General features: G+C 44.3%; 4 protein-coding genes across 4 annotated transcripts; 1 reads left to right on the forward strand and 3 right to left on the reverse strand.

Moving 5' to 3' along the window:
* Positions 1 to 32800: 32800 nt before the first annotated feature.
* On the reverse strand, positions 32801 to 33843 carry LOC100272963 (uncharacterized). The gene is made up of 2 exons (NM_001147415.1): positions 33358 to 33843; positions 32801 to 33274 (listed from the first exon to the last, which is right to left on the reverse strand). Exons 1-2 carry the CDS (start codon positions 33766 to 33768, stop codon positions 33089 to 33091), a joined length of 597 nt encoding a protein of 198 aa, NP_001140887.1. The 5' UTR covers positions 33769 to 33843; the 3' UTR covers positions 32801 to 33088.
* A 1568-nt stretch (positions 33844 to 35411) lies between these two features.
* On the reverse strand, positions 35412 to 38589 carry LOC103628754 (replication protein A 70 kDa DNA-binding subunit). The gene is made up of 10 exons (XM_020538211.1): positions 38446 to 38589; positions 38051 to 38324; positions 37859 to 37961; positions 37631 to 37761; positions 37454 to 37532; positions 37241 to 37370; positions 37005 to 37156; positions 36394 to 36799; positions 36211 to 36300; positions 35412 to 35438 (listed from the first exon to the last, which is right to left on the reverse strand). The coding sequence occupies exons 1-10, from the start codon at positions 38587 to 38589 to the stop codon at positions 35412 to 35414; spliced, it is 1536 nt and encodes a 511-aa protein (XP_020393800.1).
* A 9677-nt stretch (positions 38590 to 48266) lies between these two features.
* LOC103627407 (calcium uptake protein, mitochondrial) lies at positions 48267 to 53131 on the forward strand. The gene is made up of 9 exons (XM_008647699.3): positions 48267 to 48747; positions 48989 to 49056; positions 49145 to 49368; positions 49638 to 49721; positions 50719 to 50932; positions 51722 to 51898; positions 51978 to 52097; positions 52320 to 52590; positions 52739 to 53131. The coding sequence occupies exons 1-8, from the start codon at positions 48459 to 48461 to the stop codon at positions 52533 to 52535; spliced, it is 1392 nt and encodes a 463-aa protein (XP_008645921.1). The 5' UTR covers positions 48267 to 48458; the 3' UTR covers positions 52536 to 52590; positions 52739 to 53131.
* A 3769-nt stretch (positions 53132 to 56900) lies between these two features.
* Positions 56901 to 59183, reverse strand: LOC103627408 (probable glycosyltransferase At5g20260). Its single transcript, XM_008647702.2, has 3 exons — positions 58598 to 59183; positions 58291 to 58475; positions 56901 to 58074 (listed from the first exon to the last, which is right to left on the reverse strand). The coding sequence occupies exons 1-3, from the start codon at positions 58808 to 58810 to the stop codon at positions 57054 to 57056; spliced, it is 1419 nt and encodes a 472-aa protein (XP_008645924.1). The 5' UTR covers positions 58811 to 59183; the 3' UTR covers positions 56901 to 57053.
* Between the last annotated feature and the right edge of the window lie 12091 nt (positions 59184 to 71274).

The following is a 71274-nucleotide window of genomic DNA, read 5'->3' on the forward strand; positions in this document are numbered from 1 at the left end:
AAAAAGGTTCACACTCAGCCAATAAAAAGATCAAGAGTTGGATTCAACAAAAAGAGCAAAGGGCCAACCGAAGGCACCTCTGATCTGGCGCACCGGACTGTCCGGTGCACCAGAGGACTCCACCGCGAACTTGCTACCTTCGGGAATTTCCAGAGGCACTCGCACTATAATTCACCGGACTGTCCGGTGTACACCGGACAGTGTCCGGTGCGCCAAGAAGGAGCGGCCTCAGGAACTCGCCGGCTTCGGGAATCTTCAACGGCTAGTCCGCTATAATTCACCGGACATGTCCGGTGTGCACCGGACTGTCCGGTGCATCCCCGGAGCAACGGCTATTCGGCGCCAACGGCTACCTGCGCTACATTAAATGCGCACGCAGCGCGCGCAGAAGTCAGGCGCGGCCATACTGGCGCACCGGACAAGGAACAGTGCATGTCCGGTGTGCACCGGACATCCAGACGGGCCCACAAGTCAGAAGCTCCAACGGTCGGAATCCAACGGAACTGGTGACGTGGCAGGGGCACCGGACATGTCCGGTGTGCACCGGACTGTCCGGTGCGCCATCGAACGGACAGCTCCACCAACGGTCACTTTTGGTGGTTGGGGCTATAAATACCCCAACCACCCCACCATTCATGGCATCCAAGTTTTCCACTTCCCAACTACTACAAGAGCTCTAGCATTCAATTCTAGACACACCAAAGAGATCAAATCCTCTCCAAATTCCACACAACGCCATAGTGACTAGAGAGAGTGATTGGCTTGTGTTCTTTCGAGCTCTTGCGCTTGGATTGCTTTCTTCTTTCTTGATTCTTTCATTGCGATCAAACTCACTTGTAATCAAGGCAAGAGACACCAAACTTGTGGTGGTCCTTGTGGGAACTTCGTGTTCCAAGTGGTTGAGAAGAGAAAGCTCACTCGGTCCGTGGGATCGTTTGAGAGAGGGAAGGGTTGAAAGAGACCCGGCCTTTGTGGCCTCCTCAACGGGGAGTAGGTTTGCAAGAACCGAACCTCGGTAAAACAAATCCGCGTGTCACACTCTTCATTTGCTTGCGATTTGTTTTGTGCCCTCTCTCGCAGACTCGTTTCTTTATTACTAACGCTAACCCGGCTTGTAGTTGTGATTATTTTTGTAAATTTCGGTTTCGCCCTATTCACCCCCCTCTAGACGACTATCAAAGGGCAGGAACAAGGAGAAAAGAGTGAGGCGAGACAAGGAGTTTGCATGAGTGAGGAAGGTGTGCTTGCGGTGTGGTGAGGAGTGACAGAGGCGCAAAAGAGACGACTTGAGAGACGTGGACGTGGGGGACATGAGGCTATTGTAGCATCCCAAAAATTCAAATCTTGAAAATTTTTCAAACTTGCTCTAAATTCAAAATGAATTTTAAATTTCATTTCAAAATGTTTGTTTGCGAGTTGATATCAGCAAATAAAATATAGTGGTATATATTCTCTCCAGAATCCTCTTCAAAATATCCTACAAATATTTCCCTAGTGATCCCCTTGACTCTTTCCAGAAATACTGCTCAAATATTCCACCGATATTTCTCCAAATATTTTCCTCCTCAGAAATACCCCCAGAATCATTTTGAAGTCCCTACAAATATTTTCTCCATAATCTTCCTCATGCTCATACGTATATGTATGCCTCCGGTGTCATACGGTGAGCTCTACAAGCTAATTACACTTATACAAGACAAATACATGCTTATCTCCCACTAATCCTCGCATCCTCCCACTAATCATCTCATCCTCCCCCCTAATCCCCCCACCAAGCCTATAAATAGAGGGGCAAGGGCCTCCTCTCAAGCCACCCCAAGTCATTTCATGGCAACCCTCTCCCTCCCTCCCTACCACACGCCCACTCCACTTCCCACACAAGCACACACTAGCACAAGGATCGTTTGGTCGTTCTTCGATCGTTCGTCCACCTGTTCTTAGTTTGTTCGTTCGATCGTTCGTCCATGGTTCGTTCGTCCGTTCGTTCGTCCAAATAATCTTTGTTCAGCCATTATGTTGCCGAAATTCTGATAGTTCGTTCGATCATTCGATTGTTCATCGTTCGTTCATAGTTTCTATTCATCGTTCGTTCATAGTCCTTATTCATCGTTCGTCCAAATAATCTTTGTCCAGCTGTTATGCTGCTGCCAAAATTCCGATCGTTCGTTCGTCCGATCATTCGATCGTTCGCCCGTCCGTTCATAGTTCCTATTCACCGTTCATCGTTCGTTCATAGTCACTATTCATTGTTCATCGTTCGTTCATACGAACTATTTACCATCACTATTCACCATTACTATTCACCGATACTATTCATCGATCATCCGATCACCCCAAATTTCAGCTACTCATCCATCATGTTGTCTAGTCCACCTAAGACCTGCCAGACCAATATTTCAGTCATACGAACTCCGGTGACTGTGATTTTCCTTCCAGTAGGAACTTCCCATCTGGTCACTCATCTCAGGTTTCTCCAAGTTGAGCACGCTTAACTTTGAGATTCCTTCGAACCAGGCTTCCAATCTCATATTCCAATAATTATTGTTTCTAAACTCTTATCAAATTATTCCCTATCTAACCATGTCATCCCTTAAGCATGGTTCATATTCCAGAAAACTCTCAAAATACTCTTGTCCCATATTCCACCTATAACTTTCCTGTTCATAGACGATTCATTCGTCACTATTCTCACCAACAGTGAACTCTACTGTACTACACCACATACACCCAACTATAAATAGACCCAGTTACCCTCTCCCTCTCCACACACTCAACACCCTCAGCCAAGGCAAAAAAGGGAAATAGGCTTACACCTTTTCCTAATTGATTTTGGTGGTTGAATTGCCCAACACAAATAATTGGACTAACTAGTTTGCTCTAGATTATAAGTTCTACAGGTGCCAAAGGTTCACAACAAACCAATAAAAAGACCGAGAAAGGATTCAAAAGTAGAGAGCTAAAGTCAGCCGAAGTGTGCCCTGGTCTGGCGCACCGGACAGTGTCCGGTGCACCAGGGACTCCAACTCTGAACTGCTCACCTTCGGGAATTCTGGAGGCCGCTCCGCTATAATTCACCGGACTGTCCAGTGTAGCACCGGGCAGTGTCCGGTGGCGCACCGGACTGTCCGGTGTGCCAACGGAGCAACTGCTACTTCGCAACAATGGTCGTTTGCGTAAGGCATTAAATGCGCTACAGTGCGCGACAGAGTCAGAGCAGAGCCAGATGGCGCACCGGACACTGAACAGTGCCTGTCCGGTGCACCACCGGACTGTCCAGTGGCCCAGAAGACAGAAGCTCCAACGGTCGGAATCCAACGACCAGGTGACGTGGAAGGCGCACCGGACAGTGTCCGGTGGCGCACCGGACTGTCCGGTGCACCATGCGACAGCAGCCTTCACCAAACGACTAGTTTGGTGGTTGGGGCTATAAATACCCCCAACCACCCACCATTCATTGAATGCAAGTTTTCTGACTTCCCACACCTTACAAGAGCTATAACATTCAATACAAGACACACCAAAGAGATCAAATCCTCTCCCAAGTCCTTAGTTCATTCCAAATCAAATAGTGACTAGTGAGAGAGTGACTTGTGTTCATTTGAGCTCTTGCGCTTGGATTGCTTCTTTTTCTCATTCTTTCTTGTGATCAACTCAATTGTAACCAAGGCAAGAGACACCAATTGTGTGGTGGTCCTTGCGGGGACTTTGTGTCCCGTTTGATTGAGAAGAGAAGCTCACTCGGTCTAAGTGACCGTTTGAGAGAGCGAAAGGGTTGAAAGAGACCCGGTCTTTGTGACCACCTCAACGGGGAGTAGGTTTGCAAGAACCGAACCTCGGTAAAACAAATCCTTGTGTCTCACTCTTTATTTGCTTGTGATTTGTTTTTCACCCTCTCTCTCGGACTCGTTCATATTTCTAACGCTAACCCGGATTGTAGTTGTGCTTAAGTTTATAAATTTCAGATTCGCCCTATTCACCCCCTCTAGGTGACTTTCAATTGGTATCAGAGCCCGGTGCTTCATTAGAGCTTAACCGCTCGAAGTGATGTCGGGAGATCACGCCAAGAAGATGGTGATCGGCGGTGAGAAGACCGCTACAAGCCACGGGAAGGCTCCATCAAGGGAGTCCGCCAACAACAAGAAGGATGGATCCCCTTCACGCATTCGATCACACAAGAGTGGCGAGAAGAAGAAGAAAATGAAGAAAGTGGTCTACTATGAGACCGACTCTTCCTCGCCCTCTACATCCGGAGCCGACGCCGCGTCCATCACTTCTAAGCGCTAAGAGCGCAAGAAGTATAGTAAGATCCCCTTACGCTATCCTCGCATTCCTAAGCATACTCCATTACTTTTCGTCCCATTAGGCAAACCACTGACATTCGACGGTGAAGATTATTCTAGGTGGAGTGATATGATGAGATATCACCTAACCTCACTCCACAAAAGTATATGGGATGTTGTTGAGTTTGGTGTACAGGTACCATCCATAGGGGATGAAGATTATGATGAGGACGAGGTGGCCCAAATCGTGCACTTCAACTCCCAAGCCACCACTATACTCCTCACCTCTCTAAGTCGAGAGGAGTATAACAAGGTGCAAGGATTGAAGAGCGCCAAGGAGATTTGGGACGTGGTCAAGACCGCGCACGAAGGAGACGAGGTGACAAAAATCACCAAGCAAGAGACGATCGAGGGGGAGCTCGGTCGCTTCCGGCTTTGCCAAGGGGAGGAGCCACAAGAGATGTACAACCGGCTCAAGACCTTGGTGAACCAAGTGCGCAACCTCGGGAGTACCAAATGGGATGACCATGAAATGGTCAAGGTTATTCTTAGATCACTCGTTTTTCTTAACCCTACGCAAGTTCAATTAATACGTGGTGATTCTAGATACACACTAATGTCTCCCGAGGAAGTAATAGGAAAATTTGTGAGCTTTGAATTGATGATCAAAGGCTCAAAGAAAATCATCGAGCAAGATGCCTCTTCCACGCCCGAAGCACAACCGGTCACATTCAAGGCGACGGAGGAGAAGAAGGAAGAGTCTACATCAAGTAGACTCCCCATTGATGCCTCCAAGCTCGACAATGAGGAGATGGCGCTCATCATCAAGAGTTTTCACCAAATCCTCAAGCAAAGAAGGGGAAAGGACTACAAATCCCGCTCCAAGAAAGTGTGCTACAAGTGTGGTAAGCTCGGTCACTTATTGCGAAATGTCCATTATCAAGTGACAGGGATAACGACAAGAAGGGCAAGAGGAGAGAAAAGAAGAGGTACCACAAGAAGAAGGGCGGCGATGCCCATGTGTGCCGCGAGTGGGACTCCGACGAGAGCTCCACCGACTCCTCCGACGACGAGGACGCCGCCAACATCGCCGTCACCAAAGGACTCCTCTTGCCCAACGTCGGCCACAAGTGCCTCATGGCAAAGGACGACAAAAGGAAGAAGGTAAAATCAAAATCCTGCACTAAATATGCAACCTCTAGTGATGAGAATAATTCTAGTGATGAGGAGGATAATTTGCGCACCCTTTTTGCCAACCTAAACATGCAACAAAAAGAGAAGTTAAATGAATTAATTAGTGCTATTCATGAGAAGGATGAACTCTTGGACACCCAAGAGGACTTCCTAATTAAGGAAAATAAGAAGCATGTTAAGGTTAAGAATGCTTATGCTCTAGAAGTAGAAAAATGTGAAAAATTATCTAGTGAGCTAAGCACGTGCCATGATATTATTACCAACCTTAGAAATGAGAATGCTAGATTAATTGCTAAGGTTGATTCAAATATTTGTGATGATTCAATTTCCAGTCTTAGAGATAATAATGTTAGTTTACTTGCTAAGATTAAAGAATTGAATGTCTCTCTTGCTAGCTTTAGAAATGAGAATGGAAAATTAATTGCTAAGGCTAAGGACTTAAATGTTTGCAATGTTACCATTTCCGATCTTAGAAATGAAAATGACATTTTACATGCTAAGATTATTGAACTAAAATCTTGCAAACCCTCTACATCTACCGTTGAGCATGTTTCCATTTGCACTAGATGTAGAGACATTAATGTTGATGCTATTCATAATCACCTAGCTTTAATTAAGAAACAAAATGATCACATAGCTCAACTTAATGCCAAAATTAGTGAGCATGACTTAGAAAATGAAAATTTAAATTTGCTAGAAGCATGCTCTATAGTGGGAGACACCCTGGCATCAAGTACGGCATTGGCTTCCAAAAGGGGGACAATGTCAAACTTAATGCCCCTCATAAAAGATTGTCTAACTTTGTTAAGGGCAAAGCTCTCATGCCTCAGGATAACGAGGGTTACATTTTGTACCCTGTCGGTTATCCCAAGCACAAAATTAGGAGAATTCACTCTATGAAGTCTCACTCTGGCCCTAATCATGCTTTTATGTATAAGGGTGAGACATCTAGCTCTAGGCAATCAACCCATGCTAAATTGGCTAAGAAGAAAACTCCTATTGCATCAAATGATTCTAACATTGTATTTAAAACTTTTGATGCATCTTATGTTTTGACTAACAAATTCGGCAAAGTAGTTGCCAAGTATGTTGGGGGCAAGCACAAGGGGTCAAAAACTTGTGTTTGGGTACCCAAAGTTCTTGTATCTAATGTCAAAGGACCCAAAACCGTTTGGGTACCTAAAATCAAGAACTAAATTTGTTTTGTAGGTTTATGCATCTGGAGGCTCAAGTTGGATCATCGACAGCGGGTGCACAAACCATATGACAGGGGAGAAGAAGATGTTCTCCTCCTATGAGAAAAACCAAGATCCCCAACGAGCTATCACATTCGGGGATGGAAATCAAGGTTTGGTCAAAGGATTAGGTAAAATTGCTATATCTCCTGACCATTCCATTTCCAATGTTTTTCTTGTAGATTCTTTAGATTACAACTTGCTTTCAGTTTCGCAATTATGTAAAATGGGTTAAAACTGTCTTTTTATGGATATAGGTGTTACTGTCTTTAGAAGAAGTGATGATTTAGTAGCATTTAAGGGAGTGTAAGAGGGTCAGCTATACTTAGTAGATTTTGATAGAGCTGAACTCGACACCTGCTTAATTTCTAAGACTAACATGGACTGGCTCTAGCATCGCCGACTAGCACATGTTGGAATGAAGAATCTTCACAAGCTTCTAAAGGGAGAACACATTTTGGGACTAACAAATGTTCATTTTGAGAAAGACATGGTTTGTAGCGCATGTCAGGCAGGGAAGCAAGTTGGTGTTCATCATCCACACAAGAACATTATGACGACTGACAGGCCACTTGAGCTCCTACACATGGACCTATTCGGCCCGATAGCTTACATAAGCATCGGCGGGAGTAAGTACTGTCTAGTTATTGTGGATGACTATTCTCGCTTCACTTGGGTGTTCTTTTTGCAGGAAAAATCACAAACCCAAGAAACCCTAAAGGGATTCTTGAGACGGCCTCAAAATGAGTTCGGCTTAAGGATCAAGAAAATTAGAAGCGACAATGGAACGGAGTTCAAGAACTCTCAAATTGAAGGCTTTCTTGAGGAGGAGGGCATCAAGCATGAGTTCTCTTCTCCCTACATGCCACAACAAAATGGTGTAGTGGAGAGGAAGAATCAAACTCTATTGGACATGGCAAGGACCATGCTTGATGAATACAAAACTTCAGATTGGTTCTGGGCGGAAGCGGTCAACACCGCGTGCTACGCCATCAAACGGTTGTATCTACACCGAATCCTCAGGAAGACATCATACGAACTCCTAACCGGTAAAAAACCCAATGTTTCATATTTTAGAGTCTTTGGTAGCAAATCTTTATTCTTGTTAAAAGAGGTAGAAAATCCAAATTTGCTCCTAAGGTTGTAGAAGGCTTTTTACTAGGATATGATTCAAATACAAGGGCATATAGAGTCTTTAACAAGTCCACTAGACTAGTTGAAGTTTCTTGTGACATTGTGTTTGATGAGACTAATGGCTCTCAAGTAGAGCAAGTTGATCTTGATGAACTAGATGATGAAGAGGCTCCGTGCGTCGCGCTAAGGAACATGTCCATTGGGGATGTGTGTCCTAAGGAATCCGAAGAGCCTCCACAAGCACAAGATCAACCATCTTCCTCCATGCAAGCATCTCCACCAACTCAAGATAAGGATGAGGCTCAAGATGATGAAGGAGAAGATCAAGAAGATGAGCCACCTCAAGAGGAGAGCAATGGTCAAGGGGGAGATGCCCATGATCAAGATGAGGAATATGAACAAGTTCCAAGGCCACCACACCCAAGAGTCCACCAAGCAATACAACGAGATCACCCCGTGAACACCATCCTCGGTGATATTCAAAAGGGGGTAACTACTCGATCTCGTGTTGCTCATTTTTGTGAACATTACTCTTTTGTTTCCTCTATTGAGCCACACAAGGTAGAGGAAGCACTTCAAGACTCGGATTGGGTGGTGGTGATGCAAGAGGATCTCAACAACTTCACTAGGAACGAGGTATGGCATTTAGTTCCACGTCCTAACCAAAATGTTGTAGGAACCAAGTGGGTCTTCCGCAACAAGCAAGATGAGCATGGTGTGGTGACAAGGAACAAAACCCGACTTGTGGCCAAGGGATATTCACAAGTCGAATGTTTGGATTTCAGTGAAACCTATGCACCCGTAGCTAGGCTTGAGTCAATTCGCATTTTACTTGCCTATGCTACTTACCATGGCTTCAAGCTTTATCAAATGGACGTGAAAAGTGCCTTCCTCAATGGACCAATCAAGGAGGAGGTCTATGTTGAGCAACCTCCCGGCTTTGAAGATAGTGAGTATCCTAACCACGTATATAAACTCTCTAAGGCGCTTTATGGGCTCAAGCAAGCCCCAAGAGCATGGTATGAATGCCTAAGAGATTTTCTTATCACCAATGGCTTCAAAGTCGGAAAGGCCGATCCTACACTCTTTACCAAAACACTTGAAAATGATTTGTTTGTATGCCAAATTTATGTTGATGATATCATATTTGGGTCTACTAACGAATCTACATGTGAAGAGTTTAGTAGGATCATGACACACAAATTTGAGATGTCTATGATGGGGGAGTTGAAGTACTTCTTAGGATTTCAAGTGAAGCAACTCCAAGAGGGCACCTTCATTAGCCAAACGAAGTATATTCAAGACATTCTAAACAAGTTTGGGATGAAGGATGCCAAACCCATCAAGACACCCATGGGAACTAATGGGCATCTCGACCTCGACACGGGAGGTAAATCCGTAGATCAAAAGGTATACCGGTCAATGATAGGTCCTTTGCTTTATTTATGTGCATCTCGACCGGATATTATGCTTTTCGTATGCATGTGTGCAAGATTCCAAGCCGATCCTAAGGAAACTCACCTTAGGGCCGTAAAACGAATCTTGAGATATTTAGTTTATACTCCTAAGTTTGGCCTTTGGTACCCTAGGGGATCCACATTTGATTTAATTGGTTATTTGGATGCCGATTGGGCGGGGTGTAAAATTAATAGAAAGAGTACATCAGGGACTTGCCAGTTCTTGGGAAGGTCTCTGGTGTCTTGGGCTTCAAAGAAGCAAAATTCCGTAGCTCTTTCTATCGTCGAAGCCGAGTATATTGCCACAGGCCATTGTTGCGCGCAATTACTTTGGATGAGGCAAACCCTTAGGGACTATGGTTATAAATTAACCAAAGTTCCTCTTCTATGTGATAATGAGAGTGCAATCCGCATGGCGGATAATCCCGTTGAGCATAGCTGCACTAAACACATAGCCATTCGGTATCATTTTTTAAGGGATCACCAACAAAAGGGGGATATCGAGATTGCATATATCAACACCAAAGAACAATTAGCCGATATCTTTACCAAGCCATTAGATGAACAAACATTTACCAAACTTAGGCATGAGCTAAATATTCTTGATTCTAGGAATTTTTATTGATGTTTTGCACACATAGCTCATTGATATACCTTTGATCATATATCTTTCATGTGCTATGACTAATGTGTTTTCAAGTATATTTCAAACTAAGTCATAGATTGAAAGGGAAAAGGAGTCTTCGACGAAAACAAAGGCTTCCACTCCACTCCATCGAAATTACTCATCCTTCGCCGTCTCTCCACGCCTCTCTCCAGCTTTGGTATAATCTTCACTCATATGTTATTTACCATAGGGAGAGAAAGTACGAAGGGCTTATATTTCACTCTAGTATCCGTTTTTGGTGATTCATGCCAAAGGGGGAGAAAGTATAGCCCAAAGCAAAAGGACCGCACCACCACCAATTTTCAAAAATTTGAGTTAAGAAAAGATTTTTCAATTGGTGATTTTTCAATCGGTATCTTATTTTTGATAGAATTTCAAATTAGTACAACCTCTTCAAAACTAATATCTAAAACCCTCTTGAACACTAAGAGGAGGATTTTGTTGAGGGGGAGTTTTGTTTAGTCAAAGGAAAAGCATTTGAAATAGGGGGAGAAAATTTCAAATCTTGAAAATGCTTCTCAAAATCTTACTCATTTACCTTTGACTATTTGCAAAAGGACTTTGAAAAGAATTTACAAAAGTATTTGCAAAAAACAGAACGTGTGGTGCAAGCGTGGTCCAAAATGTTAAAAATAAAGAAATCAATCCATGCGCATCTTATGAGAATTTATTGGTTCAATTCTTAGTATCCTTTGCACTTACATTATGCAAACTAGTTCAAATTATGCACTTCTATATTTGCTTTGGTTTGTGTTGGCATCAATCACAAAAAAGGGGGAGATTGAAAGGGAAATAGACTTACACCTTTTCCTAATTGATTTTGGTGGTTGAGTTGCCCAACACAAATAATTGGACTAACTAGTTTGCTCTAGATTATAAGTTCTACAGGTGCCAAAGGTTCACAACAAACCAATAAAAAGACCGAGAAAGGATTCAAAAGTAGAGAGCTAAAGTCAGCCGAAGTGTGCCCTGTTCTGGCGCACCAAACTGTCCGGTGTGCCACCGGACAGTGTCCGGTGCACTAGGGACTCCAACTCCGAACTGCTCACCTTCAGGAATTCTAGAGGCCGCTCCGCTATAATTCACCGGACCGTCCGGTGTAGCACCGGACAGTGTCCGGTGGCGCACCGGACTATCCGGTGTGCCAGCGGAGCAACAGCTACTTCGTGCCAACGGTCGTCTGCAGAAGGCATTAAATGCGCTACAGTGCGCGACAGAGTCAGAGCAGAGCCAGATGGCGCACCAGACACTGAACAGTGCATGTCCGGTGCACCACCGGACTGTCCGGTGGCCCAGAAGATAGAAGCTCCAACGGTCGGAAACCAACGGCTAGGTGACGTGGCAGGCGCACCGGATAGTGTCCGGTGGCACACCGGACTGTCCGGTGCGCCATGCGACAACAGCCTTCACCAAACGGCTAGTTTGGTGGTTGGGGCTATAAATACCCCCAACCACCCATCATTCATTGAATCCAAGTTTTCTGACTTCCCACACCTTACAAGAGCTATAACATTCAATATAAGACACACCAAAGAGATCAAATCCTCTCCCAAGTCCTTAGTTCATTCCAAATCAAATAGTGATTAGTGAGAGAGTGACTTGTGTTCATTTGAGCTCTTGCGCTTGGATTGCTTCTTTTTCTCATTCTTTCTTGTGATCAACTCAATTGTAACCAAGGAAAGAGACACCAATTGTGTGGTGGTCCTTGCGGGGACTTTGTGTCCCGTTTGATTGAGAAGAGAAGCTCACTCGGTCTAAGTGACCGTTTGAGAGAGGGAAAGGGTTGAAAGAGACCCGGTCTTTGTGACCACCTCACGGGGAGTAGGTTTGCAAGAACCGAACCTCAGTAAAACAAATCATTGTGTCTCACTCTTTATTTGCTTGCGATTTGTTTTTCACCCTCTGTAACGCCCCGAATTTTTGCAGTTGAATTTTTTCTTTTCTTTACTCGCCAAAATTCGGGCGTTACCTTTTCCTTTTCTTTTCCCCCTCGCTAAACCTTGACCTTTTCCAAAGTTCTAGCGGGATTCGGTTTGGATCTCCCGTGTAGGAAAAACCCTAAATACTTTATGTTGTTTGATGCACCATGCCGAACCTTGCATTTCTTTTGATTGCTTTGAAAGCGCAATTGCATTCATGTAGAAAGATCGGATTTCGAAAATGTGGAGAAGATCTTTTCTTTCTTTTTTCTCCCTCTCTTTTTCTCTCCTCTTTTTCTCTCTCTCCTGCGCCGTGGGCCGACCCCGGCCGGCCCAGGCCCCTGCGCGCCCCCCCCTTGGGCCCAATAGGCCCAGCCGCCCCCCCCTCTTTCCCTTATTCCCTAACCCTCTCCCTCTCCCCCTCATTTTCTCCCTCCCCACCTAAGCCGCCGCCCCTACCCCCTACCCGCCCCCTGCCCTAGGTCGCCGCGCCGCCCCCTGCCGCCGGCCGCCCCTCGCCGTCGATCCCCGACACCGGTGAGCCCCCCCCTCCTCCCTCTCTCCCTCCTCCCTCTCTCCCCTCCCCTCCCCCTCCCTGCCCGGCCAAGGCCCGGCCGCCCCCTGTCCGCGCCGGCCGTCCCCCGCCCCGCCGTGGCCGCTGGCCGGCCCTCGGCCGCGCCCAGCCGGCTCCCGGCCGCCCCCCAGCCCGCGCGCCTGGCCCCCCGGCCAGCCTGTGGCCGCCCGCTCGGCCGCCCAGCCCGACCCCCCCCCCGCGCCCCGCCTAGGGCCGGTTCAACCGCCCTAGGGCCGGTTCAACCGCCCCCCCCCCTTCTGTTTTTTTTATTTTTTTTATTTTATTTTATTTACTTTCTGCGATCATAATTACTGTATTTTAAGTAGGCTAATCACTGTTCATGCTATGGGAAAATAGGAAGTTTAATTTAAAATTCCGTTATGTTATTGATTCACGTAGTTAATTGTTTACCCTGTGCAATGTTGATCAACTAAAAGTGATTAGGTTTCCATCAGTATATATAAATATATATAACAGAATTATTTTGTTAAAAACCAATTGTGTCATTAGTGCATAAGATTTAACCCCCTGCGAGACCTTTCCCGTTTCTTTCTAACCATAACAAATGCGTTATCGAATGTCATACTTGATGCATATTCGCTTTATTTGTTATCTTGTATGGTGTACTGTTCTTTTGTATTAAATATGTGGATGTATGTATGTATGTTTGCGCTCGCATAGAGAACGATCCGGTCGAAGAGCCCGAGGAATTCGCAGGAGAAGCCCCTGAGCAGCAGTCGTTTGGTGGAGGCAAGTGTCCTTTGACCTATCTATGTCCTATTCATTCTTTAATTCACCTCCCGCATTACACATTTATACCTAAGGATTGACTAGCTTTTGTTATCCATGTCCTTGTTTACCTATTTGGGTCGGATTATTACTACTTAGTCTGATGCTATTGCTCAACTCTAATCAATGAACATGATGTGATTATCTATGATACGCTGTTTTCCCGTTCTTCTTTATGATTATACTTGTGGTTTTCAAGGGGGCTCGAGCGGTTTCTCGAGTGCCTCTCCGTAAGGACCTGTTCTATGGATGACCGCCCGGGAAAACAGTGCAACCATGAGGGTGGAATGGGGTGCCCTTAGCTGAATAATTAGAGGATCCGGGGTGTAGTTCACTTAGCCGTCGTGCCGTCAATGGGGCTCGGTGTATGCGGCTCGCTCTGCCAAGTTTGGGTTCGCCCCTTGGGGAGGAGTGCGGTGCATTTAGGAAACCTAACGGGTGGCTACAGCCCCGGGGAATCTTTGTAAAGGCTACGTAGTGAAACCCTGCCTATTCACCTTGGTAGTGTTTAAGGGTTTGATCGGCCCGAGGCAAGAGGGAATCACGGCTTGTGGGTAAAGTGCACAACCTCTGCAGAGTGTTATGAAACTGATATATCAGCCGTGCTCGCGGTTATGAGCGGCCAAGGGAGCTCCAGTGATTAGTGGTACTTGATCAGAGACATTGTGGTACAGGTGGTTATGAGATTGATGGTTTTGGTTATGACTATGGTGCTAGTAAGTGGTATTCTTTCCGTTTGGAAAGGGTACATCGGGTTAATAACTTGGGTAATGCTAAAACTTGGCCTTCTACTAGTAAATAATAATCTGACCAACTAAAAGCAACTGCTTGACTTATCCCCACATAAAGCTAGTCCACTACAGCCAAACAGGATACTTGCTGAGTATGTTGATGTGTACTCACCCTTGCTCTACACACCAAACCCCCCCCAGGTTGTCAGCATTGCAACCACTGCTCAGGAGAAGACGAAGCTGTGGAAGGAGACTTCCAGGAGTTCCAAGATTACGACGAGTTCTAGGTGTGGGTTAGCGGCAACCCCCAGTCGGCTGCCTGTGAAGGCCGCGTTATCTACGTTTCTTTTCCGCACTTTGATTTATTGTAAGAACTATATGGACGTCTCAGACGTATGATGTAATCGATTATTTCCCCTTTTAATACTATTTGAGCACTGTGTGATGATGTCCATGTTATGTAACTGCTGTGTACGTGAATAACTGATCCTGGCACGTACATGGTTCGCATTCGGTTTACCTTCTAAAAACCGGGTGTGACATAAGTGGTATCAAAGCCGTGCTGACTGTAGGACCGCTAACCTAGAGTAGAATGGTCGTTCTAAGGACTATAGACCTCTGTCTCCTCCTTGACTTTGATATCCCTTCAAAAGTTGGTCCTACTGACCAAACCTATGTTCTACTACATATTATACCTTGCTGAAAATTATGTTTCATTCTGATCCTTCATTTACTTATGATTCGTTACTTGCTGGTCATATTAATTCTGTTCTCACCCTTTTGCTTGCGATGTCTTTTGTAGATGGCTCGACTTAGACACACTGCACGAAAGTCAGTCATCCCCTTCTTACCCTCCCGCCTTGCTGAGCGTCCGCTTCGCCGTCCCGTGGCCGGACAGTCCAGCCACTTGGAGAGACTACACCACCGCCTGCGTGAGGAGCAGGAACGTCGACGACAGGAGCAGCAGAGCTCTTCCCTCTCGCTCCACCAGGAGATAGAGTCTGTGAGGAGCTGCTCCCCTGTGCTTCCTCTGGAGCCGCCCCCTGCACCACCACTGGGCGCCCCAGCCTCTGGAGTAGCTGCTGGAGGAGACCCAGACGACGGAGGTGGCGACGACAGCTCGAGCCACGACACCGACTTCTCTGCTAACCCTGAGCCGGAAGGATGGGTTGCTCGACCCATCACTCGCGACGCTGCTCGCGGGTGTCACTTCCACGATGCGCTCGACACCCTGCTACGTCGGGCATTTGACCGGCATACTTGGTCCGTCGAGTATCGCTGTGTGGTCTACCAGCATAGTCGCGGGGTCTACCCGGACCGCTGGGAGGCGACTTGCTTGGTGCGCTGCCCGGAGGACAGTCTCCAGGGTGCAGAGGCCTGTTCAGAGCACTATTCTATCTCTGAGCGGGACTCAGCTGAGGCAGCCATGCAAGATGCTGCACGGCGTGCGCTTTCGCACTACTGCTCGGTTTTCGGTGGGGCAGCTGACGGTCTTGACCTGAAGTATTACCCCCGCCGTTCATCTGGCAGCACAGGAGGCGTGATTGTCTCACCTGTCGGTGAGGGCAATCCTAGGTTGAGCAGCACAGTCAACCTAGCCGCCGTGCTAAACACGGAGCTGGACCATGCATTAGACGAGCTGAGTAGGGCTCGTGCTGAGATCGCCCTGCTGCGGGCTGAGCGCGCGGAACGTCGTTATCTGGACGGTGGTTCCCCCGCTCCCGTTGGGACTCAGCACCCGTACCGCTCACCTCAGCGTGGACACCAGTCTTATGGCAATCCCGCCTGCAAGACCAAGATAAACCTAGAACCATAGATCGTTAGAGTTGGATCTTGTAATTAATACGAAATAAATATATACATGGAAGCTTCAGTCTTAGCGTTAGTCTCGGTCTTAGTTAGTTTTAGTTAGACAGGGTAGTTTGCTATATCCTGTGCATTTATGTTTGTCATGATGAACTATGTTTGGTTTGGATCTTTGTAATGATTGTCACCAGAGTGTGGGTATCCCCTGCATTTTGGTTTACATACTATGTCAATAAAGTTAGTTATATAGTTGGGAAACCCACTATTCTCCTTTCCTCTTTATCTGAGAAGCTGTGTGGTCTGTGTTGGAGATCAGTGAAGATGCTCATCTGTTCAATGCTGTTGGAGAATTCTATACTCTTTTCTTATGCTGCAAGCTTTGCCAGATCAGTTCTGAGGTGTGGTTGCGTTCTGCAGATGTCAGAGAACAGGCGTAGAGGAGGAAGGCGTGCTCAGCAGGAGCGAGCCGCTCCGCAGGATGAGGTGCCCCAGCAGCAGCACCTGCCGCCCCCGCCCCCGATGTCGATTGAGCAGATGTTTCTGATGCAGACTCAGGCAGTTCAAGCCATCGGTCAGACTCTGGCCGCCATTCAGCAGCAGCAGCAGCAGCAGCAGCAGCAGCAAGCACCACCCCAGCCTCAGATGCCTCAGATGCCTAGAGACAAGCGTGCTGAATTCATGAGAGGTCATCCACCAACGTTCGCTCACTCTTCTGACCCCATGGATGCTGAAGATTGGCTGCGCACTGTGGAGCGGGAGTTGCATACCGCTCAGTGCGATGACAGGGAGAAAGTTCTGTATGGTCCCCGTCTGTTGAGAGGAGCAGCCCAGTCATGGTGGGAGTCTTACCTCGCCACCCATGCCAACCCCGACACCATCACCTGGGAAGAATTCAGGGGTAGCTTTCGTCAGTACCATGTGCCTGCAGGTCTGATGACAGTGAAGAAGGAGGAGTTCCTGGCCCTTAAGCAAGGGTCATCGTCTGTCAGTGAGTATCGAGACAGGTCTCTGCAATTGTCTCGCTATGCTCCTGAAGATGTCAACACCGACGCCAAGCGACAGTACCGTTTCCTGAGAGGCTTGGTTGACCCTCTGCAGTATCAGCTGATGAACCACACCTTCCCGACATTCCAGCACCTGATTGACAGAGCAATCATGACAGAAAGGAAGCGTAAGGAGATGGAAGATCGTAAGCGCAAGATCAGTGGACCCCAGCCTGGAAGCAGCAGCCGTCCCCGTTTCTCAGGCAATCAACCTCAGCAGTTCAGGCAGAACCAGCGTCCACCTCAGCAGCATCAGCAGCGTCAGCAGTATCAGCAGTTCCAAAGGCAGTATCCTCAGCATCAGTACCAGAACCGTCAGAGCAATCAGTCAGGAGGTCAGTTTCAAAGGCAGAATCAACAGGCCCCTCGTCTTCCTGCCCCAGCAAATCAGCAGAACAGTCAGGCAGCACCAGCTCAGGTTGGAAACAGGGCGTGTTTCCACTGTGGAGAGCAAGGCCATTGGGTGATGCAATGTCCGAAGAAGGCAGCCCAGCAGCAGTCAGGCCCCAATGCCCCAGCAAAGCAGAATGTGTCTCAGCCTGGAGCAGGCAATCGCCCTCAGCCGCGCTATAATCATGGAAGGCTGAACCACTTGGAGGCTGAAGCAGTTCAGGAGACCCCCGGCATGATAGTAGGTATGTTCCCAGTCGATTCCCATATTGCAGAAGTGTTATTTGATACTGGAGCAACACATTCTTTCATTACTGCATCATGGGTAGAAGCACATAATCTTCCAACTACCACCATGTTAACCCCCATTCAAATTGACTCAGCCGGTGGTAGAATTCGAGCTGATAGCATTTGTTTAAATGTAAGTGTGGAAATAAGGGGGATAGCGTTTCCCACCAACCTTATAGTAATGGGTACTCAGGGAATAGATGTCATCCTAGGGATGAATTGGTTAGATAAGTATCAGGCAGTTATCAGTTGTGATAAAAGGACAATCAAGTTGGTGTCCCCACTAGGAGAGGAAGTGGTGACCGGGTTAGTCCCGCCTGAGCCAAAGAAAGGAAGTTGTTATCAGATGGCTGTCGATAGCAGTGAAGCAGACCCAATTGAGAGTATCAAGGTTGTGTCTGAATTCCCAGATGTGTTTCCAAAGGATTTACCGGGTATGCCACCAGAGCGGAAAGTTGAATTTGCTATAGAGCTTCTTCCTGGAACCGCCCCTATCTTCAAGAGAGCTTACAGAATATCTGGACCAGAGTTGGATGAACTTAAGAAGCAAATTGATGAGCTGTCAGAGAAAGGTTACATTCGGCCAAGCACCTCGCCTTGGGCCGCTCCTGTCTTGTTCGTAGAAAAGAAAGATGGTACTAAGAGGATGTGTATTGATTACCGAGCTTTGAATGAAGTCACGATCAAGAACAAGTATCCTTTGCCCAGAATAGAAGATCTGTTCGACCAGTTGAGAGGAGCCAGTGTGTTCTCCAAGATCGATCTGAGGTCAGGTTATCATCAGCTCAGGATCCGACCTTCGGACATTCCGAAGACGGCATTCATTACCAAGTATGGTTTATATGAGTTCACAGTGATGTCTTTTGGTTTGACCAATGCGCCAGCATTCTTCATGAACTTGATGAACAGTGTATTCATGGATTATCTTGATAAGTTCGTGGTGGTATTCATTGATGACATTCTGGTTTATTCTCAAAGTGAAGAAGAGCATGCAGATCATTTGAGGATGGTATTGCAGAGATTGCGAGAGCACCAGTTGTATGCAAAGTTGAGCAAGTGTGAGTTCTGGATCAGTGAAGTCCTGTTCTTGGGTCACATAATCAACAAAGAAGGATTGGCTGTGGATCCGAAGAAAGTGGCAGACATTCTAAACTGGAAAGCGCCAACGGATGCTCGAGGAATCAAGAGCTTCATTGGAATGGCCGGATATTATCGGCGATTCATTGAAGGGTTTTCGAAGATTGCGAAACCAATGACAGCGTTGCTAGGCAACAAGGTTGAGTTCAAGTGGACCCAGAAATGCCAAGAGGCCTTTGAAGCGCTGAAAGAGAAGTTGACAACAGCGCCTGTCCTAGTCTTGCCTGATGTGCACAAGCCCTTCTCGGTGTATTGCGATGCTTGTTACACAGGTTTGGGATGTGTGTTGATGCAAGAGGGAAGAGTTGTGGCTTACTCGTCCCGACAGTTGAAGGTTCATGAGAAGAACTACCCAATCCATGATCTAGAGTTGGCAGCAGTGGTTCACGCACTGAAGACATGGAGGCACTATCTGTATGGACAGAAATGCGATGTTTACACAGACCACAAGAGTCTGAAGTACATATTCACTCAGTCAGAATTGAACATGAGGCAACGAAGATGGTTAGAATTGATCAAAGACTATGAGTTGGAGATTCATTACCATCCAGGCAAAGCAAACGTAGTGGCAGATGCTCTGAGCAGAAAGAGTCAAGTCAATCTGATGGTCGCTCGTCCGATGCCTTATGAGTTGGCCAAGGAGTTTGACAGGTTGAGTCTCGGATTTCTGAACAATTCGCGAGGAGTCACAGTTGAATTGGAACCTACCTTGGAGCGCGAAATCAAAGAAGCGCAGAAAAATGATGAAAAGATCAGTGAGATTCGGCGATTGATTCTAGATGGCAGAGGCAAAGATTTTCGAGAAGATGCAGAAGGTGTGGTATGGTTCAAAGACCGCTTGTGTGTTCCCAATCTCCAGTCTATTCGGGAGTTGATTCTCAAGGAAGCTCATGAGACAGCCTATTCGATTCACCCTGGTAGTGAGAAGATGTATCAGGATCTGAAGAAGAAATTCTGGTGGTACGGAATGAAGAGGGAAATCGCAGAGCATGTGGCTATGTGCGATAGTTGTCGAAGAATTAAGGCAGAACACCAGAGACCAGCTGGATTGTTGCAACCGTTGCAGATCCCTCAGTGGAAATGGGATGAAATTGGTATGGATTTCATAGTCGGATTGCCCCGCACTCGAGCCGGCTACGATTCCATTTGGGTAGTAGTGGACCGCTTGACCAAGTCAGCCCACTTCATACCTGTCAAGACCAACTACAACAGTGCAGTATTGGCAGAATTGTATATGTCTCGGATCGTCTGTCTTCATGGTGTGCCAAAGAAGATAGTGTCAGACAGAGGAACGCAGTTCACCTCTCATTTCTGGCAGCAGTTGCATGAAGCCTTGGGCACGCATCTGAATTTCAGTTCAGCTTATCACCCGCAGACAGATGGTCAGACTGAAAGAACCAATCAAATTCTTGAAGATATGTTGAGAGCCTGTGCGTTGCAAGATCAGTCCGGATGGGACAAGCGATTGCCTTATGCAGAGTTTTCCTATAACAACAGTTACCAGGCCAGTTTGAAGATGTCACCGTTTCAAGCGCTGTATGGAAGGAGTTGCAGAACTCCGTTGCAATGGGATCAGCCTGGAGAGAAGCAGGTGTTTGGGCCAGATATTTTGCTTGAAGCCGAAGAGAACATCAAGATGGTCCGAGAGAATCTGAAGATAGCGCAATCAAGGCAGCGAAGCTATGCAGACACAAGAAGAAGAGAGCTGAGTTTCGAAGTCGGAGACTTTGTTTATCTGAAAGTGTCACCGATCAGAGGAGTCAGAAGGTTCGGAGTGAAAGGCAAGCTAGCACCCCGCTACATTGGTCCGTATCAGGTTCTTGCAAGACGAGGAGAAGTGGCTTATCAGCTCAGTTTGCCAGAGAATTTGTCTGCTGTGCATAATGTCTTTCATGTGTCTCAGTTGAAGAAGTGCTTGCGTGTGCCGGAAGAGCAGTTGCCAGTGGAAGGTCTTGAGGTCCAGGAGGACTTGACCTACGTTGAGAAGCCAGCTCAGATCCTTGAGGTTGCAGATAGAGTCACCCAAAGGAAGACCGTCAGAATGTGCAAAGTCAGATGGAGTCACCACTCTGAGGAAGAAGCAACCTGGGAGCGTGAAGATGATCTGATGGCCAAGTACCCGGAGCTCTTTGCTAGCCAGCCCTGAATCTCGAGGGCGAGATTCTTTTAAGGGGGATAGGTTTGTAACGCCCCGAATTTTTGCAGTTGAATTTTTTCTTTTCTTTACTCGCCAAAATTCGGGCGTTACCTTTTCCTTTTCTTTTCCCCCTCGCTAAACCTTGACCTTTTCCAAAGTTCTAGCGGGATTCGGTTTGGATCTCCCGTGTAGGAAAAACCCTAAATACTTTATGTTGTTTGATGCACCATGCCGAACCTTGCATTTCTTTTGATTGCTTTGAAAGCGCAATTGCATTCATGTAGAAAGATCGGATTTCGAAAATGTGGAGAAGATCTTTTCTTTCTTTTTTCTCCCTCTCTTTTTCTCTCCTCTTTTTCTCTCTCTCCCGCGCCGTGGGCCGACCCCGGCCGGCCCAGGCCCCTGCGCGCCCCCCCCTTGGGCCCAATAGGCCCAGCCGCCCCCCCCTCTTTCCCTTATTCCCTAACCCTCTCCCTCTCCCCCTCATTTTCTCCCTCCCCACCTAAGCCGCCGCCCCTACCCCCTACCCGCCCCCTGCCCTAGGTCGCCGCGCCGCCCCCTGCCGCCGGCCGCCCCTCGCCGTCGATCCCCGACACCGGTGAGCCCCCCCCTCCTCCCTCTCTCCCTCCTCCCTCTCTCCCCTCCCCTCCCCCTCCCTGCCCGGCCAAGGCCCGGCCGCCCCCTGTCCGCGCCGGCCGTCCCCCGCCCCGCCGTGGCCGCTGGCCGGCCCTCGGCCGCGCCCAGCCGGCTCCCGGCCGCCCCCCAGCCCGCGCGCCTGGCCCCCCGGCCAGCCTGTGGCCGCCCGCTCGGCCGCCCAGCCCGACCCCCCCCCCCCCCGCGCCCCGCCTAGGGCCGGTTCAACCGCCCTAGGGCCGGTTCAACCGCCCCCCCCCCTTCTGTTTTTTTTATTTTTTTTTATTTTATTTTATTTACTTTCTGCGATCATAATTACTGTATTTTAAGTAGGCTAATCACTGTTCATGCTATGGGAAAATAGGAAGTTTAATTTAAAATTCCGTTATGTTATTGATTCACGTAGTTAATTGTTTACCCTGTGCAATGTTGATCAACTAAAAGTGATTAGGTTTCCATCAGTATATATAAATATATATAACAGAATTATTTTGTTAAAAACCAATTGTGTCATTAGTGCATAAGATTTAACCCCCTGCGAGACCTTTCCCGTTTCTTTCTAACCATAACAAATGCGTTATCGAATGTCATACTTGATGCATATTCGCTTTATTTGTTATCTTGTATGGTGTACTGTTCTTTTGTATTAAATATGTGGATGTATGTATGTATGTTTGCGCTCGCATAGAGAACGATCCGGTCGAAGAGCCCGAGGAATTCGCAGGAGAAGCCCCTGAGCAGCAGTCGTTTGGTGGAGGCAAGTGTCCTTTGACCTATCTATGTCCTATTCATTCTTTAATTCACCTCCCGCATTACACATTTATACCTAAGGATTGACTAGCTTTTGTTATCCATGTCCTTGTTTACCTATTTGGGTCGGATTATTACTACTTAGTCTGATGCTATTGCTCAACTCTAATCAATGAACATGATGTGATTATCTATGATACGCTGTTTTCCCGTTCTTCTTTATGATTATACTTGTGGTTTTCAAGGGGGCTCGAGCGGTTTCTCGAGTGCCTCTCCGTAAGGACCTGTTCTATGGATGACCGCCCGGGAAAACAGTGCAACCATGAGGGTGGAATGGGGTGCCCTTAGCTGAATAATTAGAGGATCCGGGGTGTAGTTCACTTAGCCGTCGTGCCGTCAATGGGGCTCGGTGTATGCGGCTCGCTCTGCCAAGTTTGGGTTCGCCCCTTGGGGAGGAGTGCGGTGCATTTAGGAAACCTAACGGGTGGCTACAGCCCCGGGGAATCTTTGTAAAGGCTACGTAGTGAAACCCTGCCTATTCACCTTGGTAGTGTTTAAGGGTTTGATCGGCCCGAGGCAAGAGGGAATCACGGCTTGTGGGTAAAGTGCACAACCTCTGCAGAGTGTTATGAAACTGATATATCAGCCGTGCTCGCGGTTATGAGCGGCCAAGGGAGCTCCAGTGATTAGTGGTACTTGATCAGAGACATTGTGGTACAGGTGGTTATGAGATTGATGGTTTTGGTTATGACTATGGTGCTGGTAAGTGGTATTCTTTCCGTTTGGAAAGGGTACATCGGGTTAATAACTTGGGTAATGCTAAAACTTGGCCTTCTACTAGTAAATAATAATCTGACCAACTAAAAGCAACTGCTTGACTTATCCCCACATAAAGCTAGTCCACTACAGCCAAACAGGATACTTGCTGAGTATGTTGATGTGTACTCACCCTTGCTCTACACACCAAACCCCCCCCAGGTTGTCAGCATTGCAACCACTGCTCAGGAGAAGACGAAGCTGTGGAAGGAGACTTCCAGGAGTTCCAAGATTACGACGAGTTCTAGGTGTGGGTTAGCGGCAACCCCCAGTCGGCTGCCTGTGAAGGCCGCGTTATCTACGTTTCTTTTCCGCACTTTGATTTATTGTAAGAACTATATGGACGTCTCAGACGTATGATGTAATCGATTATTTCCCCTTTTAATACTATTTGAGCACTGTGTGATGATGTCCATGTTATGTAACTGCTGTGTACGTGAATAACTGATCCTGGCACGTACATGGTTCGCATTCGGTTTACCTTCTAAAAACCGGGTGTGACACCCTCTCTCTCGGACTCGTTCATATTTCTAACGCTAACCCGGCTTGTAGTTGTGCTTAAGTTTATAAATTTCAGATTCGCCCTATTCACCCCCCCTCTAGGCGACTTTCAGTTACTTCGCCTCCAATCCACCCTCCTGGTAAGCACCTCCACTACACTACCAGTAATATCACAACACCACATGACACAGATTCTGCTCAAGACTCTACCCATTCATATATCGCCATTCTGACCACTATACTAAATATTTGTTGATATACTTGCTGCTTTGTATGTTTGCTCGTTCATGTTGCATAGTTATCGGAGCGTTCATGCCATCTCGTGGAGGTCCGATCTGCAAGTCTACGCCAGGCAGTGGAGCTAGAAGCCAGTTCCGCGAGCTCCCCCCTTTCGCCGGATAAGCACGACAAGCTCACTAGATCCCTTTGATGCATAAATTACCTATGATTTTTCAACCACAACCCTCAGCCTGTTATTTTATGCATGATATGATTTTGAGACAAGTTATTATGACCACCCAGCCGCTTGCCGCAATCAATCTTTATACTCCTTGACATATTTGTTACAAATGATTTGAGAAAATGTGTGAGTTTTCAAAAGAAAATGTTTTCCAAAATGGGTATGATGAAGGGCTGACACCCTTATCACCTTTTAAGCGGGATGATCAGGGACTCCCTGGTTTAGGGGAGGGCCTCAGGTGTTGGCTCAGCCGTGTTAGGTGTGAGCAGAAGGATTGTCCCGTCATATAAGGACCAGTTTGTCATCCTTCACTACCTGTACTCATGACAAGTACAACCACTCGAGACTGTATGGGCAGTCACTCAATCTGAACTCGTACGGTCCAAACCCCAGGGTTATGATGGCTGGGGAGCATCGGAAGGATAAGGAGGGGGAATGTTTTGTCCGGTTTATACATGGCGGTGGCCTGACTCCTTCTGGTATAACCGTTAAGTTAGGGACGTGCGAGGAAAGAAAGAGATTCAGATTCGGGTCTCATTGGCCATGAGACCGCAGAGCCAGACTAGTGGGTAAAGTGTACCCCTCTGCACAGAGTTCAAACCGATTCAAATAGTCCGTGTCCACTGGAATGGACGAGTCTGGTGTGGTATGACAATTAGTGTTTTGTTTTCCAAAAATGCTTTTGAAAAGTGGTTTTAAAAGGTCTGGTGGTTGAGCCGTGAGCTATGGTGGACGGGAAGTCCAGTAGCTGTTTTTGAAAATGAAAACCAGTGGGAACTGCTGAGATACCTGGATGGTTTAGTCCAGGGGATCTAGTTCTATATTGAAAAACTTCCTGCTCCTTTGGGAGAGGATGCGCTTTGAAAAATACAAAATGTTTTACAAAATAACCCTGCATCAAATACTATTATTTCTGTAAAATATCTTGAGCTCCACATATTCCATGCATTATATCTGATTTCCCCATTCCACGGGTGAAGGTGGGCTGCTGAGTACGTAAGTACTCACCCTTGCTTATTTGTTGTTTTTCAGAGAAGGAGATCGTGATCGGGTAAGAGTTACGCCTATTCCCAACCTTGCTTGTGGCTGCTGGATCGCTGATTTGCTTCGCTGCGTATATCGGGTTGTTTCAGCCCCACTCTGTTGATATGTCTCGAGTTGTGGACCAAGTCTTAAAGTTGATCGCCACCTTTATAGGTTTGTCTCGTTTAAGCAGATCTGGAATCATCTGATGTATAAATGTGTTTACTAGCCTCCTGGGACTAGTAATTGTATCACATTTGAGTCCCAGAGGATTGGGGCGCTTCGGGTGGTATCAAGGCTGCTAGGTTGGCCGCAGGACGTAACACTTAGCCTTGATCTAAAAGTTTTTGAGTCAAAACTATTTTCTTAAAAAAAATTCTTGCTCTCATCCCTCCATTTCAAAAAAAGTTTTCCCCTTTCCTTCTCTCAGAAGTCAGATGGAGGTCCGCTGCCGAACCAGCTTTTGCCAGAATGAAGATGGTTTCCCCAAGTTGTTGAGAGCATGCATAGTTCGCCTCAGAATCAGGAGACAGCCAGAGTATGATGGTCGTGAATTCGTCGAGCATGGCACAGAGAAGTGTGTCATGACTGTATACATTGGATCCACTCCACACCATGTGGAATGGAGTGTCACTGCTTCGGGGCACAGATTCAAAGACACGTACCTGCCAAGTCGTCGCCCGCAAGGCATTGAGGGCCTTGTGTCACATTTATGAAGAAGAAGTGGACGAAACCCCGCTCAGATTCTTTTCGCCCTTCCAGAGAGACCGTCCCGTTTGAATGGCCAGGATGCATGCATTGGAAGAGCAGCAGCTGCTGGAGAATGACCCCACAGTCGTGTACCTCACTGCATACCTGCTCACCCTGGATGCACAATATGATTTCTTGGCTTGGTACCACAGTCAGATGATTGCCCGAGCAGAAGATGCAGAGAAGCGCAACTGTAAGCTCCATGTGGATCTCACCATAGTTCAAGCCCGTGTAGCTGCCTTGGAAAGTCGTGAAGCCATTGCTGTTGAAGCCTTGAAGCAAGCCAAGGATGAGCATGTCCAGAAGTTGATGGAGGCCTACTTGGTAACCCACAACCAACGTAGAGCCATGCGGATCCAAGATCCCACTTCATCCAACCCAATTCAACCCATGAGAGCTGAAGATCCCCAGATTCTTGAAGGTCACCCGGACTCTATCAAAGGAGAGAAGAAGGCTTGGGAACTCCCGGAAGGAGCCATAGTCTTGGAAGGAATGTCAGTCTCCCCTCAGGCTATGAATAAGCAAGAGCACCCCGAATCATCCCAAGATCCCCCACCAGAGTTGTTTGAGCCCCTCACCATGAAGAAGATTCCAACACCCTCCCTTGAGATCAAAGAAGAAGCCACAAGCACCCCGCCTGCACCACCGCCCTCTAAGGAGCTACAAGAGCCAGTCCCGCTTGAAGAAGAGTTCGACCCAGTCCTGCCACCTCAGTCACCGCCAGACGAAGTCATCAACCCAGTCCTGCCATCATCAACCTCAGTCACCCCTGCATGTATTAGAGGTAATTGTGTAGCCCCATGTTTTGAAAAACTCTAATTGTGTGCCCCCTAGGGCATTTCAAAATGAATTTCGCTTGATGTTTTCTCCCCTTTTGAGTGCATATGTGATGCTTTAACGTTAGTGCTCATAAGTCGCATTTAGCATAGTTCTCAATTCTGGAGTCGAGCAATAGTAGTTATGCTTAGCCCCAATCTGAGTAGTTCGTTATTTGGAAAAACTCTATTCTTCCCCTATTCAAAACATTTGATTTGTTTGTGCTTATCATTGCTGAGCTTGTGTGTTTTCTTTCTTTTTAAGAAAGGTTTTCTCTAAAAACATAATTGACAAATTAGAGCTAATCCTTACCTTATACTTCCATTCTCATCTTAACCCATCTCAAGAGAAAAGTGCCTTACCTAAGAAGATATCGGGAAGCTTACCCTTGAAGCCTGGAATAAGCTACAGAAGAAACCTATCCAGTCGCTCAGTCAAAAGGACCCACCGTGAGAATCAAAGCACTGCCCTGAGTCAAAGTAAACAGAAAAATAGGACCGAAGAAGTTATTACCATACAGAGAGGCAAAGATTCTTGGAACCAGAGACCACAAACATCAGGGTCATCGACCCCACCACTCACTCGTGCCTCCCGCACGCGTGCCCGCCTCCATGCGCACTACCACCGGCCCAGACCCCCTTTGCAACGCACCCACCACCATTACCGCCAGCAACACCCCCCCTCCATCACACATGTTGCCTCGTGTCACCTGCTCCATCACCACCACTCCACCCCCCCCCGAGCACCCCACTCGCCTATAAACCCCCACCAGCTCCCTCAACTCTCATCTCGCTCAAAAGCAAAGCACACACCTGATAAAATCCCCTCTGCCAAACCACAAGCAACTCCATTTTCCACTCCCTCGCCCCTAAGATCACAATGCTTGGTGATTCTTGGGTTGAAGACTGTTGTACATGGTTCATAGTCTTTGGTTTCCTCCTCTGTGTGATGGTAATACTCTTTGATAGAATCCTCCAGTGGGAAGAGCAAAGAGAAAGAAAGGGTCAGTGAGAAGAGAAAGGAAAATAGTGAAGAGAAGATAAGAAGAAGGTTCTCCCAAAATCAACCCTGTGTCAGTCATCTCTCCGCAGCCTGGTCAAGCAGCAACAGCAAAAGAAGGCCTCGTAACACCCTTGTTATGAGGTACTTCAAGGAGTTCAAATTCCCAAGATTCAAGAGTTCTACCCTCATTTTTAAGTGGGGTAGTGTTCCAGTAAGGTTCTAGCTATGGTGAAAAAGAAGAAGGCCTGTAACAAGCTTGTGGAGGACCAGATCATCAAAGCATGTAAATTTCTGGATGAGAAGGGGTCACCCAAGTTTTGTTGATGAAGCACCAGAAGACCAATCAAGGAAGGAATCCATGTGGGAGTTCGCAATAGGAAGGTTTGTGTGTTGGCATCGATGCTTCTTCAATAAGCTAGCTGCCAAGCGAAAGCTAGAAGCCTGAAGATGATCTTTGAGTAGCCAGAATCAACGTTTGCAATCAGCAACCGTTTGCTCCTCAAAGGCCAGATTTGGTTGAAGCTCCATCTCCTCAAAGAGTCTGCAAAGTGAAGATATGTAGCTGAAGTAAAGCTATACCCATAACCCTTCTAAGCCAAATCTCGAGGACGAGATTCATTTTAAGTGGGGTAGATCTATAGTATCCCCAAAATTCAGATCTTGAAAATTTCTCAAACTTGCTCTAAATTCAAAATGAATTTTAAATTTCATTTCAAAATGCTTGTTTGCGAGTTGATATCAGCAAATAAAATATAGTGGTCTATATTCTCTCCAAAATCCTCCTCAAAATATCCTACAAATATTTGCCTAGTGATCTCCTTGATTCTTTCCAGAAATACTGCCCAAATATTCCACTGATATTTCTCCAAATATTTTCTCCTCAGAAATACCCTCAGAATCATTTTTAAATCCCTACAAATATTTTCTCCATAATCTTCCTCATGCTCATACATATATGTATGCCTCCGGTGTCATACGGTGAGCTCTACAAGCTAATTACACTTATACAAGACAAATACATGCTTATCTCCCACTAATCCTCGCATCCTCCCCCTAATCCCCCCACCGAGCCTATAAATAGAGGGGCAAGGGCCTCCTCTCAAGCCACCCCAAGCCATTTCATGACAACTCTCTCCCTCCCCCCACACGTCCACTCCACTTCCCACACAAGCACACACTAGCACAAGGATCGTTCGATCGTTCTTCGATCGTTCGTCCACCTGTTCTTAATTTGTTTGTTCGTTCGTCCGATCGTCCATGGTTCGTTCGTCCGATCGTTCGATCGTTCGTCCGTTTGTTTGTCCAAATAATCTTTGTTCAGCCGTTATGCTACCGAAATTCCGATCGTTCGTTCGTTCGATCATTCGATCGTTCATCGTTCGTTCATAGTTCCTATTCATCGTTCATCGTTCGTTCATAGTCCATATTCATCGTTCATCCAAATAATCTTTGTCCAGTCGTTATGCTGCCAAAATTCCGATCGTTCGTTCGTTCGATCATTCAATCGTTCACCCGTTCGTTCATAGTTCCTATTCATCGTCCGTTCATACAAACTATTCACCATCACTATTCACCATTATTATTCATCATCGTTACTATTCACCGTTACTATTTATCGATGAGATATATAGTTACTTTTCCGCCGTCACTATTCATTGTTACTATTCATCGACCATCCGATCACCTCAAATTTCAACTACTCATCCATCATGCTATCCAGTCCACCTAAGACCTGCCAGACCAATATTCCAGTCATACGAACTCCGGTGACTGTGATTTTCCTTCCGGTAGGAACTTCCCATCTGGTCATCCATACCAGGTTTCTCCAAGTTGAGCACGCTTAACTTTGAGATTCCTTCGAATCAGGCTTCCAATCTCAGATTCCAATAATTATTGTTTCTAAATTCTTATCAAATTATTCCCTATACAACCATGTCATCCCTTAAGCATGGTTCATATTCCAGAAAACTCCCAAAATACTCTTGTCCCATATTCTGCCTATAACTTTCCTGTTCATACTATGTCAGACGATTCATTCGTCACTATTCTCACCAACAGTGAACTCTATTGTACTACACCACATACACCCAGCTATAAATAGACCCAATTACCCTCTCCCTCTCCACACACTCAACACCCTCAGCCAAGGCAAACACCCCACCCACTCAGTTACTCCGCTCTGCCGGCTACACGCATAGTGTCACTTTGCCTCCAATCCACCCTCCTGGTAAGCACCTCCACTACACCACCAGTAATATCACAACACCACATGACACAGATTCTGCTCAAGACTCTACCCATCCATATATCTCTATTCTGACCACTATACTAAATATTTGTTGATATACTTGCTGCTTTGTATGTTTGCTTGTTCATGTTGCATAGTTATCGGAGCGTTCGTGCCGTCTCGTGGAGGTCGGATCTGCAAGTCTACGCCAGGCAGTAGAGCTAGAAGCCAGTTCCGCGAGCTCCCCCTTTCGCTGGATAAGCACGACAAGCTCACTAGATCCCTTTGATGCATAAATTACCTATGATTTTTCAACCACAACCCTCAGCCTGTTATTTTATGCATGATATGATTTTGAGACAAGTTATTATGCCCACCCAGCCACTTGCCGCAATCAATCTTTATACTACTTGACATATTTGTTGCAAATGATTTGAGAAAATATGTGAGTTTTTAAAAGAAAATGTTTTCCAAAATGGGTATGATGAAGGGTTTCCACCCTTATCACCTTTTAAGCGGGATGATCAGGGACTCCCTGGTTTAGGGGAGGGCCTCAGGTGTTGGCTCAGCCGGGTTAGGTGTGAGCAGAAGGATTGTCCCCGCATATAAGGACCAGTTTGTCATCCTTCACTACCTGTACTCATGACAAGTACAACCATTCGAGACTGTATGGGCAGTCACTCAATCTGAACTCGTACGGTCCAAACCCCAGGGTTATGATGGCTGGGGAGCATCGGGAGGATAAGGAGGGGGAATGTTTTGTCTGGTTTGGACATGGCGGTAGCCTGACTCCTTCCGGTATAACCGTTAAGGTAAGGACGTGCGAGGAAAGAGAAAACCCTAGGGTTATGTAGTCCAGTAGTTGTTTTTGAAAATAAAAACCAGTGGGAAACTGCTGAGATACCTGGATGGTTTAGTCCGGGGGATTTTGTTCTATATTGAAAAACTTCCTGCTCCTTTGGGAGAGGATGCGCTTTGAAAAATACAAAATGTTTTACAAAATAACCCTGCATCAAATACTGTTATTTCTGCAAAATATCCTGAGCTCCACATATTCCATGTATTATATTTGATTTCCCCATTCCGCGGGTGAAGGTGGGCTGCTGAGTACGTAAGTACTCACCCTTGCTTATTTGTTGTTTTTCAGAGAAGGAGATCGTGATCGGGTAAGAGTTACGCCTGTTCCCAACCTTGCCTGTGGCTGTTGGACCGCTGATTTGCTTCGCTGCGTATATCGGGCTGTTTCAGCCCCACTCTGATGATATGTCCCGAGTTGTGGACCAACTCTTAAAGTTGATCGCCACCTTTATAGGTTTATCTCGTTTAAGCAGATCTAGAATCATATGATGTATAAATGTGTTTACTAGCCTCTTGGGACTAGTAATTGTATCACATTTGAGTCCCAGAGGATTGGCGCGCTTCAGCTATGAAGTAGGGAAGTGACGATGGAAGGGGTCTGCTCCCACTTGATCGACATCTTGCAAAGGCTTTGGCGGTGGCCATAGACACCGCACCAGAGGCAGCGGATGGGGTCCCTGCAGGAACACACATGTGATCATGAGCGAGGCAACAGAAGCAGCTAAAGCGCGAAGCACATGGTGGGTGGGGAAGGTTTGGGTGGCTGCATGGATTTTGAAGGGGAGAGGGTGGACTTAAGGTAGGTGAGGGGGAGGCACGCACGAGAAGTAGTGAATGGAAAGAGAGGGAAAGAGAAATCGGGGGATACAACTCCGGAGACAGCCTCTCGGGGGGAGACCGACCTGACATGGATAGGGTGACAGGGGGACTTGACAGGTGGCACAACGAATCTAAGGACGAGTCACGCACAGACCAGGGGCGATGTGGGCGCAATCAATGGCGGCGGGGGCGTAGGACAGAGGAGGGGACGACTGGGGGGATGGGTCCTGGCTGTTATGGAGAACGAGCCGCGACAGCCATGGCAGCCGACTCAGATAGGTGGGGAGGAAGAACGACGAAGCAAGAACATGTGCCCCGTGGACCACGAGAACACGAGCCATGTACGGGTTGTTGACCACGTGCGGAACACGAACGACGAGACTAGAGAGACAGTGAGACAGTACGAGGCGAGGATAGGAGAAAGCTCAACAAGTTTTGAACAATGTTGTAATTAGAATAATCGGACGCAGGAGTGAGCGGGAGGCGATCACCGAACCTGGGTGCACGATGGAGTGTAGGTTGAAGATGAAGGAGTTCTGAGCGAGAACTCAAACAAGGGGGCGAGGGGGACGACAGCCGGGCAGGCCCAAGGAGCCACTGAGAGGTAGCGGAGAAGGATGCTGGACTGGGGGCGAGGGTGTGTGGTGGACAAAACGGGGGCGGAGTAGGGATGATGGCGGCAGACGGGGCCCGGCGCAGCGAGGGCATCTGGGACGGGGGCAGGGGCAGTGGCACAAGCCATCGCGGTGTCGAATATAAGCATTGAGTGGATTTGTGGGTCGGTTTCTGAGCTATCTAAGGCTTTAGTATAGATCTCAATCCACTTATATTGAGGTGGATTAGATGTAACTTAAACTAATTTACACTCATGTGAATTGAGAACAATACTGGAGTACCTAAACAAAGCCTAAACCCATAAACTTGAAGTCGTTCGGCTGCACTTTAAACCAACCGTGACCTGGTATCCCTAGTAATAGACAATATTTAGGCTTTCAATGTAAACCATGCCACTCGGCATTTAATCTGGTCTAAAACCCCCCATCTATCTGTAAAAGTTTGACTCGTTAGCCTTTCACATTTTAATTTTGAATCCAATAGGCTAGCTTTGAATGCTAAGAAGGAACATGAGTACAAAATAGAAAACTCTACTGATATTACTAATTTAGTGCTAGTATTTATTCTAAAAAGAGAGAGAGAATCGATTTGAGTCCAAAAAGGCACATCAAACGAATTAATGCCTCGTAGCTAGGTTTGTTCTGCTGCGCAGGCAGGCCGGTACCTTTCGCGAGCTGGACCGTCTTTGACTCGCTTTCAAAAGCCTGACAGTTAGCAACGCCAGAACTATCATTCGACAACAGTTGGCTGGCTGTCAAGCAAGCAAGCAAATTCTATACGCGTATAGACTTTTTTGGCTTTTTGCAAACTCACATAATCCCCTGAGTGACTACCTCGCCGATCGATGCAATTAGCTAGAGAAATCTTAAAAATACATGCACGTATAACGTAACAGCACAGTCCACAGTTCCACACACACAGATAGCGAGACAGATACTACAAAGCTAAAATACCAATCCTCACTCACTCAGGCCTGGTTTTATTTGCTGCAACTGCAAGCACAGTACCGGAGCACGCGCGCGTGCGGTGACGGGCAGTCATTTCCCGAAGAGCGACTTGAACCACCACACCCCCTTGGTGTCGGTGGGCGCGGCGTCGCTCTCCGGCGGCGGGTCGTCCTGCGGCGTCCTGTGCAGCTTGCTCACGTCGTAGCCTTCCTCCTTGGCCCGCTCCACCAGCTGGTTGTACACGTCCTCGTCGATGCTCGTCTTCCTGCACAGGATCTGCACGTACATGCATGAGCGCGCGAGCACACATGCAGCTTGGAGGTGGAAGAGCTGGCAATTAATTGGCTTACATAACATACCCAGAGGTTCTTGCGGCGCGGCTCGCCGACGAGCGCGTACTGGTAGTCATCGTCGACGTAGAGCACCCAGTAGTCGCCGACGACGGGGACGATGGGGAGGAAGGGCGGGAGGTAGAACTTGACCTTGAGCTTGGCCTCGTCGCTGCCGGGGTCGGCCTTGTAGGCCGTGCCCTCGATGTAGTCGCGCTTGCCCTTGCTCCACGTCTCGTTGAGCACGTGCACCGTGGCGCCGTCCTCCAGCAGCCGGTAGGTGGCGCGCGTGTCGCGGCCGTCCCGCGGCTGGAAGAAGGACGGGAACGACGCGATCTCGTACCACCGCCCCATGTACCGCGCCACGTCCAGCCCCCGCACCACCGTCATCTGCTGCCCGCCGCCGCCGCTCTTCGCCTTCTCCCCCTCCTCCGCCGCCATCTTTGATCTGCTGCCGATCGAGTGCCGGCCGATGTATTAAGCGTCAGGGCTTGTTGCAGTTGCAGGGTTCTTTGCTTCAATGCTTTGGAGCTGCGAGGGATGGGTGGATCGATATATAGTAGATAGATAGAAGGGGAGAGGTCTTTGGTTGCGGGGGTCGTTTATTAATCTGGAGCAGCACAAGAACAATAAAGATAAGGTGCAGGTGCGAGGAGAGAGACGTGGAGGGCTCTGGAACGCTTAGCGAGCGTTTGTCTGCTTGCCCAATGGGCCAGTCGTCGTCCCCTCTGTCTGCACGTGGTGACTTGTACGCCAAGGTAACTGTGCTGCTTTAGCTTTACTGATCATCTCTGCATCAGTAGTATACCGTGTTGCTGTAGCATCTCTCCATCTATCGGAAAACCAGCGTTGGCCCTCGCGACCCATTTCTGGAACCGCAGCTACGAGTCCACGAAGCCATTTGTGTCTTTGCTTACTTGTTCCTTATTAGATCACCATCTATTCTATTCCAAACAAACACCTGCATTTCCTCCCTTCATTTTGCCGCTGTTGTTTTATGGAGGGACCAAACACATCAGTGTCCGAAACGAAGTCCTAAAAAATCACGCTTCTGCATGAGGTCTAATATATATAACAAAGTTGCATGGATATATATCTAACTAGAAACTTGCTCGCGCCTTGCGCGAGTTTTTTTATAACATAATTAAATAGCTGATTTGATGTATATAGACATTAAGTAAATTGATGTTGTGAGTGTATATAAACAATGTGTATCTTAGTAATATATGTGTAGAAGACGGTATGTAATATGAATGAAAAAATATGTAAGCATAAATATGTTTGTACCACTGAAAAGTTGGGATATGCAAATATAGGATCACGTCCAGATTGGATGTGTTATATTACAATGGGTTGTAAGCTAACCATAGTTGATAGCAAATTCCTAGTTATATGTACATATTTGTTGAGGCACCAAAATATTGGTCCTAAAGACCGCAAAAGGTGGCATGTTAGAAATATAGCTACATGCCTTTCTAGCTATAGTGTTTGTTTCGGCATGGATATATTGTTTACATCAAAAGAAAGTCCGTAGGGGGACTTTGTCAGGCAAACACATTTTAGATCGGATTACACCAAAGTTTGTAGAAGACATCGTGTCAAAAGCAAGAAATATTGGCGCTCTAAACATCTGTGTTTAGTTCTCCTGGACATCGTCATCATTGCTTTGGATATGTAAGCTTCCTTTCTTGAACCTACATATATTTAAGTAGTAAGTAATGATGGGTTTGAATTAGGGTAGTATAGATCGATGTAGATGCGAATATAGGAAATAATCTGTGAGCAGGTTAGTAACTTAATTTAAAGTAAAGTAAAGAACAAATAAAGTTTTTTTTCTATGATCAAAAGGTTCGTATTTTTTTAAATGTATAGTGCATGGTACATAAAACAGATATAGGGAACATGGTATGGTTTTGTTTTGTTTAAGTCATAGTGTACAAACTTATTAGTAGCAGTTGATTTTTTTATGTAGGCACCTGGTAGGAAGATGGATAATAATGGTCATGAATTTTAAATTTGGGAAGTATTTCTGGAAGGTCCAATTTGGTGTTTTTATTATAAATTCCTAAGTTGATACCTAGATTCTATGTGGTGCAGTAATCTGTGAGTACCTATGGCAGCATGGAATTTGTGCATGGTACTCATATTGTTAGGCTGTGTGTTGGTATATATTGTTAGCAAACGGTGAAAGCAGTTATGCAATATGAACCTGTGGATACTTGGAATAATGGTTCACTTAAATATGGCATGATATTACGTATGCTAATGCTATTAATTTGTAATTGAATGTACTGTATACATGTATAATTAACGTTTAGATCATGTTACCTATAAATGGTGAGTATAATACTCTAGATGATGAACAATTTCGAATTATCAATGTTATTTTTACTACATTTCTTTGATTTAATTGTGCAATGCTTTTTGTAGGAGGCAGCGATTAAATCTCACTGCATTGCTAGCAGAAATCAAACGGATATATTTTTTCTGTTGTTATGTATGATTTGAATTGAGCCATGTATGCACAAAATTGTTTCAATTATTATAGACTTTGTGGTTGGAGTAAAAAAAGGTGTTGTATTATTGTTGTTCAAGATTCTCTAGCATACGATGTTTATATCTCAGATTCATAGAGGATCATAATATAGTTTATTGCTGCTTACTAAGATAAACATGTAGAAGGTATATAGTTACCTTTTTGGAGGAAATTCGAATGAGGGCATACTTTTTTCCTTTGATTTGACTGGTGTTCATTGTTTGCTGCTGCGGAAAGAAAATATGGATTAGTTTGTCAATGTACTAACTTTTCATAATACAGGGAGTAATAGATATATTAATATATTTGTGGTTGTTATTTTTTTATATAAAGTAGAAGAGACGTACCTCTGTAATTTCTTCTTCACCATCAGACTTGGGAGTATGTTGATATGTGACGGGGTTACTGAGCGGTGGATATATTAGCTTCCTTGCAGCCTAAAAGTAAATATTGTATAACATAATTTAGTTGTGATACGTTACCTAGGTAGCGGGAAAAAATAAACTGTTTGAGTATGGTCATATGATAACCTGTATGGGTGGTGGAGTACTTGTGGATAAATTTTGAAAAGGATTTGATGGTGAGTTCTCGATTAACTGCAGTTGTAACTTGTTCTGTGGTGTTGATGTACCTTCTATGATATTGGTTGGCTTCAATGGTAGTGCATGTTGTCTACCATGCGCTGTAGTTATAGAGATGATGCGAAGGGCAATGGGGACCTGGTCTTGGTTATTGAAAGAACTATCATCTGGTATTACTCTAAAGGTGAATTTGAGTGAAACAATCTGAGCTAAATCTGGAGGAATTGGTGTCGCTGCATTTGTAGATCGTAAGATAACTTCGCAAGATTTGCCAACAATATATCGTGCTATGTTATCAAAGCAAAACATTTGTGCCATGGCTGTTGCATCTGATGCTCGAAATTTGAGCTTGTATCTGTCATTAAGTGACATTGTGATAACAATTAAAAATCTATGCTTAGAATGTTGTTATAAAGTTGGGTGATGTAAATAACAATGGATAATAATAATATGCCATGGTTAGGTTTGTTTATAAAGCAATTGAATTGTTTATGTAAAAAAGTGTTGTCAGTATGTCTAATTTATTCACCATATGGATGTTGAAGATGTTGATTACTTACTTGAATTTGTAGCCATCCCATTTACACCAATCACAATAATATGCTGTATTATGTGGAGTTGTTTTTCGGCCGCATTTTGTGCATGATGGATACCACCATGTGTTTGATGTATCTATTTCGGTGATTGTCACTGTGCATTCATATCCCGTGTCCTGAAAAAGATAATAGTAGAAAGGTTAGGTGGTACAAAAGTGAAGTTGTTAAGTAATGGGAAGTAGTATTTTTATTGGTCTTACTGGGTAATCATATGGGTTCATTGTCAGGAGTTGCTCCAGAGTTTTATGTTCTATTGTTGGAGGTTGGAAGGTTTGTAGTGCATGTTTCGGTTGTGTAGGAAGGTGCAGCTGAATTGTTTCACCACCACGTCTGTAAGCATAATACTTTGTTATACTATAATGTGATGTGAATAGAAGGTGACATAAGTAAAAAAATAACTTTGATGTTTTTACCTATTTTGGTACGCTTCAGCTTCAGGTATTGTGGGATTGAAATACCAATGGCAAGCCGCACCACCACTTAAGTAAACACCTGGTATTGTTTAGAATTGTAATCTCTAATATCTTTTCTTTGTGTGATGTGTGAAGTGTATATTGTGATAAAAATTTGTAGCTGCAGTAGGTATTTACCTTTGTAGAATTTAGGTAGGCAACCAACAAAAAGAGCAAGAATTGGCTTTTTGCTAACTGGGTCATACACATCTTGTATTGTAAATGATGTTGCTCGTTTTGCCCAAAGAGTGATCTTGAGAGTTTTGCGGCTGTAGATCATGTTGGAAATATATTAGTAAACGCAAAGACATAGACATAGACACATATATGTAAAAATATAGTTAGGATGAGTTGTTTGTCACAAACCTTAGATCTTCTATCATTACGTCTCTAATAATAGTGGGGCTGAGCTGACCTTCTATGTGTACTATCTTCAAAGCAGTTATCTCGGTTATAGTTCCAAGAACATCTGTTAAACAAAATGTAGTTAGAATATAGGTAGTAATGCAGTGAGAAAATGTAGTTCAATTGAATTGCTGAAGCTATTTTTGATGTTACCTAGGAATTTGGTCTTGTGCTGAATCTGAGATTCAATCTCATCAAATGGAGTTAATTGATAGATATATAAAGGAAATGTAGGTGGTGGGTTACTTGCAGGCTTGATAATTGTGTAAGTCGTAAATTGTATCATCTTGTCACCATCAATGGGTTTGTAGGCTGTTTTTGCTGCAGTAACTCTAAAACGACTGATGTCGTAGATCTGATTTGTTTCGATGAGTGCTCCCTTTTCTTCGGCAAGATTTGCTGGTATTTCAGCATAAATGCTATTACCCTAATAATTTGTTTGCTTGTTAGTAATAATATTATAATCGATTTGCTTGTGTTTTGATGCAGTTAAATGTGATGAGTTAAGAAAGTGGATAAGAATTTTATTTGTGTATTTTGTGTCATACCTTGCAATCTGAAAGGACCATGTCGATGTGCTGCAAGGGACCCTTTTCAGTGGCGCCATGGAAAGACCATTTTCTTGAGACATGGACCTGGATTATCGCATGTTTTTTATACGTTGTTAAATCTGGTAGAAGTATGTAGTCCATCGATCTGTAACAATTGTTATAAATCGTTAGTATGGTAAAAGAACATTCTTATTAAATATAGTTGAGAAAATAAGTCGCTGTAACAAATAAAGATGTGTGTAGTTTTTAAATGCACATACCTGAGAGAAGCCATTGTAGAACTTAATGTAAGCTTGTGTACATATGTATAGATATAATACACATATATGTGTACATATATACTATCTTCAAATATTTGATCTGTTGTTGCTTGTCAGTCATTCAGTCATTATGAGCTGGCTGCAGCAGCTATCCTGCTAAATATTTCCTTATAAACAATATTTTTTGTTTCATCAGTGGGTTTTCCATCATCATCTTCAATTAGTATTCGAAGTCCACTCTTAGAGGTGACACGGGAGACGGCAACATATAATTGTCCATGTGTGAATACAGGTTTTTAAGGTAAACACCCACATGAGTTAGTGTTTGACCTTGGCTCTTATTGATCGTCATGGCATAGCAAATCTTCACAGGATATTGTCTTCTTTCGAGAACAAAGGGAAGCCTAGTATTTTTAAGAGCTAGAGATATCCTTGGAATTAGCACTGTTTTGGAAATATGAGATCCTGTTATTATCTGGGCCTCTAGTACCATTTCTCCTAATGCAGTCACAATTAGTCGTGTACCATTACAGAGTCCTTCGGATTGGTTTAAATTTCGAAGCAACATAATTGGAACTCCTTCCTTTAGTATTAGTTTATGTTGTGGGAAGTTGTTCCCATTGAGAGAATGTAGGAACTCTATAGGATAGAGTAAATCATATGTTCCATTTCTGTGTGAGTGTGGTGCAATCCTATCGCTGCTTGTATATTCTTTAGAATGGCCAGGAATTAACTGCACAACCTTTTCATTAATTAAATCAGCAATTTCATTTGTTGGTGTTAAGATGGCGCGTTGCTCTAAGTAGATAGGATCATTAAAATTCTCTGTAATATTTGTATAAATGCTTCCAATGATTGCTGATATGTTGTCGTGTTCTGGCATTAATAAGAATTCTGATGGTATTTTTATCCAAGCAGGTTCAGATTCTCCTGGTTTCGCTGTAGCTGGTATGTTACCATCACCAATGTCTAGTATCCATTTGCTGAATTCAGCAATATGAGTTCTTTCCTTATTTGTTAATTCTGCTGAAGCTAGCCTCATATTTTCTGTGAGGTGAAGAACAACAATTGATGACCAAAGTGGTGAGTTTGTTATTGCAGCATTAACAATTTGTGCACGATCTCCACCTTCTATAACAGGCAAGATTTGTTTTGGATCACCTCCTAAGACAATTACTTTACCTTCGAAAGGAGCATTGGTAGATGCAGATGCATTTAAGTAGAGCAAATCTCGGAGGGAGCGATCTAAAGCTTCAAATGCACATCTGTGTGTCATGAAAGCTTCATCCCATATTATTAGAGAAGTTGATTCAATTAATTCAGCTAGCATTGTTCCCCTTTTTATGTTGCAAGTAGTAGATTCATCTAGATCGCATGGTATCTTGAATCGTGAATGTGTTGTGCGGCCACCTGGAAGAAGCAAGGATGCTACACCTGAGGAAGCAACTGCTAGTACTATTTTTTTATTGGCTCGTAGGTGTGTGATGATAGCATTCCATAAGAAAGTTTTTCCGGTGCCTCCGTATCCAGACACAAAGAAGAATCCAGGTTTATTGGCAATGACAGTGTCTATAATAGAGTTAAAAGCATGGAGCTGATTTTTGTTGAGTCTGGAATATAGAACATGGGATAGATGTGATAGTTCATCAAAGTTGTACGATAATTCTTCTTCAAGCAGTCGATTTCCACAACAAGGTTCTGTGAAGATAGTTTTTCTGGGCAAATTGTAGTCATGTATGTTTGCTCCACATCTATTAAATAGAATGGTAAGATTGTCTAGCAGTTGGTCCTTTATTTCATCTTCGGGCATTTGATAAGTGGGAAGATGTAATGTCCTACGCATATTGTATTGTATATCATCAGCTAGAAGCTTCCAGACTTTTTCAAAAAATGTGTGTTCATCACCCACTTCACAATAGAGCAACATGGTAACAAAGAGTTGACGTAGTTGATCTGAAGTAGCCCATTTAGCAGCCTCATCAAAAGCTTCATACCATTCGTTATCATCATTTAGTAGACCACGTGCTCGACATGCTTCTTTAAAAGTTGGATGTAGTATGTTGTTGTATGATTTGAGGTCCTCATAACTTGTAGCACCCTTAACAGTGAGCAACAACATTCGTAGGTAGTATTTTTCGCCTGCGGATGGATGGACGTAGTATATACGGCCTATTTTGCCTTCTCTTTGTTCTCTAGTTTTCCAGCTCCTTGTTTTGTCGTCCCATCGCCATTTTGATGGGAAATCAATGTATGTTAGATTACGTGCATTTTCATTTTGTACATTAGTTGTAAACCACTCTGTCAACATGGTTTTTCTAAGGAAGTTTTCTGATAATATTTCAGACATGTTAGCTGTTGCATTGTAGGTGATGTAGTTCTCATTTGGTAGATGAACAGGCATTCTTTCAACTGCAGGGTAGTGTCTGTGAATTTCATACCCTAATATACGCCATGCAGAATCTTTGTCACGAAGATAACGACTATCCAGATATTCTTTTACTTCATTCTTTGCATCCGTTGCTTCGTCATATGGAGCTTCTTCGCCATTTCTTAGTTTCTGTAAATATGCTTTGCTGCAATCTGGCCCTTTTGTGACATATTTGAAGAGATATTTTATGAAGATGGTTTTGTTGCACCATTCAATATTAATATGAGCTTGGTAGATTTTCAATAAAGCCTTTTCGTATGGAACAACCCATCTATTGTCAAGCTTATTACCTGACTTAATGATATATCGACCATTGTTTGGTCGTTTATATGTGACAAACCCTTGATTGTCCAAAGTGGTTATTTCACAGAATTGCTTTGGATAGTTCTTTGAGGATTTGCCGTTCTTCATGCAAGGAGAGTGTGGATTCAATGAACCACAAGGACCATGTATCATGTGCTCTGCAACTAAGCAATAAGCTAGAGGATCAACCAGCGGGTCTGGTATTTCAGCGTTGATGAATGAGTCTATTAGAGCAGGTGTTGGTTGCGTAGTGTCAGTGGAGACCCAAAATATAATATGTGAATGAGGAAGACCTCGTTTTTGAAATTCAGTTGTGTATAAAATTGTAAAAAAATATTGGAACATGTGTTAGGATAACTTAAAATACATGAATGTGAATGATGTACATAAAAAGTATGCAATGTGAGATAGCAATGTTAGTGTACCTGCGGTACATGGACCAAAAATTGATCCATTTCTTATATGATGTAATAACTCATTGAGTTTCATATGGTAAACACGAACAATGATGTCAGATCTTTCCGAAGGGGTTTGACCAGGCTAAGATAGACTTTCAAGTATCTCTTGCCAATTTGGATTGCATGTGAACGTGAGGAAAAAATCTGGTGGTCCATGAACTCGACAAATAGCAATGTCGTCATGATAATTTTGGATCATGTAGCGTCTACCTCCTGTGTGTGATGCTGGTAATATTATAGTTTTTTCCATCTCTTCACCGCTGATGCATCCACGACTAACTGCATCTGTGATACCTTGAATGCTTTCCATCCGTAGATTCTTTTGATTATTGATTATATAGTTGAGTCTATTTTCATCAATACATGCTTTAGCATCTACTTTGGCTTGACTTGATAACATTGCATAACACAAATAAGGATTTGGTTGATTTTTTCTATAATGGAACTGGTAGCAATAATATTCTTGCATAGTTAAATGTTTTCGTGCATTTTGTCCGCTGGATGTGGCACCATTGTACAAAACTCCAACCTGGAAACCTCTCTCGCCAAAGGGAAAAAGCAGTGGGTATTGTAGAGCCATATATGCTGGGTGTAGTGAAGATATTCGCTTTAGCTCTTTGTTCTGAGTCTCAATAATAATATCACGTTTGAATGTGTCTAATGTGAAATCTCTGACAACCAGCATAGCTAATTCATCTGTTGTTGGCAAGTTATATTGGATAGGATCACCTTCCTTTGCTCCGATAAGTCTGATAGTGAATTCTTCATTCGGATTATCCGCCAAACGATCTCTTGCCATTCTGAATTTCTTCACGAATGGGTTATGATCATCAAGCATTTTAATTAAATTTCTTATTATTACAGGATCGAAATTGTCTTGGGTTCTGTCACCACTGTCTAAAGCATTTATTCTGTTTTGGACTTCGTTTGTGGTGTCGTAAATATACAATTGAATGAACCTTGGAGGAGATCCATTGTCTGGTAACAAAGTTCCAATACGATGGTGAACTTGGCCACAAATTTTAAAAAGAGGTGGACCACGACCATCATTGACAGAGTTATCTATTTGTGCTCCCATTGATGTAAAAGCAAACAGACAATTGTACTGTCTAATATTGCGAATGAATTTTCTCGATGTGGCATCATCATCAAATCTTGCAAGAGATGCTAAAGGCTCAGGTCGAGGCTTGAAGGGAGGAATGCTGATTTTTCCACCTTTGCAGCAGTTGTTGTATCTGATAGATGAATCCTGTTGATTACTCCTGACCCTTTCAGCATACCAGAACACAGCATGACAATAAGAGCATTCGTAATCTAGTGTTCCGTAGTATGACCTATTTGGGTATGAGGCTGTGCAGTGAAATGATTGTGTATTAGTTATATTTTTTAATTTTTTTAGAAGTAGTAACTTTATTCGCTCTGACATTTGAGAGAGATTATGTGCATACCTTTTAATGCTTCCACATATTCGGTTGTGAACTGTCCAGTATGGAAATTCGTCAATGTTTTAGCTGCCAACCCTATTGTTTTTGGCTTTTATGATTAGAATAGGTCGTAATATGCTATAATTGGAACATAAATAATTTTGACGTGGAACTTACCTTTTCTAGCAATTCGACTCTAATTTAGAAGATGTCGTCTTGTTGCCCTTGCTTGAGTGGCAGTTATATTAGGAGGATTATAGATGGCAGAAGCGCCTTTTATAAGGAAAAAAGAGTCCATGAGCTTTCTTGTTTTTATTTAGGCGCCAAGCTAAATAGTGTGTATGTATTTTGGTGAGACTTATAGCCTTTTATATACTGAGTGAAAAGACTTACTGTGCCTTCTTTTTCTTCTTGGGGCATCACATTCATCAAGATATGGAATCGGCCTTACATCATTGCTAGGTGGACCGGATGATGAAAATGGCATGTTGTGTTTTCTTACATGTTTTTTCCTTTATTTTTTAGTTTACATGAAATCAAGAACACTTGAGAAGGTTAGAGTCAAGAAAGAGAAACACATAAGTATGAATGTATATATATCTGGATTTGTAGGACTTAAGAAGGTTAGAGTTAAGAAAGGTAATCTTGTTTTGGATATGTATTGATCTGAGCGCATATATGTAAGCGCGTCTATATATTATATGCATATCTGTAGCCACAGTATATAATATCTGTGTATATATATGACTGTACACATGTACTTAGTCACTATATGTATTCTGTGTACATGTACATTTGTTTATGTACTTATGTATTTATTATAAGAATGCATGATGCAGGTTAAGGATCATTGAACGTATATAGAGAAGTATTTCGAATATGTACAATGTACTATATGTATAGGAGAAACTTACAATATCAGATGTATTGGTCCCAGATGTATTGGTCCCGTTGGTGACAAAATATGCGCACTATCCAAATCACCTGCTGATGGTGTTGAATAGTAAGTTGCTGATGGTGTTGAATAGTAAGTGAGTATTCAGAGATAATAATGAACAAAGTTGGATTCACATATGTAAGCTGAGGAGTCTGATATTCCTTTTAATAAGATATTCGTATGAGTCGTAGTAGGTAGTTTGATGAGAAATGTAGATAACCTTGAATAGCAATCCAACATTTGGTAAATATTAGGAAATAAAAAAAAAATCGTTGAATAAAAAAAAATGGAGTCGAAGTGAGCGAAGCTGGAGGTAAGCTCTAATCACCCTTGCACGGAGGAGGAAGTTACAACCAAAAACCTAACATCGAAGCCCTAATATCTAGCCGTGTTCAATGGAACCAGAATGAGATGCAAAAGACAAAACCTAGCACGAAGAACACATAGCCAGAGAAGTCTCCGTACCTGCGGGGATCGTCGGCACGTTGAGGATTGGGTGTACTGGAGATGGTAGCACACGTCGGGAACACCACACGGCGGCCGTCAGTAACAGTACAGTTGCTGATGGGGAATGCGGCGCGATCTGTTGTTGGAAGAATCGTATGACGCAGTGAACAGCGTAAACACATGGAGAAGGATGGATTGTGAGGTACGCACCAGAAACGAGATCGTAGTTGCCGGCGACGGAGCGGACACTCGCGGGGAAGGAGGAGCAGCGGCGTGCAGTAGGCTTCGCTTTCCAGATCTCCGCCCAGGCGCCCACAGAGAAGCTAGCGGGCCAACCTTTTTTTCCTTTTGACTGGGAACTGGCAGCCTTATGTGGAAGCGTCCCGTGGTGTGGCCAGCAGGCCACCATTTTTTCCGTTTGACTGGGAACCTGGCAGCCTTGTCTGGAAGCATCCCAGGGTCTGGGGAATCTCATATTCACGTGCTGCATCTTGGACGTACACGACAAATCAAACGATTGAGAGAAATTTTGCAGACGTGGACACCTCTACCTACCAGATTCCCTCCACGCTTTATTAAAAGGAATTCCATAATATGTCTCCTTGATATGGTACGTAGATGTTAACGCTTTTCCTTATAAATTTATTTAAATTTGGTATAGTTTAACCTAGCACAAACTTAGGTTACTTATATTCCGCGATAAAAGTCGTACGTAGTATATATTAGCCGTGAACTTATGTGGACCTAAACGGATTCCTCAAAAGAGAGACCAGTTTCACATGGCGAAGTCACGTATGCACCACTGCACCAGAGCACTCCGGAGTACTCCAGAATATCCGCGTCACTCCATAATCCAGTGCGATCCTTTCTTTGCCCCGGCCACCGATGCTGAAACGCTAATGCAAGACCGCGACATCGCCTTAGCACTTCACTCATCTCCATCTCTTACCCCAAATTTCACTCTATAAACATCGCCGTAGCATGCAGCACAAACAATATTTTCTATGGATATATACCTGATCTGTTGGATTATAGTCTTAGACTATCAGTTACTCATTTTCATATCTCATTACTCTGCAAACATTACCGTCCACCTGGCTATGACCTTAGCCTGTCGTTGCAGCTCCTTGCTCCCCGGGCGTGTCCCTGTCCATGGAGGGAACACACCTGTTGGCGTCTTCGGACTCGAGATGTGCGTCGGAGACCCAGCAGCGCGTCACTGTATCGGCCTTTGGTGGCCTTGGCCGGTTTATAGCTAGACACGTACTCTGCATTGGAGAAGGGCGGTCCTCTGGATTTCTTGTACGTTCACATCTTGTTCATTCAGATCCAGTCCTTCTAGATGCAGCAGATCTGCTGCCGTCTGACAAGAACCTACGTAATCGCAACAAACAAAAGATGTTTTTACACGCGAAAGCATTTACGTTTTAGTTATATTAACGACATTGCTAGATTATTATGGCTAATATATATTTTATAGAGGTAATATAAGGTAGATCATGATAATGTTGATTGATTTAAAGTATATGGATTTTATTCCTTATCTAAGTTATTCATTTTCGATTTTAAAGGATGATCGAGAAGAGGTTAAGAATCTGCTAATTATAAGTATCAATGAAATTGATGAACATATATAGATTAGCGATAGAATCTTCCTGGTTGTACTATAAAGCAAGGCATCAATGAGTAGCTTGACCTAGGTAAAGTCTAGTGATGAGTGATGATGCACACTTGAAGAATTTAGTACTAGATATCTCCACGGTAATGTTTACTATAAACCCAAGACAATTTTGATATCATATATAACCTAGAGTGTTTGAATAGACATCCTGACGGTGCTGCGGTTGCACCAAACACGAACTTACCCTATTTAAGAGAGAGAGAGAGCATTGGTGTATTCATTGTGCACTAGATGTGGTGCACTGGACATGTCATATAGAGAGAGTTGCAGACTGGTCTGATAGCTTCTACACTCACCGAACATGTTCGATGAGGCACCAGACATATCACCGGATATGTCACTCAAAGGGGGTTGTAGACTTGTGTGAGAGGTAGTGTACTCATGGGACGTGTCTTGTGAGACGCCGAATATGATAACAAGCATGACACTAAGAGAGGTCTACAAGTGTGCCATTGAGCGTTATACTCATCGGGCGTGTCTGATGAGCACCGATCAGAACACGCTAGATATCAGTACCGGATATGTTGTCATGTTATATATAGCCAACTAAAAGTTTACTTATACTAACATATAGCTCGTGCTAATGCTACGATCCCGAAGGGGAGGGAAGGGGTTGACGGTGGCACTGGAAGTGTAAGGGGAGAGGTTGACGGTGACAACAACGACGATGCGAGTGAGGGGAGGAGGCGGCGGGGACAAGGGGGAGAGGGAAGGCTAGGATTGCGAGGGTTGGAGATAGACGAGTAATGATGGATGATCCAAATATTGCTCATTTGATTTGAGTGAGTAAGAGAGATGAGGTTATTTAGCGATATGAATCGTTGGTTTTGATGGTGTGTTAAATTTATGTGTAATTTGTTTGGTGGATTTAGTGGAGGCTATGTGTGTGAGCTGATTTGATTTGGGTGATTTTTGCAAAGTTTAAACTGGTGGATTATATAGTGGTATGTATAATAACTCTTTAATGATATAATGTATACATTTAATTATGGGTCCACTTTTTTCTCGCACAAACCGTCTTACAATCCGTGAACAGTATGCTTTCAGGTGGCTACTGGTGAGTAGCATGTTTTCTCCCCTCTCTTCCTTACACGTCATATCTGACATGTCATATTTTGCAATCTATCTACGTCGTCTTATTTGAACATGTACAATGTATATTAATGCATCGTGTCTTGAGATGTGTCTAGAGGATTAAGTATTGAAAAAACAAAGAAATCATGTCTTCATCAAGACAAACTCGTGACTAAGATTTCTAAGCCTAATACACAGCTTCACTAGGACAAGCCACATAAACGAGTCATGTTTCAATATTTTTATTAAATAAAATATAAGATAAACATCCTATTGTATCTATATGTATCTTAGCTATGTCTTTTACTTAAAAAAGTCGCACCATAATGTCAGAGTTGTTCGTGCCCTTGTACATTCGTACTTGCTTTCATGTGTATGCGAGTTAGATGTGTTTTAGTTCTTTTATTTTGAGAGTTTACTTGACCTTTTACTCTTTGATGCTCTTTTTACATGTTAGTTACATACTAGAGCTTTAGGCTATTCAGTAGGCCGTGCAAACGACCATGTAAAGTAATGTTTTATATTGTGTACTGTTTGCGTAAGATGGAGTTTGAAACAAAGAGTGAGATAGAAAGCAGAATAAAGAGTCTGCTGGATAGCCTTACACCACTACAGGTAAGCATTTTTATTTAAATTTTTAAATATAGCGTTCCGAATAAAAAAAGTGGATAAACTCCTCCCACACAGCATCAAAAGAAAAAATGTTACTGCCACTGTCATATACGGACCGCTTTTTTGAGTAAATAAAGGAAATTGAAAAAGAACATTTTTTTCGCATGCATATACTGCCCAGTGCTACAAAGCTGGGGAGGGCCTCGGCCGGTTGTCTTGTCTTCACGGCACCGAGAAAAGTGAAGCCCAACAAAGGTGGCCAGCGAATCGCCTCTCCCTTCCCTCCCTCGCATTCCGTGCCGTGCGTGTGCGTGTGCGTCCCCGCGTTGCCGCTTCCCTCCTTCCTCCCGTCCTCGGCGAATCGAAGCCGCTAGCCCCCGACATCCATGGCCGCCGGTTTAGCCCGTCTCCGATCCGCTGTCGAGCGGCTCGGGTCCTCCCGCGCCCGCGCCCGTGCCCGCCCCTTCTCCGCAGCCGTTGCTGAGGCCGCGGCCGCGGTGACCGCCAGCTCGGGGCTGGGGATCTGGCTGCTGTCGTCGAACCCGCACTCGCTGGCGGATTCCGGCCAGGCGGAGGATGCCGCCACCGCAGGCGGCGGAGGCAACATTGCCTTCCCCGCTGCTGTCGGCGGTGTCGGAGCCACCGGGGAGCGGGAGGGCAGGTTCCTGTTCGGAGGTGAGCTCCCTTGGTTGAGTATGTAGCGCTATGCAATGAACTAGCTCGTCTGCGTTACTTTTTGTGTAGATACAATGAGCCAGTGGATTTGTGGCTATCGTTGCATTTGCACGTAAAATGGTAGTGTTTATTTTTTTCACCGAGTCGCCATCAGCGTTCTTCTCGTTTGACGAGCGTTTAAGTTAAATTTGGTCATAGTTGATACAAACGGCATGGTAATTTGGTTACGATCGTCTTGTAGATTCATATCGCCGAAGGGTGTTCTTCAAGTACGAGAAAAGGATTAGGACGCGCAGCCCTCCAGAGAAGGTAACGTGTCATTCCGTATTCAGAATAACCATTCTACGTCATATGGCTCGGTATCTTCCGATTCAAATTCTTGTGCTTCTTCTGCTAGATCTTTGAGTACTTCGCATCCGTCCACAGCCCGGAAGGTGAGATGCACATGTTACCTACGGACCTGATGAGGGCAGTCGTTCCCATTTTCCCCCCATCAGAGTCCAAAATTGTCAGGGAAGGGAGATTGAGGGGGGAGCGCCACCCTGGCGAGCTACAATGTGCCCCGTCTGACTTTTTCATGTTATTCGATACAAATGCTGATGGAGTCATCTCCTTTGCCGAGTAAGTGGGTTGTGACTTCAACCAAAACGATTGTTTCCCGTTTGCTCTGCCATATACGACTCGCCATATACTATATCCGCAACATATTGGCAATTTCTCTCTGTTCTGTCAAGTATCTTTATGCAATGACACTGACACATCTAGTTATCTAGATAACAGGGTATCAGTATCATTATGCTATTAGTGTTACATAGCTTCCTGTACTCTACTATTTTCTTGATTCCCGTAGGCCATATGTTATTATCAATTTCTAATGTTGCCTCATGCAGGTATATCTTCTTTGTAACATTACTTAGCATCCCTGAATCAAGTTTCAATGTGGCTTTCAAGATGTTTGACCTTGACCACAATGGGTATGTTATCTTCCAGCTACTGGACCCATTCATATTCATATTCTCTAGAGCTTCTTTGTTCATCTCAGCATTTGTTCCCTCTTTCCTTATTTTAATTTAATTAGATCTGAACCATTTAATTGTTGCAAGCATGCTCACTTACATATTTTTGTTTGGACTTTGGATTTTTTTTACTAGTCATATATTGTTTGGACATACTGGTGTCAGATGACTATGGTCCTATGAACGATCTTCCACACTTAATGATATCCGGGGAAACTACAATCCCATGTTTCTTTTGATGGCACTTGATAACATTTGGTATATAGAACTCCTGATGTGTCCCCCCACTGGTAAAATGCCACCTTCATGGATTCAAAGGAAGCACCAGATATTAACAAAGATAAAACCTCCAAACCCTCCACCCTACACCCAGTTTTTTTACCGCAATATTTCATAGAAAATCTAATATCCATTTTAACTAAGGCATCCAGGTTATACGTGAGTTGTTGCAATGGAACAGTTAACCAATGCATGTCTTTACCCTTTACAGAGCAAGTATATCAATTAAAAACTGTGAATGTCATAGTTCTGGAAGAAAATCAGACAGAGTAAAACAAATGTCCGGCATTGTTAGTTCTGATTTCTGCATGGTTTGGTCCATTTAAAGTTTTAAACTCTGACCTTTTTCTTTTTGAATCTATTAAAATCATCTTATTTACATTTTGGTATGGGCTTTACAGAAGGTCACCTCTCCGATTTCCCTCATTTATCCCTTCTCTAGACCCTACAGCCTACTCATGTGTGAGCCTTCGACACTCGGTCTACCACCTTTTTAAACTCTTTTATGCTGCATGCCTATGTTTACATTTGACAATTCATGTACAGTTTGTCATCCAGAAAAAACCTGCATTTTGAGCATGTCCAATCTCAGGCGTTCTTAAGGGTACGATTAAATTTGACATGCTGTTTATTTGTATATTCTTTGTTCTCACTTGCTACTATGTCTTCATCACAGGGAAATTGACAAAGATGAGTTTAGGAAGGTGATGACACTGATGCGATCCTATAATAGACAAGGAGCTGCCCACAGGGATGGTTTACGCTTTGGGCGTAAGGTTGGTCAGCCAGTGGAAAATGGTGGACTCGTCGAGTACTTCTTTGGCAAGGATGGGAATGAACATCTACACTATGATAAGTTCTCTAGTTTTTTGAAACAATTGCATGATGAGGTGATTTTTTTTTCTTTTTCATTTTTTGTTTGTTAATATATTATCAATCTAGATAATGTTTCTATTGTTATAACTCTTGGGAGACATAGTGTAAGCCAAATAATGAGTTTGTATCAATCAAGTATATTTTGGGATAATTTGCTTCTTTATTTCTTAAGATTTCCAAACACTCCGTTCATTTCATCATAAAGGAAGATTGTGTGTCACAAAGAGTTCTGTTTTCTAGAAAATGTTGATGAGCATGACTATGCTATATGTAAGTTTGCTGATTAATATGTATAGAGTTGTATTTGGTTTTATATACTTTCTATAAAGAAGCAATTTGTGGAGAATCGGAAACAAATTATCTATACATGGAAAAGACTGCAAATTCTGGAATGTAGAAAAATTAGGGACAAGCTTGTACTACCAAATTCCAATTCATTCCAGATTTTGAATGCACAAATTGTGGTTGAGTTTCCTTGTTTTGAAACTATATAGTGTGTTTGTACTGGAGAAACTGAACTTTGATAAGGTCAAAGTTCAATGATTTTACTATACAAGTGCATCTCATTTTGTATTGATGTAGATTAGTGATTATTTCCAATGCATTACTCTTGACCAGCACGTGGGTTACCATCATAAAATAAATGTTAATAATCCTTGTTAAATGATTCGGTGAAAGCATGAAACTTTTTCTTAGCACAAGTAGCCTAAGTTGTATACCCCCCTCTCTCATTGTGCTTACTGCTTAGTCCATTCACAAGAAATTTTTAACTCGTGTTTTTTTCCTGGTTGAATCTTCTGCAGATTGTCCGCTTGGAGTTCAGTCACTACGATTTGAAATCATCGAACACAATATCTGCAAAGGACTTTGCGTTATCTATGGTTGCTTCTGCTGATATGAATCACATAGACAAGTTATTGGATAGAGTTGATGATTTGGATGACAATCTTGACCTCAAGGATCTGCGCATTACCTTTGAGGTTGGACTATCCCTCATCAATCATCAGTGTTCTTGGGTTCACCATTTGTTCCATTTCAAATTAGAATCTATAATTTCAGGAGTTCAAGGCATTTGCTGATCTTCGAAGAAGGTTGGAACCATTTGCAATGGCTATCTTCAGCTATGGCAAAGTAAATGGTTTGTTGACGAAGCAGGATCTAAAACGTGCTGCATCACATGTATGGTCTTCTACACCTGCCCTGAGTAGTTTGAATTAGCTATTACCAATTGAAATACATTCTTCCAGGTTTCTTTAGAAGCACTGGGTTTCACATTTCTTTCATTATGTACAGTTCTGCCCTAGGCTGCTAGCTAGCCGATTTGTTTATAGCTTACATGCTCCAGTTATTCACAAATATTAGATCTGTTTTCTTATCAATTTCATACTGTTTGCTTTATAGGTTTGTGGAGTGGACTTGACTGACAAAGTAGTGGACATAATTTTCCATGTATTTGATGCTAACTGCGATGGTAACCTGAGCTCAGAGGAGTTCTTGAGGTCATTACAAAGAAGAGAAAATGACATTCGCCAGCCAGCAACTTCTGGTTTTCTAGGGGTGATCGCCTGCTGGCTGAACTGTACAAAGTGTTCTCTTCAACAAATGCTGCCCCAGTAGATTCTTTTGACAGTCGTGACACTGTTCCATTGTCCTTGGTTGCTCTGTATTAAATGTAGGTTTGCCAATCTCACCATTTGTTTGGTTTCATTATCCAGTTTTCATATAATTTGAACTAAACTACTCGTTAATTGTTCATCTAGGTACATAATAGTTGTCTTTATCTGTTTTGGTGATGATTCTGAATTTCTGATTGTGTGCAGGAGCTGGAGAACGTGATCGACAACCGATAGAGTTCTGAAGTGTGAAGAGGACTTTTGGTGTAAATATTACCCTGCGGCCCCTTCTTAATACTGATTAGAGTTGGTCATACCACATAGCAGCTGTAAGGAATACCTTCCGTTCTTGTCCAAGGGCTCCGATAACATACATCTTCTCGCTTGTTTGGGAGCAAGGATACCAAATAGGATTGGAGAGGCTAAAATGCTTTTGCTATTCAAACAAACCCTAAATGTCCATCGACTTAGCTGGAGCCTTGCTAACGATCTTGCTTTTAAGCTCATCCCTGATGCTAATATTCTGTGGATTGTGGCCGGACAATCAAACTTGTAATGACTAAGGTCTTGTTTGAAATCAATCTAGTTTTGAAAAAACCAGTTTTTATCTTTTAGCTAGGAGATGCGAGCTTCTTGGTTTTTAAGAAACTAAGAATCTAATTTCTATAAACTAAGTTATAAATCGATATGTTTTTTTCTTAAACGCGCAGGAGAGCTGCGCATCTTTATCTTTATATATTAGAGAGAGAAAATAGAGATCTTATATGAAAGGGTAAACCCTTGCTATGCAGTACTCCCCAGAGGAACACACACTTAGACACTTAGAAACTATTACATGATCATTACTTTATATAATTTTCTTCGACCACACTGAGGGCTTCGACTACGCGCAAGCTTCCGAGTTGTTTGGCTCCAGCTACCACCCAACACGCCAACTCATCTAAGAAACTTCTTTGCACCTTGCCAATGGAGGGAGAATCACCCTAAAAAACCACCTAGTTACATTGCAAACATAAATACCAAGCACCTAGAATAATGGCACTATTAAAGCCTTTCTTCTTGTTTTTATACACTCGGTTGCAAACTCTTCTCCATCGGTCAGCAAAAGCGATATCCTCTACACCAGGGGAGAGGTGACCAAGATCGAAAGGAGAAAGGAGGTTGTACCAAAATTGTCGAGCAAAGACACGGAGGTAAGAGATGTTGGACTATTTCTTGCTCCTGGTCACAAAGAGGGCAAGCTTCCAGATGTGGGAGGCCTCTTTTTGCCAAAGTATCAGCTGTCCAACATTTATTCCTCGTAGCCAGCCATAGTAAGGTCTTACATTTAGGAGGGGCCCAACTTTTCCATAGCTTCTTCCAAGGCTCAAAAGGGATGGATCCTGTGAATAGGACTTGTAATAGGATTTAGATGAAAACCGATAAGAAGCCTCGTGCCTCCACACATGCTGATAATCATCCTGGGTCAACACAACCTCTTCCAAAGAATTTTAGAGAAGAAGGTACTGCTGCATCCCTAGTAAAGAAAGGGGGGAATAATGTTCCTCACCCACAATCTGTTGTCAAGACCTTGAGCCACCTTCTAGAGGAAAGGGTCTTCTTATCAACTTTAGCAGCTACCTTAGGAGCAATGTCCTGAATACAGCAGCCATTTAGACGACTCACCTCAATTTCAATAAACTAGTTTTTTTAAAAACTGGATGCTTCCAACCTAATTGATGCTTCTATGTTTTCCCGATTAAGTGAATGGTGATGTAATCCGCTGGAAAGATTATATTATGGAAAAATGTTGTGACATAACTGATAGATTGTAAATCAGGAGTATATCTATGTACACGTGGGGCATAAGTACGCATGACCTAAACGACCACGCCACCGGCTACAGGTAGATCCGGTCATAGGTATACGAGAGTCCAAGCATTTTTATCTCAATTTATGTTTCAGGCTGGAGGAAGTGGTTGTGATTGTAGTCTGTTTAGCAATTTTTTTATTTGTATAAAACTAAAGCCCTATTATGTTGGGAACGTATCTGGTGCAAACCAACCCTCCGTGCAACCGTGCAAACTTCTAATTTAAACCACATGATGTTGATACAAGGGACACAAGGGCGTGGACACTATGTTTGTATGGCATCCCCTACAGCTACAAGGTCACCCTTGATTTATTCTAAACCCATCTTTTGCCAAAAAAATGACATTCCAACGCAATTTTGTATTTCAGGCTAGATTACGGAGTTGTTTGCCGTTCCAATTTATGAATGTTGCTACGGACACAAAATTGGAAGGAAATAACAATTATCTTAAAAAATGTATACTTAATACAGCTAAAGCAAAATGTACTAATAGTTGTCCAAGCACATGTTTCAGCAAAAAAGGGTAGAGAACGGGAGGCATCCACTATGACAAATATCTTGAAGGGCGCGTTCGGTTACTTTGCAACCGTGCCCTGTATAATTCCTAGCTAGATTGTTTGTGTAATTTATATAAGCTTTGATTAGCTAGAATAATTCTGAGGTGAAATCCAGAAGAAATAAAGAGGGCCTTACGCCTATGACCCTTTCCTAGTGTGTGTCGTTGCCTTGGCTCGGCCCTAGGCATGCGTGGTCGCGCTGTGGCTGACCGCCAGTACCACATTGTCCCCTGGTCGAACCGTGCGCTAGTGCCTACGCTCGCCTAGGGTCGCACATCTTGGCCGTGCCGTGTGCCAAGCCGGCCAAATCCATGTCCTTTTTCTCTACTCTCACTAAAATAGAAAGGGTCTTTAGTATCGATTAGGAACCAAATATATACCGGATTCCTAAATTGGTACTATGGAACCAGGACTAAAGATCTTATTCTTTCGTCCTGATTTTATGGCTCGGTACTAAATGATCCGAAAGCGTCAAAAGATTGAAAAATAAGTATATGGTCTAAGATACACACACATGTGTCATAACTCAAAAGTCTCGCGATTTTCGTATGAAATATGTGTTCATGCAATGGTAGGATTCAACCCCAATACCTACGACTTCATGCATTAGCTCCTTATCACTCCACTATAAAGCTATTTATGACTAGAAAGAAGATGGCTTTATTTTACTTTAACTCTAGATAGTTTTTTTGCACCTGTTGGTGACAAAAATTGATATTAAGGAGACCTAAGTATCAGTTTTACCATATACTAGTACAAAAGGATACCCTTTAGACTGACTCCAATAGAGGCCATGTAAATCGAGCAGCCATTCAAGCCTTTGGCTAGCGTCTCTGGTTTGCCTGTCCAGGCATATGACACACGCTTTCAACAGCACAGGCAAAAAGGCAGCGGTAGTATAGTCCAACAAATAAAGCAGATGGTGGGGTCATGTTCTCAGACACAGAAAAAGGAAATGGATGCCATCCACAATATAAGCTATTATGGCTTTCCTCTCTCTTTCCATCCTTTCTGCCTGGCTCGTTTGGCTGTCCTGTTGAAAGATGTTTTGTACTGCTACAGTAGCTTGTGGGCAGCTATTTTAGCTTTGCATGTCTATTTAGCTGCTCTGTTGGAGTCAGTCTTAATAATACCGATTTATGCCATCAACCGACAGTAATATGTGATCGTGAGATCAGTAGCTTATATTAATTGGTGGTTCCAACCAATACTAATACCCCTTCTTAGAGCATCTCCAAGAGCTCTCCATAAAACGACTCCTCAAAATCAGTTTTAAGGGACATCTAAATAATAAGTGAAGGTAAATTTTAATCCTTTCTCCAACAGATCTCTTAAAGCAGCAATTTGTTTCTGGGGAGCCCAAAAAACCCCTCATTTGTAGCTACAAATGAGGGAGTTTTAAGGGTTATGAAAAAGTTGGGGGCGCTTTAGGGGAACTGTTGGAGACATGTTTTTGTGTTTTTCCCAAAAAAATAGATTTAGAGAAGACTTTTGGGGAGCTTTTGGAGATGCTCTTAACTTCTATCGGGACTAGGGACTAGCTAACCGGTTCGATATTAATACTCTTCTCATGGTCTAGGTTGATGTTTACGCCAATCAACTCGAACCCCTACTAACATTGAAAAAAATTCTATGTATGGGAGATGCAAAACCACTTCTTTGTAGCTCCTCAAGTGTTTGGCATCTTTTTTTTTCTGTTGGTGTGGATCTACGTGTAATAGATGTGAGAGATTGCAAAGTTATGGTTTTGTATCTTGTATGCATAGATTTTTTTTTCTACTAATAATATCAGGGGTCGATACCAAATGTCTGTTCCACTAAAATTTCCCTTCTTCACTAAATCTGAAGCTAGAGTTTAACCTTACAATTTTTATGGTAAACCTTAGATTCGTCTATAGTAAATGCCAGATTCACGTTTATTGGTGGGGCTGTTGCAGACCCTATATAGCTGTATAAAAGATAGCTAGAACCGTATAATCTTCAACTCAAGATAACACATTTGACGGTCAACAAAAAAAAACCCTACTATATCAATACATGTCCGAAATAAAACCGGAAGACACGAATAATGTACAATAATTGAGCACATGAATGAAGCTGACCGAAAGCTGCGTCAGTATGGGAGCCTAACGTTGATCCTTCTGAGCCAGATGGAATGCAGCACCATGCGGATCATGTCGAACCGCCGCGCCGGCCGGTGCACCACGAAGTGCCGCTGCGCCTGCAGCACCCTGGCGCGCAGCACCCGGTACCTCCGCTCGGACACCCCCTTGAGTACGGCCTTGAGCTCCGGTATCCTCGCCGGCGGCACGGTCACCGACATCTTGCTCCAGTCCAGAACGTCGCTGAACGGCGGCGGGTACCCATCCGAGATAATGACGGGCACGCAGCCGGTGAACACAGACTCCACCACCCTCGGGCTGGCCACCTCGAAGCCGCTGGGGCAGAGGCAGAACCGGGCCCTGGCCATGAGCGCGTGGTAGTCCTGCCCCGCGGGGAGGTACTCGTGGATGTCCATGTCCGGGTCCTTCCTGCCGAGCCAGTACCCCAGCAGGGCCCTGCGGATGTGCCCGTGCATGCCCCCGGCGAAGAAGGCGAGCGTGGTGCGGTTCTCGGGCGGGAGGCCGAGCGTGGGGCGGCGGAGGAGGCCGTCGGCGAGGTTGACCTCCGGCAGCGTGGCGTCCTTGCGCGGGCGGAAGCCCTCCGAGGTGTTGGCGTTGCACAGCACCCGGATCGCGTTGGCGTAGAGCTCCCGGTTCGCCTCGGAGACCAGAGGCGCCCAGTCGTGGCACGAGACGATGACGTGGTCGGCGCCGCGCGACCTGTTCCAGTAGGGGTACTTGTGGGCGACGACGTCGACGTAGTCGGCGAGCGCGCGGCGCATGTGCGCCATGTAGGCCGTGGTGTTGAGCCTGTAGATGTAGTGCACGAGGTTGCAGACGCTGACCGGGAGCAGGAAGGCGTGGGCCTCGCCGGGGTCGCGCGCGGCGAAGGGGTTCCGGGGGTCCTCGATCTCCTCCAAGAACTGGCCCTCGATGGAGTAGATGTCGGCGGACGGGCCGAGGTGCGCCAGCGGCGGCTCTCCTTCCCTGTACGTCCATATCTTGAACTTCCTCTCCATCTCCAGGTAGCTCCTGCATGGTTTCAAGATTGAATCTTTATTGATTTGTGCATGAAGGGACAAAGGGAGTACCGACTACCGAGTACACATATATGCTTTGTGTGATTGTGTCTATGTAAATAATAATACTAATAAAAAAATCATCTATCTATTGGTGCGTGCGTTCGATGAGATCTGGCCATATATCCGAGAGAAGAGAACTGCAGTAACGCATACGTGTTTAGTTTACCTGTGGAAAGCTCTGGGGTTTCGGTAGATGGCGCCTCGCGGCACGAAGGCGTCGCCGACGTCCTTGAAGCTCCGCCGACGCCGAGCGTTCTCCGCCGCCGCAGTCGCTGCTGGAGCCCCGCGAGCCGCGCGGCGGATGGCCGCCCGAGACCGGGCCAGGGATTCCTCGATCGGCCCGACGCTCACCTGATGCACACGTATGAACGATCAAACGCGAGAGGAACGACGATATATATATATATATCCCGCAGAGTGTTGCGTGATTTCCGTGACGCCGCGTTGCGTTTGAAGACACGGCGTGTACGTACCTTCCCGGCGAGTTGCGCGCTCGGCACCGGCGGCGTCCGCGACGGCTTTTGCGGAACGTGCCGCAGGAAGTGCTCCCGGATGCTGGCTGACTCGGCGCCGCCGCCGCCGCCGCCCAAGGAGGAGGAGTAAGGCGGCAGCAAAAAGGCTGCGACGAAGAGCGCGGAGACGAGGAGAGGCACGGCGATCGCGGCCACGCGGCCGCCGTTCTCCATGGAGTCACGCACGGACGCGGCCGGGTTCCCGTCCCGAGCTGCTCCGATCGATCTCGCAGTCGGCCACTCCAACGACCGCCCGCGCGTGCAGCAGCGTGACTCGGACCGCTACTCCAATCCCGCTGCTAAGATGTGCACGCAGTCCTTGCTGCGGGTAGGATAGGAAGGGAAGTTTTCAGCCGGAACTCGGGATCATCTACCCGGCCGCAGCATGCATGCGCCGCAGCGCCTACCGGGTCCTGATATTGCACACGGCGCACTCGATCGAGTCGGCGGCACCCACCAACGACGAGGGCGTGTACGGCAGGTGAGATGTAGTTTGATAGTACGCCTTTGGTTGATGTTGGGTCGATCCAAAATATACCTGGAGCTGGAGAATTCCGTTGCTTGGCTCAACGCATCTCTCGTGTTTTGCGGCGGATGTTGTTGAGCCAGATTGCTACAACAGTTGAGTTCGTATCGTGCTAGCTAGGGACCACCACCGACCGTAGACATTTGGGGACCCCACCTACACGGGATGTTTTTTTAGAACAACTTCAAGAGGTCACTAAACTTTTTTTCCTCAAAATCTGTTATCGGGGGTTGTTGAAAAACAAAATAATGCTAAAAAATATAAAACCACAGCAGTCTGCTAATAAATGTTCCCTAAAAATTTTGAAACACCAATTTGGGTCTATTAGGCCGATCTGCACTGTCCATCACAACAGTCTGTGCACCATTTTCGGCGGTCACACTTATTTTCGGCGGCCAGACCCTAGCCGCCGAAAATAAGCTACTACGCTGGCCACCGAAAATAAGGTTATTTCAGCGGCCACTGACACAGCCGCCGAAAATAACAACTTATTTTTGGCGGTCAACCCTGTCCGCCGAAAATTAAGCTTTTAAAATGGCCAGTCGACTCCTTTATCTGTTTCTTCTCTGCCCCGCGCGACCGACTACCACCCGCCGCAGCTCCTAGGGCCGCCTGCCCCCGCCCAGCGCCGCCCGCCCCATCCCGTCGACGCCAGCGCCGCCTCGAGCGGCCACCGTTGTCCGCCGCCGTTCTAACCTTCTGTTGACCGGCCACGGGCATGCAACCACTCCGCCGTCGTCGCCAAGCTCTTCCCCATCGAAATGTATTTTTCGTATTTTATTTCATATTTTCGGCGGTCGTTATTTAATTGCCGCCGAAATTAGTATATATTTGTAATTGTGTTTGTTTGATTAGTGTGTGTGATTAGTATTATTGTTTAGTTCGATTTTATTAATGTATTAGTGGTATATGTGCACTAGTACAATTTGACTCTATACAAGCGGTAGGCTTTTTACATCACAGGCGGTTCGGTTAGAAAACCGCCTGTGATGTCCCAGGCGGTTCAGTACGCCTGTGATGTAATAGTATCACAAGCGGTTTTTGTTTAGGACCGCCTGTGGTGCTCTATCCTTTTCACAAGCGGACCCTAAGACAAAACCGCCTGTGATTGTAAAAATATGAAAATACAATTTAAATATGAAAATAATTTTAATTTTTAACAGAAATATGCAAATACAATTTAAATGAATTAATATTTAATTTTTAACAATAATATGTAAATACAATTTAAATGAATTATAATAGCACACATAGATAACTAGAGAGATTTTGAATTAATTGGCAACCACAATTCATAGTCGATCATACATGATAACAAATACAATTTGATTCATACAATTTTTCATGAACTACCATTTTTCCGCATGTATGGCTTTAAGTTCTTATCAATTTTCTTTTCCACACGCTTGATTCTCTCTGGACCGTTAAAGACGAACATCTCTTCATACTTATTGTATTCCTCATCTTGGTCTCCCACATTCTCAACTCCAACAATTTTTTGCTTTCCAGAAATAACTACATGCATCTTCTCATCTGCTGGATCGAGTACATAGAACACTTGTGCAACACATTCGGCGAGAACCCACGGGTCATCTTTATATCCTACTTTCTTTAAGTCTACCAGTGTGAGTCCGTAGTTATCCACTATCACCCCCACGGGATGTTGTACCCATTGGCACTTAAATAAGGGTATTTTCATGCTTGGGCCATAATCAAGTTCCCATATTTCCTCTATGAATCCAAAATATGTGGTCTTCTGTCCATGTAGGTCAAAAGCATCGATACGAACACCGCTATTTTGTGCAACACTTTTCATGTCTTTTGATTTAGTGTAGAATGTGTACCCATTGATGTCATATGCTTGCCATGATGTCACAAAACACGATGGCCCAGAAGCCAAATTCTTCATTGTTTTCTCTTCCGAAGAGTCTCCGAATGGGATGTTTTTGTCCATTAACCATTCGCTGAAACGATGTTTGTGCTCCCTCATGATCCAGTCCTCTGTGCGGTTCTGATTTTCTTTACGAAGCTCATTCAGGTGTTCCTCTATGTAAGGCTCGGCTATCATGAGATGTTGTAGTACACTACCATGAGCACAATGTACTAGCTTGTAATCCTCAACGCGAAAAGTTTTCTTGCCCATTCTCCCTCTCCCACATAGTTTACCCTCATGTTTAGGTACAGGCACACCTATCATTGTTCCGTCACTGATGTAATCTATACAACTCTCAATCACTTCTTCTGTAGTGTATCCCTCCATGATTGAACCCTCTGGGTGAGCGCGATTTCGCACATAACCTTTTAATACTCCCAGGTATCGCTCCAACTGAAACATATGATGTAAATATAGTGGCCCTAATATTTTTATCTGATCCACGAGATGTATGATTAGGTATACTTGCATATCAAAAAATGATGGAGGAAAACACATTTCAAGCTTGCACATAGTCTCGATGATGTATGCCTTTAGATAGTCCAAGTCTTCTAAAGCTATTACTTTTTGTGAAACCGCATTAAAAAAGTAACACAAGCGTGTGATGACAACTTTGACATGCTCTGTTTCGAGGGCTCTTACCGCAATTGGGAGGAACACCGTCATCATCACATGGCAGTCATGAGAGTTGTAGCCAAATAGAGACAAGTCCTTCATCCTGACTAGTCTGCTGATATTGGATGAGAAACCTGTGGGCACTTTGACCCTACGCAAACATTTGCAAATCTTTGTTCTCTCCTCAACTGACAAGTTGTAGCTAGCTGGGGGGAGGTAAGGCTTCCCTTTGCCACTATCCACTGGATGAAGTTCCGGTCTGATTTGAAGATCTACTAGATCATTGCGTGATTTAAGTCCGTCTTTTGTCTTACTCGGCATGCCCAGCAAGGTTCCAATGATGCTGTCAAAAACATTTTTTGTTACATGCATCAAATAAATGATGTGGCAAATTTCCATATCCTTCCAGTATGGGAGGTACTTGAAAAATATTGATTGCTTCTTGAAAGTTGTGTAAGTTGAAGGGTCAGTTCTCTTTCTCTTTTCTCCTTTGTTTTTTCCCTTTCCGAATACAACATGAATGTTCTTTACAATTTCAAAAACAAGTTTCCCACTATAAGGCTTTGGTGCACCTTCACTTTCCAGTTGATTGTTAAATTCCTCTTTCATCTTTCGGTACTTATGCTGCTTCATCAAGAACCGTCTGTGTCCCATAAACACCAACTTCTTGGATGATTTAAGGTACATGGAAGCAGTTCCATCGACGCACACTACATAACCATTCTTTCCTTTAGTCTTTTGCCCTGATAGTGTGGCGCCACCGGGAGAATCATGGATGGTAACAAATATAATTGCTCTTAAGTTGAAATACTCACGGCAATACTCATCCCATATTCTAACTCCTTCATTCCAGAGCTTTGTCATATCTTCCATAAGAGGTTCTAGGAACACATCAATATCAACACCAGCTGATTTCGGACCTTGAATAAGAATAGTCAACATAATATACTTTCTTTTGTGACACAACCATGATGGAAGGTTGTACATCGTTAAAGTCACGGGCCAGGTGCTATGTACACTTCTTTTTTCACCAAATGGATTCATTCCGTCTGTACCCAAAGCAAATCTTACATTTCTGGTTTCTTTGGCAAACTCAGGATACATAAGATCGAAATTTTTCCATTGTGATGCATCAGCAGGGTGTCGAATCTGTTTGTTATTCTGCTTGCGATTTTCAGCATGCCAACGCATAAGCTCAGCCTCCCTAGGATTTGAGAACAAACGTTTTAAGCGATCAATTACTGGAAGATACCACATCACCAAAGCTGGGTTCTTTGACTTCTTTTTCCCATCCATGTCATCAAAAGTGTCATCGTCACTTTCAGGTCCAATAGTGGATTTCTTGTTTTTATTTTTCTTCGGGAATTTTTTTACACAGTCTTGATTGTAGCTCTTCTTGTATCGACTGACATTGCAAACTGGGCATCTTGATGCGTTCTCAAAATCGCCACGATACAGAATACAATGGTTCGGACATGCATGAATTTTTTGCACACCCAGAGCTATGGGAGATATAAGCTTCTTCGCTTTATAAGTGCTTGTTGGTAGTTTGTTGGGTTTTGGTAGTAATTGAGACAGAAAATTCAAAAGATCTGTGAAGCTAGTATCAGACCATCCGGCGCTAGCCTTCAACTTCAGAAGTTCTAGAACTGTACGCAGTGTAGTAAACTCTTTGTCACAACCCTTTGATTCATCATATAAAGGTTCTTTTGAGGCACTTTCCAGTCCCTCCATTTTAGATAGCCCTTTCTGCGATCCCACAGAACTTAACATTTCTGGTTCCATATGGCGCAACATCTCTTCACAATCAAATTCTTCAAAATCTTGATTAGCATCCACATTATCCACTTTACCATCAACTTTAAGATCTAAAATTCCGACAACTCTCTCGTCATTACCAGGCACTTCACACGGATCCAACTCACCATGTTCTGACCATATCGTGTAATTGTTTTTAAACCCTCTTTTTAGCAGATGTGATTGGATTACTCCTATATCTCTCCAAGCTATCTTATTATCACAATCGATGCACGGACATAATATCTCCTTGCTCTTTCGCAAATTCGTGTGCTTGTTGGCCGCTTCAATAAAGCTTCTCAAATTTCGAATGTACGACGGATGTGGTCTTGGCACATTGTACATCCAACCTCGGTCCATTACCTATCCCTATATTGATTAACGTCAATATCGAGATGTAACATGAAAAAAATAAATGTTCATGAAAGTGAAACAAGATCATATCGAGATGTACCTAGCACATGAGACAAAAAAATTTTAAAATATCCCTAATTAATTGAATTTAATCCCTAAATCATGAACGAATTAATGTGCATGAAAATGAAACAAGATTGCAGCAATATAGGTACCTTGAGGTGAGACAACTCTTCATAAAAATTTTTTAAATTAGATCAACTACAAGTCCAAATCTTGGAATTCCTGAGTTTTTCTTTAATTCCGGTCTATATTACAAAATTGAGGCAAAAATCGTATCAAAATGAGAAAGAAAACAAACGGAGATCATATATATGCATAAACTCTTGAAATCAAGCCCGAAAATCAAAAACAAAACCTTCTCCCCGTAGATCAAAAAAATCTGCCGCCACTACAGTGCGCAGCCTAGCGGCGTGTCGGGCTCCGGAAGTTAGGGTTCCTACGCTGGAACCACCGAGCCTTTTATACTACATACACATCACAGGCGGATTTTTAGAAAAACCGCTTGTGATGTTTAACATCACAAGCGCTTTTCTATTTCGACCGCCTGTGAAGTTTACATATCACAGGCGGTCGAAATAGAAAAGCGCTTGTGATGTTATACATCACAAGCGGTTTTTCTAAAAATCCGCCTGTGATGTGTTTACAATATAAAAGCCTCGGTACGGTGGTTTAGGGTTTAGGTTTCGCCCAGAGCTGATACTACGCCGCCAGGCTGATACTGCGCCGCCGTTCCCGTCCCCGTCTCCGAGCCGTGAGCGCCCGCCACGCCGTCGCCGAGCCCGAGCCCAAGCGCCACCGTCTCCGAGCTGGGCGCCCGCCACGCCGCGCCGTCCCCGAGCCCAACTCCGCCGTCCCCGTCCCCATCTCCGAGCCCGAGCGTCGCCGTCTCCATCTCCGAGCCCGAGCGTCGCCGTCTCCATCTCCGAGCCCGAGCGCCTCTGTCCCCGTCCCCGAGGCCAAGCGCTGCCGTCCCCGTCCCCGAGCCCGAGCGCCGCCGAGCCCGAGCGCCGAGTGCGCCGCCGTGCCCATCTCCGAGCCCTCGGTGCACTCCTTGATCATGCCTTAATTACTTGTTACAAATTCATGCCTTGATTACTTGTTTTTGCTAGTCATGCTTTGATTCCTCGGTGCACTCCTTGATCATGCCTTGATTACTTGTTACAAATTCATGCCTTGATTACTTGTTTCTGCTAGTCATGCCTTGATTCCTCAGTGCACTCCTTGATCATGGTGCACTACATTGCAGATAGTGTACATTAGATTAATTATCAGTGCTTAGATTAATTATTGTTAATCTTATATTGTTAATGTTGGTCATTATGCTTATATTGTTGGTGTTTTCACTTACATATTTTGTTAAGGTCACAATTTTTGCTTTAGTAGCTTGTATCCCTTGTGATTAAATGTTTGTATACCATTAAGGTGTTAGTATCCTTCGAATGAAGAATTTTGTGTCCCTCCATCGATGTCAGTTGTTTGATCTTGTCATGGATAGTTGATGCAACTACTAGGACCCCTTCTTGGTAGAAAATCTCCATAGTGATTGGGGCAACAAGTCTATTTTTAGTGTTTTTTGACTACCTATCTTTGTTTGATAATCATTAGGGCAAATGTGCTTATGGCCACATACATCATGGAAGTACATAGCCATGACAATGTTATTATCTCCCTATGTTATAAGACTTGTTCTTATCTCCCTTCTTAGTTTTTTGACTACCTATCTTTGCTTCCCAACCCTATGTTATAAGACTTGTTCTTATCTCCCATCTTTGACTTGTTCATAGCCATGACAATGTTATTTGGACCCCTCTTTTTGCCCTATAAGCCACATCCTTGTTTTCCCTCTGATCCCTGCCTTTGTTGCGATCTCAATTTTGATTGTGAGACTTGGCCATTTTCAGTTTTAGAGATGGAAAAAGAGCCACTTGACATGGTTGAGAGCTCAGTTCGAGTCATCGAGACACATGTTGACATCATTCGCAGTCTAGTGACTGATGGGGTTGTGGATACTAGTGAACCGGAATCAGTGTACACACTTAAGACCACTTTGTTTCAAATTGGAGATGTATGCGACATGCTTGAGAAGTGTGCTCTGTCCATCAAAAAGTATGCTGACTCCAAGAGGGCTAAAATTATTCAAGATGAAGCCCTGCAATATGCTGAAGATGATGAAGCTGCAGATGATTTGGAGGAACTCCCAAGCCCAGATCTCCTTACTCAAGCCGACATATTGGAAAAATATTTTGGAATTGAGTATGATAGCGACCAGTCAAGGGGTTGTTGATGTTTAGTCCTAAACAACACGATATGAGTATCGTAGGTTTCACTCTTAGAGATAATGTATTTTGTATGAACCTCTTAGAGAGTGTCAAGTCAATGAACTATCTTCGAGTACTATTGGGAAGTGGATCTCTTTGATGTATTTTTTTCTAGTGATATCGATGGTGTCGAGTAGCACCAAATTTGGACTTGTGTCCATATCTATAGATGCTAGTAGTTGAGCACTAGCGCCTACAATCTTGACTACCTCATCCCTATTATCTGTTTGGGACTTATATGGAGAATGCCTGAATCGGGTCGGGAAGCAAGCTCGCAGATAGAAGTGCACTTTCCAATGCAGTTAGACAGAGAAGGCATGGCTGTGATGTTATAATGCTGAAGGACCCCAAGAAGAGATTAAGTCCTGTAGTCTACCACCTCCCGTTATTTGTGGGCTTCACCGATGGCTGGAAACATTTGGTGATAGCAAACGACCTTCGGGCTGAAGACGTCTGCGAGCTTGTTAAGGGGCCAGACGATGTTGAGCCGGTGTACTATGTCCGGATGTGTGGTCACAAAATTAAAAGCCGCCCCGGCTGCATGTGTGTGCTTCTCTTCTCTTAGGTGGGGTGCTAAGTGATCTTAGTAGCCGACATAAGAGAAGAGAAGCGCACAGATGAAGCCGGGGCGGCTTTAAATTTTGTGACCACACATCCGGACAGAGTACACCGGCTCACCATCGTCTGGCCCCTTAACAAGCTCGCAGACGTCCCCAGCCCGAAGGTCGTTTGATGTCACCAAATGTTTCCCGCCCTCGGTGAAGCCCACAAATACCGGGAGGTGGTAGACTACAGGGCTTAATCTCTTCTTGGGGTCCTTCAGCATTATAACATCATAGCCATGCCTTCTCTGTCTAACTGCATTGGAAAGTGCACTTCTATCTGCGAGCTTGCTTCCCGACCCGATCCTGCCCCGGAGGCGGGTTTGGGCTCGATTTCTTTTGAATCACCTTTTCTCCAAGTTCCCTTATTGATGGAACCTACAATCTTGACTACCTCATCCCTATTCTCTGTTTGGGACTTATATGGAGAATGGCATCGGCGGAATGCCTGAATCGGGTCGGGAAGCAAGCTCGCAGATAGAAGTGCACTTTCCAATGCAGTTAGACGGAGAAGGCATGGCTGTGATGTTATAATGCTGAAGGACCCCAAGAAGAGATTAAGCCCTGTAGTCTACCACCTCCCGTTATTTGTGGGCTTCACCGATGGCTGGAAACATTTGGTGATAGCAAACGACCTTCGGGCTGAAGACGTCTGCGAGCTTGTTAAGGGGCCAGACGATGTTGAGCCGGTGTACTATGTCCGGATGTGTGGTCACAAAATTAAAAGCCGCCCCGGCTGCATGTGTGTGCTTCTATTCTCTTAGGTGGGGTGCTAAGTGATCTTAGTAGCCGACATAAGAGAAGAGAAGCGCACAGATGAAGCCGGGGCGGCTTTAAATTTTGTGACCACACATCCGGACATAGTACACCGGCTCACCATCGTCTGGCCCCTTAACAAGCTCGCAGACGTCCCCAGCCCGAAGGTCGTTTGATGTCACCAAATGTTTCCCGCCCTCGGTGAAGCCCACAAATAACGAGAGGTGGTAGACTATAGGGCATAATCTCTTCTTGGGGTCCTTCAGCATTATAACATCACAGCCATGCCTTCTCTGTCTAACTGCATTGGAAAGTGCCCTTCTATCTGTGAGCTTGCTTCCCGACCCGATCCTGCCCCGTAGGGGGGTTTGGGCTCGATTTCTTTTGAATCACCTTTTCTCCAAGTTCCCTTATTGATGGAACCAGTATATCAGACTAACAGTATATCCCTTTATCGATGGAACCAGCTTGAATGGCAGACAACGAGCAGCCTAGTATGGATGTGGTCTGCACCGGTGCGTCTAACAAAGTTGATGAAGACGCGACCAAACTTGAATGGCAGACAATGAGCAGCTCCGGTGAAGGGAGCGGGGAGGATAGTTCTAGTGACGACAATCCTTGTACTCCTATACCTCCAAGGAAGAAAAAAACATCAGATGAGCTTGATGCCGACTATATTCCCAACGATGAAGAGGTAAATAGAAATATGCCGACTATATTGTAAAATAATGTTCATATATGAAAGGCCATTAATTTTTTCACTATATAGATTTCAAATGAAGAGAAGAAAGAGGATGCATCTTCTACACGAAACACGGAGGATGCTCCGATGCCTGAATCATCCGTTTCACATAAGCGGAAACGAGGGCGACGAGGTCCAAATCAGATGAAAGAAGGTGCAGTTATGTACGTAACAAAACTAAATGCAGAGGGGTTTCCTGAAGAACCACTTAACGTGGTTACAAAGTTTCGAAATTCCTGCGGGTCTACCGTTAGAGATATAGTGCCAATCACACTTCAAAAATGGAAGGATTTAGATGAAGACACCCGCAACAAGCTATGGGCTAAGTTGTCTGAGTCATTCAAGTTCCCAAAAGGCACAGAGGATGCAGTAAGGAAGTCGATGATCTCTGCTATGGCCAAGATGTTTCGTGGGTGGAAGGCCGAGATGAATAGGGACTTTGTTAAGAAGAATAAGGTTCCTCCACCCAAGAAAATGGGGAAAATCACTCAAGCTCAGTGGGAGGAATTTGTTCATCAGAAGATCGAACTGAAGGCCAAAGAACTGGGCGAAACTAATTCTCAGAGAGCGAAGATGAACAAACACCCCCATCGCCTGGGGTCAAGCGGATATCACCATAAAGTTGTGCAGTGGAACAGGATTATCGAGGAAGCTATAACTAACGGCACTTTGGACCCAATATTAAAAGATATCGATGAGAGAGCTATTCGTTGGATCTTAGGTCGGGCAGGTTTGAGTGAGGACGGCAAACTTTTGCATCCAGAATTGGTAGGCGAAGTTTCGACAAAAATTCAAGAATATGCAGATAAGAGAAAAAAAGGAGAATTTAAGCCTCGGAGGGAGAATGACATACTAACTGCAGCACTAGGCAATCCTGAACACACTGGACGGGCTCGGGGAATCTCTTCTAAGATTTCCTGGAGAGAGGCGTTTCCAGAGTATGCGTCGTCATATAGGAAACACGAGAAGTCAAAAAGGACCCTTGAAGAGACTATTGATGAAAGGGTACAAAAGGCTATTAATGACGTGATGAACAAAATGAAGAAAACAGAATGCATATCATTTGAACTCAAGCCAAGCCACATGAGTCCACCTATAGTCCCTAGCAGCGTTGGATCTGTGCAAGACTTGACCAAGTACCCTGTAGACGATATTGTTGGGGACAAGCCTTGCTTTCTTCATATTCCAATCAATCGATCTGGGACAAAAACAAAGCAAGCTGCTACTGGTTTGGTAAAACCAGGACTTGTTAACTACAAGGACAATCCTGTCCCGCCACACTATGCTGTGGTCCAAGTTCTAGAAATCACAGACAGTGGTTGTGAAGATTGGGAGATATATTTTCCAGTTGAGGGGATCGTAACTTTGCAGGAGGCAATGAACGAGTTGGTCCTTTGGCATCGACGCGACATCAAGTTTGGTGATGAGCCGAATTCAACACCAATGCAACAAAAAGCTAGTTCGATCATTCCACACCCCATGGTGCAGGAAAATATGACACCGACCTCCAAAAAAATCGTTGAAACAATCATTTCGCCTCTTGCGAAGGAACTCGACGAGGGGGACGTAGACAAAATTGTTCCTCAGAATGTCGACGTCAACATCAAAAAGGAACCAAAGGTTGGCACCAATGTTGAAGGGCCAACTATTTCAAAGAAAATTCATAAGCGAATCGCCACTGACGATGTCAAGAAACCGTCAGAATCAGTGGCACGCTACCTGCATAAATTGCAGAGAGTTATGACTAATCAATCAAAAGCGGTATCAGCATCTCATGGAGTAGGCACACGGTCGACCCAAATAGACAATTTCGAAGTATGGGAAGAAGATGGAATGATTCATACTCGAGAATCATTACGTCTTAAAACCAATATCTCGGTATACAAGGAGGAGGATGTTCCTCCTAAATTTGTGAATGGGAGGCCGTTCTTAACGACGGTGCAACTTTCTAAGTTGTCGACTCCGGAGATTAGAATGCATGAGTGGTACATGGTGGCTAGCAACAAATACAAACTTGAGGAATTCACATTTGTTGTGCCAGAAGATGCATTTTGGAGCAATGATCATATAGATCCTGTGCGACATTTATTCTTTGACGATCTCTGGTCGTTGTACCACCGACAAAGGATGGAAACCAACTACTTAACCCTCTTTTGCTTGTAAGTACCTCTAAACTTTCATATTTGTTAGTTTTGTACACGCACACATAAATGAGAGTCTAACGATTAACACTATTACACGTAGGATGCAATACATGGATGATAAGAAGAAACAACTTAAGACAGGGTTTCTTGACCCGTTGATGATATCCCAAGCTCGCTACAAAGTAGTTGCTCGGAGGCAAGGAGAAGAATACAAAGACTTGGACGATGTTGAATTTGAGAAAGCCGTCAAACAGAATCAGAGAAAGAAAATGAAGGTAATGGCGGCATACATTGGACGAGCCATGTATAATCATGTACAACATGGCAAGGACTTAATAATAGCTCTGCACCACTTTAAGTAAGTTATCGACATGGTTTAATTTTGAACTATAAATTATGGCAATCGTGATATTAACATGTGTTTTCGTCTATGTCTATATAGTGACCACTACATTTGTATCATGATCTAGCCAAAGGATGGTAAAGTTGTGGTCTTCGACTCACTGAGAATGGAAAAGGCTACGTATAATGACTTCTTGAAGATTTTAGAGAAGTATGATTATTATTGCACACTTATACTTATTACAACTTAACAAATGTATTCTTAATCTCACAATGCTATTCTTATATGCAGTGCATACCGTTTTTATTGGAAAGATCTTGGCGGCGAACATCCAGAGGACAAGCCTAATTTGTCAATATCATTATTTCCATATGGTGACAAACAACCTCCGGGTACTGTCCTGTGCGGTTATTATGTATGCGAATGGTGTCGTGTCACCTTCCAT

This window comes from Zea mays, chromosome 5, assembly GCF_902167145.1.
Source record: "Zea mays cultivar B73 chromosome 5, Zm-B73-REFERENCE-NAM-5.0, whole genome shotgun sequence".
NCBI lineage: Eukaryota > Viridiplantae > Streptophyta > Magnoliopsida > Poales > Poaceae > Zea > Zea mays.

Excerpts from the sequence above, each read along its gene's own strand:
- LOC100272963 (NM_001147415.1), bottom strand. The coding sequence starts at position 33,768 with ATGGCGGCGGAGGAGGGGGAGAAGGCGAAGAGCGGCGGCGGCGGGCAG. Across the intron at positions 33,275-33,357 it reads CGCGCCGCAAGAACCTCTGG|ATCCTGTGCAGGAAGACGAG; the intron begins GTATGTTATGTA and ends ATGTACGTGCAG.
- LOC103628754 (XM_020538211.1), bottom strand. The coding sequence starts at position 38,589 with ATGGACTACATACTTCTACCAGATTTAACAACGTATAAAAAACATGCG. Across the intron at positions 37,762-37,858 it reads GTAATGATAGAAGATCTAAG|CCGCAAAACTCTCAAGATCA; the intron begins GTTTGTGACAAA and ends CATGATCTACAG. Across the intron at positions 37,533-37,630 it reads CCTACCTAAATTCTACAAAG|GTGTTTACTTAAGTGGTGGT; the intron begins GTAAATACCTAC and ends AAACAATACCAG.
- LOC103627407 (XM_008647699.3), top strand. The coding sequence starts at position 48,459 with ATGGCCGCCGGTTTAGCCCGTCTCCGATCCGCTGTCGAGCGGCTCGGG. Across the intron at positions 48,748-48,988 it reads GGGCAGGTTCCTGTTCGGAG|ATTCATATCGCCGAAGGGTG; the intron begins GTGAGCTCCCTT and ends ATCGTCTTGTAG. Across the intron at positions 49,057-49,144 it reads CGCGCAGCCCTCCAGAGAAG|ATCTTTGAGTACTTCGCATC; the intron begins GTAACGTGTCAT and ends TTCTTCTGCTAG.
- LOC103627408 (XM_008647702.2), bottom strand. The coding sequence starts at position 58,810 with ATGGAGAACGGCGGCCGCGTGGCCGCGATCGCCGTGCCTCTCCTCGTC. Across the intron at positions 58,476-58,597 it reads GCGCGCAACTCGCCGGGAAG|GTGAGCGTCGGGCCGATCGA; the intron begins GTACGTACACGC and ends CGTGTGCATCAG. Across the intron at positions 58,075-58,290 it reads AACCCCAGAGCTTTCCACAG|GAGCTACCTGGAGATGGAGA; the intron begins GTAAACTAAACA and ends GAAACCATGCAG.